General features: G+C 38.0%; 2 protein-coding genes and 1 long non-coding RNA gene across 5 annotated transcripts in view; all 3 read left to right on the forward strand.

Moving 5' to 3' along the window:
• The window catches only part of LOC135770683 (NACHT, LRR and PYD domains-containing protein 3-like), a 25,306-nt gene extending 4,608 nt beyond the window's left edge, over positions 1 to 20,698 (forward strand). The window contains exons 5-12 of the mRNA XM_073815492.1: positions 1 to 1,714; positions 2,336 to 2,509; positions 3,152 to 3,325; positions 6,042 to 6,218; positions 7,289 to 7,462; positions 18,606 to 18,779; positions 19,589 to 19,762; positions 20,288 to 20,698. The exon at positions 1 to 1,714 is cut by the window's left edge and continues 101 nt beyond it. Coding sequence (XP_073671593.1) covers positions 1 to 1,714; positions 2,336 to 2,509; positions 3,152 to 3,325; positions 6,042 to 6,218; positions 7,289 to 7,462; positions 18,606 to 18,779; positions 19,589 to 19,762; positions 20,288 to 20,381 — 2,855 coding nt within the window. The 3' untranslated portion in view covers positions 20,382 to 20,698. The remainder of the gene's footprint in view (positions 1,715 to 2,335; positions 2,510 to 3,151; positions 3,326 to 6,041; positions 6,219 to 7,288; positions 7,463 to 18,605; positions 18,780 to 19,588; positions 19,763 to 20,287) is intronic.
• LOC135770686 (uncharacterized) lies at positions 7,629 to 10,504 on the forward strand. Its single transcript, XR_010542748.2, has 5 exons — positions 7,629 to 8,157; positions 8,699 to 8,792; positions 9,757 to 9,889; positions 9,972 to 10,073; positions 10,184 to 10,504. It is a non-coding gene; the product is annotated as an uncharacterized lncRNA (long non-coding RNA).
• A 4,655-nt stretch (positions 20,699 to 25,353) lies between the features above and the next one.
• il1rap (interleukin 1 receptor accessory protein) lies at positions 25,354 to 56,835 on the forward strand. Of its 3 annotated transcripts, none has more exons than XM_065280389.2 (12): positions 25,354 to 25,480; positions 26,172 to 26,229; positions 34,879 to 34,967; positions 41,996 to 42,278; positions 42,544 to 42,730; positions 45,545 to 45,716; positions 48,341 to 48,412; positions 48,499 to 48,631; positions 48,712 to 48,860; positions 51,427 to 51,570; positions 51,654 to 51,797; positions 55,835 to 56,835. In XM_065280389.2, coding segments are annotated over exons 2-12 (2,121 nt in total). In that variant the 5' UTR covers positions 25,354 to 25,480; positions 26,172 to 26,227; the 3' UTR covers positions 56,581 to 56,835. The 3 variants fall into 3 exon arrangements, with proteins under 3 accessions (XP_065136461.1, XP_065136463.1, XP_073671617.1); XM_065280391.2 differs by lacking the exon at positions 55,835 to 56,835 and adding an exon at positions 51,879 to 52,703; XM_073815516.1 differs by lacking the exons at positions 25,354 to 25,480; positions 26,172 to 26,229 and adding an exon at positions 26,595 to 26,702.
• Positions 56,836 to 60,948: the final 4,113 nt, after the last annotated feature.

Consider the following 60,948-nt stretch of genomic DNA (forward strand, 5'->3'; position numbering starts at 1 on the left):
CACTACTGAATGAGATCTACACAGAGCTCTACATTACAGAGAGTGAAAGTGGAGAGATCAGTAATGAACATGAGGTGAGACAGATTGAGACAAAATCCAGAAGAACAACAACAAAAGAGACACCAATCAAATGTAATGACATCTTTAAACCTTTACCTGAACAACACAAACACATCAGAAGTGTGCTGACAAAGGGAGTCGCTGGCATTGGAAAAACAGTCTCTGTACAGAAGTTCATTCTGGACTGGGCTGAAGAGAAAGAGAATCAGGACGTCCACCTCATATTTCCACTTCCTTTCAGACAAATGAATTTGATGAAGGACAAAACACTCAGTCTTTTAGATCTTCTTCATCTTTTTTTCCCAGAGACAAAAGAAATGGAAATCTTCAGTGATAAATATAAAGTGTTGTTCATCTTTGATGGTTTGGATGAGTGTCGTCTGTCTCTGGATTTTCACAGCAGTGTGAGGTTGTGTGATGTACGTAAATCAACCTCAGTGGACGTGATGCTGAGAAACCTCATCAAGGGGAATCTGTTTCCCTCTGCTCTCATCTGGATCACCTCCAGACCAGGAGCAGCTGATCTCATCCCCTCTGAGTGTGTTGATCGAGTAACAGAAGTACGAGGCTTCAGTAATCCACAGAAGGAGGAATACTTCAGGAAGAGAATCAGTGATGAGAGTCTGTCTGATCAAATCATCTCACACCTGAAGTCATCCAGGAGTCTCTACATCATGTGTCAAATCCCAGTCTTCTGCTGGATTTCAGTCACTGTTCTAGAGAGAATGTTGAGGGAAGCAGAGAGAAGAGAGATCCCCAAGACTCTCACTCAAATGTACACACACTTCCTGATCATTCAGACAAACATCAAACATCAGAAGGACTATGAGAAGAAAGATGATGACATGATCTTCAAACTGGGTAAACTGGCTTTTGAGCAGCTTGTAAAAGGCAATGTGATCTTCTATGATGAAGACCTGAGAGAGTGTGGCATTGATGAAGCAGAAGCATCAGTGTACTCAGGATTGTGTACTCAGATCTTCAGAGAGAAGTATGGTTTGTATCAGGGGAAAGTTTACTGCTTTGTTCATCTCAGCATCCAGGAACATCTAGCAGCTCTTTATGCTCACATCTCCATCACAAACAACAACATAAATGTGTTTGATCAAAGTACTGAACCTGGTAAACTTTTTAGTGTTTTGGACACGACAGAACACAAATCAGCAAAACAGGTTTCATTATCTGAGATACATCAGCGATTGGTAGATGAATCTTTACAGAGTAAGAATGGACATCTGGATCTTTTCCTGCGTTTTCTTCTGGGTCTTTCACTGGAGTCCAATCAGATTCTCTTACAGGATCTACTGACACATATAAGAAGATGCTCCTACAAGAAATGGAAAATTGTTAAGCACATTAAAAAGAAAATCAAGAAGAAGAATCTGTCTATAGAGAAATCCATCAATCTGCTTTACTGTCTGAATGAACTGGGTGATGATTCACTGCTGCAGGAGATTCGACGTTTGGTAAAATGTGCATCAGTAGGAAAGACCAAACTCTCCTCTTCACAGTGGGCAGCTTTAGTTTTTGTGTTGTTGACGTCTGAACAGCATTTGGATGAACTTAATCTAAATACATTTATTGGAGGTCAAAATACAGCGGATGAAGTTCTTGTGAGACTGCAGCCTGTGATTAAAGAAACTAAAAAAGTTCAGTAAGTAAAACTATGACGTTTTTAACTATATACATGCAATAAATGTAATTTATTTTTGATTGTTTACTTTATTTTAGAAGAATCTTCAAAATCAGATATTTTATTCAGTAGAGAGAGTTGATATGTATTAAGCGGTATATCTAATGTGTGAATTATAATCAGATAAGTAAAAAGATGTCAGATCACAGTTTGATGGTGTTGATCTAGTTTTGTTTTATCAAAGGATTTGTTGTGCTTGAAAGACTGTGTGAGTTCCTTTAAGTGATGTCGTTGCAAAAACAATGTTATTTTGTGTATTTAGCATAATACAATGTGTTTGCATGGTTTATGGTTAAAAAACACATTGTTTTCCACATACCGTACATTTTTGCAGCTCCAGATATCCTGCCTTCCTCAAATGTATTGATTTTGTACAAAACTCACAGATTTGAAAAGCGCTGTGTTCCTGATTGGCCAGCTAATCTGTACATTCTTACTGGCCTGAATACCTTTGACGTCAGCCGGAAATGTGACGCTCCTTATCACGTTTGAAAGATTTGCTCACATTGCAATGCTGACAGGAGTTAACTAACAGGCTGTATTGTCAACCGGCCCATGAAGTTAACAGTTTTTTTTCTGCAGGTTAAATTGGTGTTCCATTACAGATGAAGGTTGTGTTGCTCTGACTTCGGCTCTGAGATCAAACCCATCCCACCTGACACATCTGAATCTGTCATTTAATAATCTAAGAGATTCAGGAGTAAAGCTGATCTCTGATGTACTGAAGAATCCTGACTGTAAACTAGAGATACTGAAGTAAGATTGTATAAATCTCTCAACACCCTCTGATCACCCTCCGACTATAAATATGAATTACAGAAAAAAGTAAAGACAAATAAATGTCAGATAAATAGAAGATATTAATAAATCAGATTATTTCATGTTATACAACAGGGGCACATTTAAGTTCAAACCGGTGCACAACATTTTGCTATGGAACGACTTGTTTCCTGGAAACGGTGTGCAACGGTGTGCAAGGGGGGTTTGAGATACATTGAGTGTATTTTACAGCATTAAACACGTATTTATAATGATTTCTTCAGGCTCTGGAAAAATTAAAAAAAGAACACAAAGAATGGCCTTCCCAGCTACTGTAGTTGCAACTCTTGCATTATCAGAACAGGGTGTTCAACATATCCATTTCTGTTTAAAAAACGTTGTGCAATGTTTTTCGGGGCTGAACGCATTGTGCAAACTGTCTCTTTAGTGCCGTGTGGTTATTAAATATTAAATGGGTGACTCAGACAAACGTTTGTCTTCCTTACATATTTTGTCTGCTTTTTCATGTAATTGTTAATTTAGGTTATATTTGAGATGTTGAGTAAGTTTGTGAGTTTATATTGATCAGATTTGTGTTGTAAACTGAGAGAGTGAACTATGTGTCTCTGTTTTCTACAGGTTGTGTAGTTGTAATATCACAGCTGAAGGTTGTGTTGCTCTGACTTCAGCTCTGAGATCAAACCCATCACACCTGACACATCTGAGTATGTCTAATAATAATCTAAGAGATTCAGGAGTGAAGAAGATCTCTGATGTACTGAAGAATCCTGACTGCAAACTACAGAAACTGGAGTAAGATTGTGATCTGATGCTAAAAAACGATTTCACATATAAGTTATAGAGATAATAACATCTGTAATCAATTGATAGTATTTTAATTATATCTCCGTAATGTATAAACTAAAGTTGATTTCACTTAACATTTCATACAAATTTTTAGGAGACACTTTGGGCCAGATTTATGACCAGCTTGTGCCAGGGCAAACGCCTCTTTTGCCATTAAAAACTACTGTCAGAATTTAGTACAAACACACAGTAAAAAATTTGCACTGAAAAGGTGTGCGGACAGTTGTTTTTGTGATTGACCTTATTGCATAGGCAGTTGTAGGATTTTCCCTTTAAGACTTAAAATTTATCGGAGGAGAATATTTATATTCCCCCATGGTGAAAATCAAGTTTTACTTGTTATATCTCTTTGCTGTGTTTTTAATAAAGCAATAAACCCCGAGAAGCAGTGGGTTACCAGTGCATTTTATAACAGCTAAGGGGCGTTGTTAGGCACGACGCGAAGCGGAGTGCCTAAACCCCCTTAGCTGTTATAAAATGCACTGGTAACCCAACGCTTCGAGGGGTTTATTGCGTTTATAAAACGGTTACTTCATATGCATAACGTTAGCGGGATTTTATAAAATAAAACCCAAAAAAGTTGTAATTATATTAGTACAAATATTACTCTTCCGCCAAACAAAGTAGTTCCTCAGAATCAAAGTGTGACTGAAACAGAGCGCAGTTCCCAACCAACACAGACACAGCAAAGACACAATGAAAATATGATTTAAGACTGTGGTGTTTATTTTATAAATCACCATTCATCTAATTTATACATTAACATTTATATCGTGCAACTGTTGAAGTGATGATCAAATATGCTTGGAAGCATGCTGAACTCTTTCCTCGTCAGCGTTTTTTTTAATGCCTTCCAAAAATTATCTTCTTTATATAAACATAAAATATCAAATGAACAGACCATCCGCTTTGAAACAAAAACAAACAAAAAAACATTTCATCCTACCTTCATTTGATCTCTTATCACCTCTCAAATTTTTTTATTAAAAGCGGAGATAATTCCATTTTTGTGAAGAACTTTAGTAAGAGATCAGATTCAGACGGAGCCATGAACAGTATTACACGGTGTTTTCAGTGAATGCGTCAGTGTTTAAGTTGGGTAAGATCGCCACCCAGTGGATAATAGCGGACGTATGAACTTGAGTTTTAAACTCCTCAGACAACGTTTTCTCTTTATCGACGAGATGACTCAACAATATTTATTGACATTCATCTGGATATCGCCATTAATTGTGCAATTTTAGACAAATTAAAAATATGATTTAAGACTGTGGTGTTTATTTTCATAAATCAATACGCAGTAACAGTGGCGCAGTGATACTTATGTAATGTGGTCTGAACCGTGAGGTTACCGGTGTATTTTATCACGGCTTAGAACGCGTTTCAACCAATCAGAATGAAGAACCAGAACTGCCCGTTTTATAATATGCTTTTTATTAGGACAAACCATGTGCAAATTTATCATTAAACACCATCACAACCATGCAACCAATTACATCACAATTGAACGAGAGGATCAGGCAGGGGATTACGCAGTCTGAGCCATAGTAATGTGTGCTCCATTGACTCGGCAATAGAACGATTGCAGCACTGCTGCTTCAACTTTACTTCTGCGACGCAAGCACACGCTACTAGTTCACCCCAAAATGATAATTTTATCATAAATCACTTACCCATGAGTCGTTCTAAGCCACCAAGTGCTCCGATTGTCTTCAGATACATATTTTTAGATCTTTTTGATTACAACCGGGAGGCTTGTGACTGTCCTATTGCCTTCAGTTAGTTTCACAAATCTTTTCCCCAGAAAAGAATGAAAGACATCGCCAAAAAGATCCAAGTTGACGTAGTTGACAATGTTTTATTGTTTTTTTTCACTTTTTTATTGAAGCCATGATGCAAACATTGCAAACAATACTTAAACAACCCATATAAATGTGCAAATTACTTGCCAGGCTGTTCTGTGTCTGTACACTGGCAACTACGTCAGCAGCATGTGCTGTAGTCTGGTCGTGAACGCGCACTGAGCAACCAAAGATGAACAAATTGTTGAAAATCTTTTTTTTGCGTACAAAAGTGTTCTCATCGCTTTAAAGTACAGTGAGTGCATGCAAGTGGGGCAGTGCGGGGGTACGATGGCATTTGGGCACTGTTCATCTGGTTAGATATAATGTGAGTGTGTCCTAAATGTTGACCAAGTGGGAGTGGGTAAGGTAGCAAGTGAAGCTGGTGTGACTGAGTGGAGGTGGGGGCTAATTTGCATATCAATATATAATAAATGAAGCAAGTTTTAGAGTTAAATTCATTGCATTTTATGGCAAGATTTTCACAGGAAAACATTTAAATATATCATTTTATGATCAAAGATGAGTTTTAAAGGAATAAAGTTTCCGCCACAGGTGGACTTTAAAAATTATTTAGATAAAACATAATTGAACATGTTGATGAATGTGTCTGATAAGATTAATCAAATTTTAACAGTGTATAAGAAAAGTAAAGCACACTATTAGTATGAACATAAATCGATTAAGTTTATTTACTATTAAAACTTACTGATGTGTTTCAGTAAAATACAAACACACAAAATAAAATAGACACAACATTCACATAAACCCTGTAGATTTGATCTATGTGTGAACAAACTGTGTGTCTCTGTTCTCTACAGTTTGAGTTGGTGTAATATCACAGCTGAAGGTTGTGTTGCTTTGACTTCAGCTCTGAGATCAAACCCATCACACCTGACAGATCTGAATCTGTCTTATAATACTAATCTAAGTGATTCAGGAGTGAAGAGTATCTCTGATGGACTGAAGAATCCTGACTGTAAACTGAAAATACTACAGTAAGAATGAATAAAACATTCATATGCTAATGACTAATTACAATAACAAAAAATATAAACAACCCCCAAAATACTGAATCTTAACTTTAAGCTTCTAGTTATTAACATTAGTTGATGTATTATTATAGTGGTTAAACATGAACTCACAATGAACTACCCATTTTATAATGCATTACCTGAAGTTATCAGATACTACCTAAGAATGTATTAGTAAATGACAAAATTATTAATAAATGCTATATAGTGTCAGTTCATGTTAAATAATTGCTTTAATTAATGTTTTAATTGTGACTGGAGATCAGACAGACACAGTTGATGTTATATCAGATGTTATTATACTTAAGTAGGGCTGTCACGATTACTCATGAAAACACAAAATTTTGAGGAAAAAGCTATAAATAATTGCAATTTTGTAAATTAAATTTGTTAGAGATCAAATTCAAAATGATTATCAAAACATACACAGAGTTTAAAATTACTTAAATTAGTTTTTGCTTCAGTTTTTTATAAATTGGGTATAAATTGGCCATCTAGTGGATAATAGAGTAATAACAGATTACCGTAAAAACTCTTCAGGAAAGCGTCATTGGCAGGGGAAAGCGTTAATATGTCATGAACATACACAGATAGATCAACAATCAGTTTAACCTCCTAAGACCCAAGCTTCGGTTTGGCTTGCATTTTTGATTTCTTCCAGCTATTTGGGGATAGAAAGAATCAATAAATATAATAACCAAATTAATTTTTTAACACAAAGCATTGTCCTTGTTTGTGGACACACCAGGTCTTAGGAGTTTAAAATTATGTAAAAAAATCGCATTAGTGCCTTCTCATGGTATACGCACAGTGCATACAGCCGCACAGCTGCAGATGCCACTGGTTGCAGCAGTCACGCAAATGACACCACGTCCTGTTAAAGACTTTAAAGAACATGAATATAAAACAACAACAAAAGCCCATATAATTAATTTATTTTAAAAGTCTAGTTTAAGTTGACCCAAAGTAAGTTCATGACCAAATAATCAATACTGACAGCCATAGACTTAAGTGTTTGTTATTTTTCTTTACAGGTTGAGTGGTTGTAATATCACAGATAAAGGGTGTGTTGCTCTGTCTTCAGCTCTGAGATCAAACCCATCACACCTGAGAGATCTGAATCTGTCTGATAATAAACTAAGAGATTCAGGAATAAAGCTGATCTCTGATGTACTGAAGAATACTGACTGTAAACTGGAGATACTGAAGTAAGAATTAATAAAACATTCTCTTTGATTCTGTTTCCACTAATGACTAATGAAAAATACAAAAAATAACGAAATTACCCCAAAAATAATCAGAAATAGATAACACTTAATGTTAAAGAGCACCTATTATGGGATACACGTTTTTAAACATCCTTTTGTTTGTAAGTGTGCATTAGTACATGCTAACGATATTCAAAAAGTACATACCTCAAAGAAAACGATGACGCGAGTTATCGTCTCTAACGTTCGAGGACTACAAAAAACACTCGGATTGTAGGCAACAGTTTACTTCCTGGGATTAGTGACGTAGATAAGACCAACATTATCATAGTTCAGCCCTCTCTGCTTTGCTTGGGTACGCCCTCAAAGACGAGGGTGGGGTGGGGAGCGCCGAGTCAGAAGAGAGCTAAAATGGCGGAGGTTGGGAGTCCCTGCTTTGACTCTGTTTGCAAACTCTTGTTTCATTGTTTAAGCGATTAAATCTCTCGAGTAGACGCTGTCTCTTTAGATGCGAGGGCAAAATAGCACTTTATGGACTTACACAGAGGACATCATGTTTAATACGGTTCCGGAAAAATCCAGTCAGAAGTTGTTCACGGAGTTTTCACAATAACTGCTTCTCATGAACCGAAGCTGGATTTGCGCAACGTCTCCTCTTGAAAGTTGGATTACTGTGCACTTCTGGATCACAGACTGTAAGTATTCATGTTTATTATTTGCCTTTTACTGTACATTACGTAACCGGTAACCGGAGATTAACATAATGTGCGTGTAGAGCTAAGCTTGCAAGCTAATTGTTTTGTGTTGTAATACTGTATTTCATAAACAACGTACCATATTTACACACGTGTATGTTGAATTATGCAGGCTTTCGTTTTTTTTATCGATGTTGGTTTAGACATGTTTACAAACTTGCTAAGTTGCTAAGATAAATACAAATACAAATGCCAGCTAAACTGTTACCGGTAAAATTTGTTCTCATGATCAAACTCAAGAAACTCTAAGTACAGATGATTTGTTTAAAGTTATATGTATTTTACTGTTGTATTTACTTGAAGCTTTCTTAGATTTTGAAACGAAGTAAACATGTAATGTGTGTTGCTAATGTTGGGCCATGTAATATGTAATACATTTACGTTTTAATGAATAGTCTAACGATTTATAGTCGTTGTACTCTATTGTTATAATATTTCTTTTTGACTGAATACATGTTTGTTTTATTTGTCTATATCCTAGATTCGCAGCTGTACACATCCTTCTACACTGTATGCAAACATGCAACATCATTACACACAGTACAAGGAGTCAGACTGGCATATGAGGAGCAAAGGTGTTTAACACATATTATGTACCGTAAAACTTCAAATAATAGCCTAGTCCCAAATAGACGCCTGTCTCTTTTAGACGCCTGGTGTGACGACAGGTTTGGGTAAATAAACGCCTGTCTCAAATAAAGGCCTGGTCTGTTTTTTAGTTTCGGGTTGTATTTAATCTTCTAAAACCCATCAGATCGTCTGTTTAAGCCAGTTCTATGGTGCAGATTGCACACGCTAAAGTTTTGATTACCGGTAGATGTCACGTGACAGACGCAGTCGTTCCGTTACTCATCACTATGACAACACAACAAGGTTCGTCATCAGGATTGAAGTGATGATGACTGTAGCGAAGTGGCAATCGGGAGAGTCAGGACTTTTCCCGGTGGGCCGGTAGTGTTTTGAGGCTGCTGATAATAGCCAGGCTTTCAGTCTTTTGTCATGCATGCACTCCTGCCACACATTGTATTTCTCACGCGGAAACACTATTTATCATATTTAAAATGCTACAGCGCCCAAAATGTATCTGGCCGCACTGCTCTCTTTATCAAGCCCGTCTCCCCTGGAGTTCTAGTCGAGCGAGGCAATCCAAAAAAAAAAGAAAGAGGCTACACAATAGCCAATCAGAAAATAGCACTTTTGTATCTGGGTAAGATTTCACGCAACAATCAATAAAAAGCATATCCTCGTTTGCTTCATTTATGCTGCAAATAATTTAAGAACTAATTTGTTAAACACATTCAAATTATATATAAAACGTAATATGTGGTAACCTCCTGCTGTCATGCTGGAACAATTAAATTAAAACCTTTTCTCTTATAAACGCCTGTCTCTTTTAGACGCCTGGTGTGAAGATAGGTTTGGGAAAATAAAAGCCCGGGCTATTATTTGAAGTTTTACGGTATTTACCTAGTGAAACCACTACCAGTCTTAAATGTATAACTGATGATGACAAAGTTTTTTTTCTCTGCATAATAATAGGAACCCAGGCAGTAGCATCGTTTCACAATGTTTCCATCACCATCATCAGTGGATGCCTTTGCCGTCCGTAGCCTGAGATTTCAGATTTGCAGCAAAAAAAAATGATTTTCTCATTTATTGGAATGCTGTGCAGGTATTTAAGTATTTTAGTAACTGTGTTAAATAAAGTAGTATTTACTTTTACAATAAATTAATTGCTTGTTTATATTTTACAGGTATTTGTACCTTGCAGCCATCCATTACAATGTCACCAAGCCGTAACAAAAGCAGGAGAGGGAAAGTACAAGGCTATGTTCCCAAAACACAAATGACATACCGTAAGCAGTAATGTTTTATTTCAAATACATTCATAATTAAAAACTTAATGTATGAAGCAGGGAAATAAATTATCAAAACAAAAGATTTATTGACTGCAATATTTCTACAGTTATGTGGAGGATGTGATCAGGCTTGTGTTTGATGAGGTATTTGAAGACAAGCTGAAGGAAGCCCTGATTCCAATGGACCTGGCATCACAGTTTGAGAGACCTTCAAAGGAGGACGTGATTGCATTCCATCTTCAGTGCAGGGGTCGTCGAAAGCCAAAATTGTGACCGATCTGATCAGGAAGCTCCAAGCGTATCTGGAGAACAACACACGACAGGATGATAACCTTATAGTGTCGTCTTAGATAGCACCAGCTGACAAAGCTTTGATATGCCATTTATCTGAATAGATAGCTGTAAGAAATGAATTGAACACTTTTTGAAACAAGAGCACAATATGGTTACTAAAGTATGTTTATTTGTATATTGTTTAACATTTAAATATATATTTGTAATAAATAAATAAAACTTTTGACTGACTATTATATTTTTTTTAAAGTTGCATCTTTTGTTCTTCTGGGTACTTTGTTACTATAATGATACTTTAGTGTTATTGGTTTAAAAATGTAATAAAACTTACTCTAGGTCTTTTATAATAAAGTTTACTATAGTAAAATAATGTTAATAAGTGAAATAGTTTTATAATCATTTCAAATAAAACCTTCTATGTGCTACATTTGGTGTTTCCATATAGTTTGCAAAGTAATGTAGTACGTTATAATTACCTTTTGGATGTCTTTGCAACACATTTTCGTCTTCGTTTAGCATTCTGGCAGAGCTAAGGACACCTAAAAAAGTTAAATCCAATCGCGTTCATTGACGGAGATCGTTTACATCGTAACGGCCGTCTGAACTCTCTGGATCGAGCTTGAAGTGGTAAGGCAGTACAGACACCATCGTTTATAGAGAAATATAGCGCTTGTTTACATGCCTGTGACTCTCAGTCAGAACCGGAAAATCCACGCGTAGTCAGGGGCGTAACCTTTCAAACACACGCCGAACCCAGTTGACCAATAACTGTTGAGTAGTCATCTGACCAATCCGAATACACTAGACATTTTGGGAGGCGGAGACAGGAACTAAACCGAGCGTTTTCCAGACATGCAGAAATCGGTGAGGTATGTAAGCAATTTATAAGACTCACAGTGCATTAGTTCAAGTTTTAATAACATGTATGTACTATGGGATATTACAATAACGTGCTAACGTGCTAATTTATTAGCATAATTGGTGCTCTTTAAGATTCTATCTGTTAACATTAGTTATTGTATTATTACAGTTAAACATAATATTCAACATATTTTTAATGTTAATACAAATATACAATTGTTCATTGCCCGTTCATTGCGCATAACGCTTAGGTTACTCACGTAACCCCGGTTCCCTGAAATAACGGGAACGAAGCATTGCGTCAGTTTGCTGACGCTATGGGGGAAACTCCTGTTTACTCCGTGATTGAAGCCTATTGGTTAACGTCTGTAGAAAATACAGACCAATGACGTTTGAGCCCGCGCGGGGGCGTGGCACACGTCCCTATATAAGCCGGTGAAATACGTCAAGAGCTCATTATTATTCGACTGAAGCGCGCAGCCGAATAACACTCGCTGCGTAGACGTTTGTAGCACGGCCAGCGACGCAATGCTTCGTTCCCGTTATTTCAGGGAACCGGGGTTACGTGAGTAACCTAAGCGTTCCCTTTCAATACGGTTCACTTCGCATTGCGTCAGTTTGCTGACGCTATGGGGGAACGTAATCCCATCCCGCCGTGCATACACAACGGACTGAGGTGCCCTTACCGGAGAGACACTGCATGTGGCCCTAACCCAGCATATACATAGCTCTAGCGAGCGCAAGTGTAAGCACCATATATGAGACAGTAATACGCATACAGTGAAGTTTCTAAACGCACCATGATGCATATACAATAGAGCACGAGACGGCGGGTTCCCTGAGCGCGCCGCGAGCTGTGCATGAATTATTAATAGGTAGCCATGACGGTGAGCTAGCAACGCACCGTGAAGGCATACAGAAACGCAGTCGCGTGAATCATTAAGCCGATAAGACCTGTGCTTGTAAGGCAGGGACATCCAGGCTATAAAATCTGACAAACGTAGACGGCGAGGACCAGCCGGCCGCGTTACAAATGTCAACGATAGAAATCCCCGTAGACCAAGCCCAAGATGAAGCCATACCCCTCGTGGAGTGAGCTTTTAAACCAACTGGACAATGTTCATTCAGGGAGGCGTAAGCCAAAGCAATGGCTTCGACGATCCATTTAGATAGCCTCTGTTTAGTGAGCGGCATACCTAAGGAATGTTGTGCGAAGCTTACGAACAGCTGATCTGACTTGCGGTATGAGGCAGAACGGTCCGTGTATATTCTTAACGCTCTGACGGGGCAGAGCGTGTTCGGGGTTTGTTCGCCGTCCGCCGTCGGAAGGGCGAGAAGTGAAACCACCTGAACTCTAAATGGCGTGGTCAAAACTTTAGGAATGTATCCCGCTCTCGGTCTAAGGATCACTTTGCTATCGTTAGGACCGAATTCCAGACACGACGGGTCAATTGAAAACGCGTGTAAATCGCCCACTCGTTTAACCGATGCCAACGCCAGGAGGAGAGCGGTTTTAAACGAGAGAGCGCGCAGGTCAGCCTGTTCGAGGGGCTCAAAAGGGGGACCGCGCAGCGCTTTCAGGACCGTGGACAGATCCCAAGACGGGACCGTGTTAGGTCGCGGTGGGTTTAGTCTGCGAGCGCCTCTGAGGAATTTAATGATGAGATCATGTTTTCCCACGGTGCGACCGGCGATAAGGGCGTGATTCGCCGTTATCGCCGCCACATACACTTTAAGCGTCGAGGGCGCGCGACCGCTGTCCAGCATTTCCTGCAGAAAGGAGAGAATATGCTCCACTTCACAGGTGTTTGGGTTTAAGTCTTTCGTCGTGCACCAGTCAGAAAAAATAGACCACTTTTGAGCGTAAAGGCGCCTGGTAGATGGGGCCCTAGCTTCAGTTAGAGTATTTAACACTCGTCCTGAAAGGCGTGATGGTTGCCGTTCAGAGACCAAACGTGTAGATTCCATAGCTCCGGCTGTGGATGCCATATCGTCCCTCTCGCCTGAGATAGGAGGTCTTTCCTCAGCGGTACTGGCCATGGTGCTGATGTTTTCAGCTGCCATAGGTCGGGGAGCCATGGTTGATTGTGCCAAAACGGAGCGACCAGAATTATCGCGCATTTCGTCTCTCTTATCCTCTGAAGGACCTGTGGTAACAGAGCCACCGGAGGAAAAGCATACAGAAGACACGCCGGCCATGCTTGCGACAGGGCATCGTGATGTCTCGAGAAGAAGATCGGGCAATGCGCGTTCTCGTCTGATGCAAACAGATCGATCTCCGCCCGGCCGAAGACGGTCCATATTCTCTCGACCGTCTGAGGATGCAGTCTCCATTCTCCCGGCGGCGGACCGTTGCGCGAGAGAATGTCTGCACCCGTATTGGCTACACCCGGTACGTGAGTCGCTTTTAACGAATGTACGTTCGCGTGAGCCCATAATAAAAGCCGTTTCGCCAGCCTGGATAGGGAGCGAGATCTCAGCCCTCCTTGGTGGTTTATGAACGAAACCACCGTCATACTGTCCGACCGCACTAGAACGTGTTGATGTTGGAGTTTCGGTCGAAAGTGTCGTAGCGCCAAGATAACCGCCCACATCTCGAGGTGGTTGATATGTAGCTGAGACAACTGGTTGTTCCACGCACCGAAGGCGAGCTCGCCGTCGCAGTGAGCGCCCCAACCCGTCGCAGACGCATCCGTAGTCACCACTTTCCTCCTGCTCACGGAGCCGAGCTCCGTGCCCGAGAGGAAAAGGTGAGGGGATGTCCATATCGAAAGCGCTTTCACGCAGCTGTACGTGATTTTGATTAATAAGCGGCCCGACAACCAAGCACGGGGCGGAACTTTCGCTTTCAACCAAAACTGAAGCGGCCTCATGAAAAGCATTCCCAACGGTATTAGTGGGGATGCTGCTGCCATCAGACCCAGCATTTTTTGGAATCGTTTGAGAGGGAGATGTGAACCCGCTTTGAACGATGCCGCCTCGCGTCTGACCGTGAGCGCGCGTTCCTGTGTAAGCCATGCCCGCATCTTTAATGAGTCGAGCGTCGTGCCTAAGAACGCGATTCGCTGCGTGGGGGTGAGCAAACTCTTCTGGAGGTTGATTTTGAACCCCAAATTCTCCAAATGCTGGAGTACAACGGTCTTGTGCGCAGTAATTTCCCTCTCTGACTGTGCTAGAATAAGCCAATCGTCGAGGTAATTCAATATGCGGATGCCGCTCTGTCTGAGAGGGGCGAGAGCCGCATCCGCACATTTGGTAAATGTGCGTGGTGCCAGAGATAATCCGAAGGGCAGAACTTTGTACTGGTATGCTGTCCCGTCGAGCGCGAATCTTAGGAACGGCCTGTGACGTGGCGCTATCAGAATGTGAAAGTAAGCGTCTTTCAGATCCACTGATATGAACCAATCGCCCGGTCGAATTAACGCCATGATTCGTCTGGCTGTAAGCATTTTGAACGGCCGTTTGGCAAGAGCGCGATTCAAAACGCGTAGATCCAATATCGGTCTGAGGCCGCCGTCTTTCTTTGGAATGAGAAAATAACGACTGTAAAAGCCTGATTCGCTTTGATCCGCCGGGACCGTCTCTATCGCGTCTTTTAGTAATAAAGAACGCACCTCTTCCCTGAGGATCTGCATACGATCGTCTGGGACAGTGGTGTAGAGAACGCCGCGAAACCGGGGTGGTCTCCGGGCGAATTGAAGTGAATAACCGTGTTGGATTACGTTTAGAATCCAGCCCGGCATACCGGGGGTGGATTGCCAAACGTGAAATTTGACGGCGAGCATCGATATGCTTATGGACGTTAAGCCGTGTGTGTGTGTTTGTGTGTACAGAGGAGGAAATTTGCTCTTTTTGTGAAAAGGTAAAAATTTGTGTTTCGCTGTTACAGCGAGGGTGTGTCCAGCGCCCGAGGGGACTGAAACACGCAGAACTTTGGAGGGCGGGCCGGCCGAAGCGGGACCAGAGCCTCTTTTCCTCCTCAGACTCTCTTCAGGGAGGCGGCGCCGGCGTCGGGTCCAGCGTAATCCGAGGACGGGGACCGCGGCGTCGAGGCGGGCCAGCCGGTCGTGCAGGACGCTGGCGCTTGACCTCCGGTTCAGCTCTCTGCTGGGGCTGAGCTGGTGCTGGCTTAGGGCGTTGAGCTGGCGGCGGTTTTGGGCGGCCGGTCTCAGACGCTGAGGCAGATCGTTTTGGCAGAAAATGCCGCATAGCCTGCGACGATTTCTGTGCCTCAGTGAAGCGCTGGGTGAACCCCTACACAGCGGAGCCGAAGAGCCCCGACGGTGACACGGGCGAGTCAAGAAGGGCAACCCGATCCGTGTCCTTTATCTCCGTCAAGTTCAGCCACAGATGTCTCTCCAGAACAACCAGGCTGGCCATGGCTCTTCCTACAGCCTGAGTGGCGACTTTAGTGGCGCGAAGGGCCAGATCAGTCGCGCTGCGCAGGTTCTGAAAGGTCGACGGGTCCGGACCTGTCTCGTCCATGTCACGGAGGAGTTTTGCCTGGTATACCTGCAGCACCGCCATCGTATGGAGAGCGGATGCAGCGTGGCCGTCGGCGGCGTAAGATTTCGACGCCAGGGTCGATGTCAGGCGACAGGGCTTTGACGGATGGTTCAACTTTGCCCTCCATCCGCCGGCTGAAGACGGGCAGAGATGGGCGGCGACAGTTTCCTCGAGCGGCGGCATCTTGGAGTAGCTGTGTTCGTCGGCGCCGTCCACTACGGAGAGGACGTGGGAGACGGCGCTCTGAGCTCGGGTGGAGTGGGGAGCACGCCAAGATTTGGTGAGCTCCTGGTGAACCTCAGGGAAAAACGGCGCCTGCCGTTGGCGGGACGATTGACGGCGCCCGGGCTGCAGAAACCACTCGTCCAACCGGCTGAGTTGAGGCTCTGACGGCGGCGACCACTTGATGTTGAGCTCCGCCGTAGCTTGCGTCAAGATGCGGATGAGCTCAGAGTCGTGAGGACGCGACTCGGTAGGTTCATCAGCGGCGGCTGCGTGGGCGTCGTCATCCGAAGCCGCCCAATCCTCTAACTCCTCAGAGGATGACATCACTTCCAAGTTGTCACCGGACCCAAAGGAAACCATGCCGCTAGCACTCGGCAGGGGGCGTAGGTCCTCATGGGCGAAGGTGACAGGGTGACGGCGGGGAGACAGAGCACGCGGGGGATGAGCCGGCGTGGACTCGGTCTCAGGGCGTCTTCCAGCTTCACGGCTCCGCTGCTGTTTAGGTGGGAGAGCACGGGAAGCCTTCCGTTTAAAGATCTCGAGGCGGGAGCGCAGCACCGCGATAGGAAGGAGCTCGCAGTGGGCGCAGCCCGCCTCGGCGAGTACGGCCTCGGCGTGGGCAGGACCCAGACAGATGACGCACTCCTTGTGGAAATCCTCCACAGGCAAAGGGGCTCGGCAGGAGCCGCAATGCCGAAGCGACATTATCTCAACGCGCTTCTGCTCTTTTAGATAACTCTCTTTTAGGCTCACCGGAAAGCGGCAGGGGAACACGCTGGTGTGTTGTAGTCCGCTGCAGTGCTTGGATCGACGGCGAGTAAGGGCTTCTTCTTCGGAGCAGCGAGAAGGTTCGCGCTGAAGGAGAAAAGTAATGAGCTCTTGACGTATTTCACCGGCTTATATAGGGACGTGTGCCACGCCCCCGCGCGGGCTCAAACGTCATTGGTCTGTATTTTCTACAGACGTTAACCAATAGGTTTCAATCACGGAGTAAACAGGAGTTTCCCCCATAGCGTCAGCAAACTGACGCAATGCGAAGTGAACCGTATTGAAAGGGAACTGAAGTTATCAGCTGAAGGAAGTCGTTTGAGTTTTGTTACAATGTAACTATGGCTAAAATGTAGCTATGTTTGCGGGATTGTGAAAGCACCTCGGGTGTGCACCTGTCCAGAAAGCAAAGTAATCTGTGCATGTGTTTTGGCCAACAGCATTGATCATTAGTTTCCACTAGCAGGATTACCATTACAACTAATAAATTTTGCATTCCAAAGCACATATGCGAATGAAGCAGAACACACAGTGTAAGCGCAGAGCATAGTTCAGATGGCGAGAGGTCAGTAATGCGACAGTCATTCATCTGCTTTTGTAAAAACCTTTTGATGTGCATAGCACAGTAACATGAATGTCTGAACGGAACAAGCAATAGATCCACTAAGCAATATGATAAGGGCTGTGTCCCAAACAACTTAAAATAGAAGCTACTAACTTAATATCATGATGCACTCTAGTGTAAAGATAGTGCTTTACTTCCTGTTTACTGTAAAATAATCACATCCTAATGATAAAAGTGTGCTTGGGCACAGTGTGCAGTGTGAGTGCAAGCCTGCGAGGGGACAATTGCATTTCACGGCACTCATGCCTAATGTGAGTGCACCATTAAAGAGACTGAATCTATGAACTGCTTTGAGTGAACCATTTCAGGATTTTTGAAAATGAAGTGATGTATAAATGTATATTTTGAGAAAATGACAGTGTTTCTTGATCATGTATTTAACCCTGTTGTAGAGGATTCAAACTATATTAGAAAACTTTAAAATACCATATGATGTGCACTTTATGTATTTTATCAAAGACTAACAGTGATCATGACTGTAAAGATCTTCATGTCTGCTTCGGTTCAGAGTCTTGACTGCAGGGTGAAGAAGATTTCATTCATCATATCTGTGTCAGGATCCCGAATTTTATTAAGTGTATTTAGTCTTGTTTCTGGTGCCGGGATCCTGACACCCCCGTATACGTGTTCTGTGTTTGTGTGGAGAGTCATGTGGTCTGTTTATGTTTTGTGTACCGCATGCTCTCCTGTCTTTAGTCTTGACCCTGCCCCCTCGTTTCCTTGTAAATTATTCATGATTGGTTTATTCCCTTCACCTGTTTGTCATTGTTCCCTCGTTTAGTTTTCCCTATTTAATGCCATTGTGTCTTATGTCTTGTGCCGGTTCATTGTATATCGTGTGATACTGTCGCGTGTGTCTTGTTTGCCCTAGTAATGATTATTTTCTAGTTATGTCATTGTTTGCACCCTCGAGGGTATTTATGTTTTAATAAACATCTTTCAGTTACGAGCTGTCTGCGATTGGGTTTTATCCACCACCACACCTGACAATCTGTGTGTCTGAACCCTAATATTCAAGTGTGTGTGTGTGTGTGTGTGTGTGTGTGTGTGTGTGTGTGTGTGTGTGTGTATGTGTGTGTAAATGTCTATCATCTCTATCCATAGCTTATTGATTTATGAGGTTGTGACTATTCACACTGTTTGTATTGTCAGGTGAAACATAATGGGCTCTTTGTGAATATTTGGATGCTGTGTTGTTTTAATCATTATTGGTCATTCCAAATAAATGATGTGTTATTCTTCTTTTACAGGTTAAGTGGTTGCAATATCACAGATGAAGGTTGTGTTGCTCTGACTTCAGCTCTGAGATCAAACCCATCACATCTGACACATCTGAATCTGTCTCATAATAATCTAAGAGATTCAGGAGTGAAGCTGATCTCTGATGTACAGAAGAATCCTGACTGTAAACTGGAGATCCTGAAGTAAGATTGTCTCTGTCAATGTTTCAGTAAAGTATTGTCTGTACAGTATTTAACTAATTCCCCGCCAGTCTTTTTTTTAAAGTTCCCCGGCAGCATTTTTTTTTTTTTTTTTGATTTTCACAAAAGTTTTACAAAATGCCTTCCAGGAAAAGTTTCTTCTATAAATATATAATATTAATATAAATGTGTAGTAACTGCGCTTTGGCTTTGTAGGGCAGAATACATACAATTTATAAAATGAAAGAACAGACCCTCTGCTTTCAAACAAACAAACAAAATGGAAAAAAGTTTCATCCTATAGTATCTTCATTTGTTCTCTTCTTATAACCTCTTAAATATGGGTAGGTTCCTTCAAAAATACAAAATTTTGAGCAAAAATCTTTTGTTAGAGATCAGATTTAGAATGAAGATCAAAACATACACAGAGTTTAAAATGTTGTAGAAATAGCTGCTTCAGTTTTTCATAATTTGCAGTTAGAGCGCCACCTCTTAATTTAAGCGGATTTACAGATTACCCTAAAAACTCATCAGGGGAGCGTCATTAGCAGGGAAATGTTTTCTCTTAATTGACGAGATAACTTGTCAATGGCAGGGAAAGAGCTTTTAAACCATTTTTATATTGTGCTAGTTTAATGTCTTTTAATTACTCCATAACATAATCCCCTTTGTTTATACATAATACAACAACAAAAGCCCATATAAGTAATTTATTTTACAAGTCTAGTTTAAAATGATCCAAATTAAGTTGATGAACAAAATAATCAATACTGACAGCCATAGACTTAAGTGTTTGTTATATTTCTTTACAGGTTGAGGTATTGTAATGTCACATCTGAAGGTTGTGCTGCTTTGACTTCAGCTCTGATATCAAACCCATCACATCTGAGAGATCTGAATCTGTCTGATAATAATCTAAGAGATTCAGGAGTGATGCTGATCTCTGATGTACTGAAGAATACTGACTGTAAACTGGAGATACTGAAGTAATAATTAATAAAACATTCTCTTTGATTCTGTCTTAGATTCCCAGGAAACATATATAAAAATAGCTGAATAAAAGCATCTTCCAAATGGAAAAATTATGAAAAGAAGGGGATCTTATTATCATAATACTGCCCCTTAATCTGCACTATCCAACCACGACACTGCCACTTAGTGCAGAGATCGCTCATTTGCATTTAACAGAACACACCCAAAAGGGCACATTTTTTATAATAATTTATCTATATGGTATTTTGAGCTAAAACTTTAAATGCATACTCTGGAGACACCAAAGATTTATTTGACATCTTAAAAAGTCTTGTGAAATGTCTCCTTTAACTTACACTGCTACTTGCCAAATAAATAAACAAACATTAAATCATACAATTATTTGATTCCATGAAATATAAAGAATAAAATAAATATGAGAATAGGTGGTATTAGAGATGAATAAAACAAACATTTGAGTTTTTCAGTAAATCTGATCTGTGTGTCTAAACTAAAGTATGTGTGGTTTTTCTCTACAGCTTGAGTCATAATAATATCACAGATAAAGGTCATGCTGTTCTGGATTCAGCTCTGAGATCAAACCCATCGGAACTGTCACTGACTAAAGACTAATCCTCATTAAAATGCATTAAAAATACTATAATATAAAATATAATTATCATTTCTATTAGAAGAATACATTTTATAATTTTGCTACATTTATAGTTAAACTTTTCTATTGATTGGATATACAGTATTATGTATGTATGTTTGTTTGTATGTATGTATGTATGTATGTATTTATTATACACTATAATATTACGTCATGAATAATGTATTGTGACCTCACCTGTGAAAACCCAGCAAAAGTCGCATAATGTAGTTTTAAGTTTTAGAGCATCAAAGTAGTCACAATTAAAAAAATATGTAATTTGTGTTTTTTTGCTTTAAATGATATGTATTTAATTAAGTTTTCAAGATGCAGTACTCAAACTTTTATTTATAACCTGACAAAATACTCAAATTAATTGTTGTATTGACACAACTTTATTATTTGCATCGCCTATTTACACTGTCACCCAATGACTACAGTCCCTATGTCAGTGTATTAATGAAATTAACAGTTGGATGCGTCAAAACTTACTCCAGTCAAACAAACACAAAACTGAAGTCATTGTATTTGGAAAAAAAAGGTTAACACATACCTGGACTCTAGGGGTCAGAAATATTGGTGTAATTTTAGAGTCTGACCTCAATTTCTGTATATGTGAAAGCAATAAGCAAATCAGCTTTCTATCATCTCAGAAATATTGCCAGAATTAGATGTTTTTTCTCAAGACAGGACTTAGAGAAACTTGTTCTTACTTTATGCACACACATAGCTGCATTTTCTCAGAAATATGCTATTTACAGTAGGTGAAAATAGCCAATTTGTTGATGTTTTGCACCTTACTTCTGAACACATTCTTGTTTATGGTTTAAAGAATTCTGAATAAAGCATCAAACCTGCCACAGGAGGAAAACTGCATTAAATAATAATAATAATAAAAAGATTTAAATCTGGTCTGGTTTCAGGTTTTTTGCAACACACACACACGTCTCTTTGGTCTGTGTCCAAAAACTCTGATAAATGTAGTTTTTTTGTTTTGTTCTTGTGAATAAATCTAATAGCTGATGTTTACATCTGCAGTCAACCTTCTATCACTTTGTGATGAGAATCAGTATCAGTATTAATAGAAATGTATTGTGAAGTTTATAGCACAGGAGGATGAGACATTAAAGGGATTAAGAGAAAGAAGAAAATGTGCCTGTAAATGTGCAGCGGCAGCAGATTGTGCTGACAGTGCATTTGTTTATTAAACTGATCAGTAGAGGGCGCCGCACCAGTTTCAACAGCGGTAAACTCCCAACCAGCCAACATCAAGATGACAGAGTGACATAAAATTTAGCAAATAAAATAAAATAATTTTTAATAAAGAGACGGGCTAAATACCATGCTAGACAAATCAACAGGCTTTAAGTGAAAAAAAAATGACACTGGCATATTACTGAATAAATTAACCTACTTAAAGGGCACCTGTTGTCTGATTGATGTTTTTACATTTCCTTTGATGTGTAAGTGTGTATTAGTACATGTTAACGATATGCAAAAGGTACAAACCCCAAAGTAAACAATGATTTGAGTTATCATTCATCTCCAACGTCAATCTCAACACTACAAAAACACACAGACTGTAGGCAACAGTTTACTTCCTGGGCTTGTTGACGTGAACAAGACCGACATTTAACATAATTCCTCCCGATTCGAACTTAGCCTGTACATTAAATCCTGTTAGCATTGCACTGTAAGCGAATCTTTCAAACATGGTAAGGAGCGTTACATTTCCGGGCCGGCTGATGTCAGAGGCATTCAGGCCAATCACAATGTACAGATTAGCTGGCCAATCAGGGACATCGCTTTTTAGATCGATGAGCTTTTATAAAATCAATGCGTTTGAGGAAGGCAGAAATATCTAGAACTACAAAAATGTATATTATGTGGAAAATAATGTGTTTTTTGAATAATAAACCATGCAAACACATTGCATTATACTGAATACACAAAATAACGTTGTTTTTAGCATTGAAATAGGTGCCCTTAAAGGGGTCATACCACGAAAATAACTTTGTCCATGTTTAAGTGCTATAGTTGGGTCCCCAGTTCTTTTATCAACCTAGAAAATGTAATAAAGATCAACCCAGTAACTTTGTTTGGGTAAGCCATTTTCTGCAAGCATGTGAAAAATTAGGTCGTTCAGATTTCGCCTGTTTTGTGAATAGAATAGAATCTTTATTGTCCCATAGGGATATTCTTTTTCACATATCATCACATTCCAAGAAGACATACAGCAGCATCTGATGTTAACATCTCTCGACTAGCATCATACATATAACATGTAATTAATTTAATACTATAATACACACCATACCATACCTCCCCCCCTCTAGTTTCCCCCTCTTTAACACAGTGCAAGCAAAAGGTGAACAGTGCAGACAAACATTACCCAAAAGATGAATGAATAATGATCACAGGGATTTATTTAAAGCAATGATGGCTGATGGAACAAAGCTTTTCTTTAAGTGTGCTTTTTTCCAGTCCAGGGTTCTGTATCTGCGGCCAGATGGGAGTAGAATAAAGAACCGGTTCAGGGGATGGTCAGGGCTACTTACTATGGTGCGGGCAAGACGTGTGATGGCTGTGTCATTTGCCTTAGTGAGGCTGGGGGTATCTTAGATGCTAATTGTGAGATTTTAATGAGTTTGTTCTTGCTGGTAACACTTAGTATGGTGAAGAAACAAGGGGAGCAGTACAGTAATAGAGGTTGAATGATGCTTTTATAGAGTAACAGAAGAGGATGAGGGGCAACGTACAGTGATCTTAGTTTTCGTATGGCATACAGTCTCTGTTGTACACGTTTCTGTGTGATGGTGACATGTTCATTGAAGTTAAGCTTATTGTCGATAGTAAGACCGAAATATTTGAAAGTGCTGACCTGTTCAACTTGTTTGCAATAACTGGTGATGTGGGTGAGTCCAGGGGGTGATTTTGAGGCATAAATGACCAGTTCTTTTGTCTTGTCAGTGTTGAGTTGGAGGTAGTTATCAGAGCACCAGAGTGCAAAATCTGTAATGGACTGGTGGTATGCTGTGATGGAACTATTATCTGTAAGTAATCCTACTATAGTTGTGTCATCTGCATATTTGTAGTAAGTGGTATTGGGAAGTGAGCTCTGGCAGTCATTTGTGTAAAGTGTGTACAGGAAGGGATTAAGTACACAACCTTGGGGAGCTCCGGTGTTGGTGATGATGGTTGATGATGTTATTGTCCCTATTTTCACTGTCTGTGGCCTGTTACTGAGAAAATAGTTTATCCAATAGATGAGGAGAGGGGTGACATTCAGGTGCTGTAGTTTCTTGATGAGTTGATGGCACTGGATTGTGTTAAATGCGGAGCTGAAGTCAACCAACAGAACTGAGGCGAATTACAATAATACGGCCCCCTTTATCTGCACTATCCAATCACAGCACTGCCATTTAGTGGAAAGAGAGAGAGAGAAAAATACTTGAAAGCACAAATGAGTTTCAATTTCAACAAACCACCATCATTGTGATCAGTGTTTGCATTTCATCAGCTCATTTGCATTTTAAAGGACACACCCAAAAACGGCACACTTTTGCTCAGACCTACAAATTTGCAATTTTAACATGCTATAATAAATTATCTGTGGAGTATTTTGAGCTAAAACTTCACATAAGCACTCTGGGGACACCAAAGATTTATTTTACATCTTCATAACAATCTCATAATATGACCCCTTTAAAGCATGGGGCAAACGAGCTGGAGCTCAGTCAAGCCTAAAATAACTGTAGTAACACAAATGTCCTGTAGATGGCACTACAGTCATAGTTGTCTTTAGACCTGGTTACAGACTAAGTTTCTGTTGAAGATATTAAAATATTTTGTCTATCATTAATGGTTTTTTTTTATTAAAAATGAACTACTGTCTTTAGAATAAGGCTACTGTAGTGTTACAATGCTCAGACATTGAGTAGTAGCCTACTTTAATGGCTGAAACAGCATTCTAAGAATTCAAATGTTCACTTGCTGTTTCATTTTTTCAAACATATAGAACTAAAAAATTTCATTGTTCAAACAAACACAAAAACTCAATGCTTGTTACTTTTCGTGGCAAACAAATTAATAAATACAGACAGTTGTAAAATGCAGAGGTGCACTATCCACTTTCACAGACAAGGCTTAAGCCTGGTGCAAGAAATAGAGATTATACGCCAATGCCATTGGTTTGTCTCAAGATACACACAATTTCTTTTTCTTAAGCATATTTGTAAAAGTTGATTAAACATTTTAACTAGAGCCTAGTCGTGCCTTTAGCTAAGCCTTGTCTTTGAAACCATGGGGCATACAGAAATATTGTATCTTTAAGATTTCTTCTTTTATGTTTGGTAACCAAGGTAGGACCTCATTTAAGAGAAGGTGCCATATAATAGAAAACTGTATTTACCTAGGCGTAATAAGAGCTCATTTTATTGTATTTTATAATTTCACTAATCGAAAAGACACTTCATTATTTTACAATTAAGCTTTAATGTATCCTATATATATATATATATATATATATATATATATATATATATATATATATATATATATATATATATATATATATATATATATAATGTTTTTAATTTTTTATGATTTCTATAACGTACTGCTTCCCTTTCTAGAATGTTTTCGTGTCCGTGTTTGTGTTAATATGTATTTCTTTTTATTTCTTTTATTTAAAGTCACAGAAATAAAACTGATATTTTTATTAAGCCTGGTTAATTGAAGTTAACTGAGCATTACATTCTCAAGTCATAAACATATTACAACAATTTACGATTAAGAATAATAGTCGACTTAAAATGGTTAATATTCTGAAATAAAACAGCCTTGATGACGTATGCAGCCTACATATGCAGCCTACATATGCGATCTTCAGAGGCTGCAGCCGTCGAATTGAGAATTGGCCATCGTGTGCAGAGATTGAGCAAACCGCTCTGTGTTTTCCGTAGGAGGAGTCTGACTGTAGATCAGAGCTGTTATTTCCGTTCACATGGAGAACACGGAAACGTTCAGCACGCGCCTGACGCGACCGGGAACACACGACAGACTCGCGATTTATTTAACGGTGAGTTTTGTGTCTACGGTTGAATTTTTACGTCCTGACGGAGGTTCATTTAGAGCTTAACTTCATGCGCGCACACGCTGGCTGTGTCCCAAAACACAGTGAGCTGACTACATAAGACACACAAACAAGTGTACACATCCGGCGCGTGTTTCTTTTAATGTGCCTTTTATTTAGTCGAAAGATGATCGCGTTCTCTTTACAAATATGCGCGAGTGTGTTTCCTAATGGAATTTTTACACCCTATCGCTAGGTTTTATACTTAATATCTTGTCATTCGTTATTAATCGTGGCCTTTACGTGGGATTTTGGAGATGTTGAGTTGAAAGCGCGCAGTGCTCTACACCTGAGCGCGCGCTCGTGAGACGCAGGTGAGAGATGTATGTGAAATATGCGCTCGAGCCGCGTCGCGCTGATTGGATGAGAGTCCCACCGGTTTGCTTTAACGATTTACGGTGACTCGCGGAGGGACCCGTTAAATCATCCACCGGTACCCACTGACAGAGAGAGGGAGGGAGGAAAAGAGATAGTGCTTGACAGAGAGAGAGAGAGAGAGAGAGAGAGAGAGAGAGAGAGAGAGAGAGGTGGTGTAGTGGTTTTTAATAAGATGGGGACAGGCAGTCAGTGAGAGACATAGAGTACAGACGGAGGGATTGTGTATCTGTTCTTGCTTAACTTTGTGGTTCTGTTGCAGGAGTTTCCTCAGTAAACCGGACCTGAGAGAGCAGCAACCTTGCGGTCTGGATCATCATGTAAGTAGAAATACAGCAATTACCAGTTTAACAATACACACCTTGTGCATGAGCTCTGACTTTTAAAATTTGGTGATGCTTTCTGGGTGTGTTGTCATTAACAAAAAATCAGTGATGTAGTGGTGCCCTGATAAGTGGGTATGCTCTTTATTTATGATCCCTTTCTTTTAAGGGGCCCAACTAAGGTTGAAATTATATCTTTTCTTTATGCTTGAACTCATATTTACAATTCAAGAGTTGTGTCTATATTGTAGATTTATGGTTGTGTAATGTTTCATGTTTTGAGTTTGCTATGTGCGCGTATTTCTCAGTTTAGTTAAGTGACTAATTGGCCACTTACTCTATGCCAATAGATTATTTGATCGGATCTGTGGCCCCTCACGGCCTCTCTTCAGTTCGCATTGGTTGACCACAGAATTGATCACTAACCTGTAATCTGATTTATAAACCCCCCAAAAGTGTCCAGGGAGAATGTAAGTAGAAAACAGCGGTCACTTTAATCTTGTTCTTGAAATGAAGAATCTGTACTTATCAACCTTTAACATTTATTATAGCTATACATATGTGTGTGCGTGTGTGTGTTATAGTTAGTGATGGACCAATATATTGCAGAGGCCTATATCTCAGCAGATTTTTTTTTCGGCATCGAAAAAATCATGCAGTAAATTTCTTTATTACCTAAATTTGTAGCTTGTAATAGAGGTTGAAAGATATGTTGTTTTTTTTGTATGGCCAAGAGGCCGATATAACACAAATGTTTTTCACAGTAAATAAGAGACAAACAGAAAATTTGTGAAATTGGAAAAAAACCATTAGTTATGCATAACATTTATAAATGAAGAGTTTGTTTCAAAAATGCAATGAATCCATTTTGACTAATTTTGGTAAAAACATGTTTTCTATACCAAGAAAGTGACAGGATGAAAACCACTATTTTCTGTTACAAACTTTCATATATCATCTTTAGGTTATAAAAACATAAAAAAATAAAAATCCATAATTTGATTTTCAAAAGATTAAATAAAAACGTTTTTCATAAGATCCCCTGGCGTCAATGTGTTAGCATGACAGAAGCTTGATGCTGTCGTGTGAGAACAAGCAACCTCCATTTTTCTGTCGCCCGAGTGCCTCTAGCGTAAATTATTAGATTTTGATGGCTGACGTTTCCTCCGGCATCAGAAAACCACCACAGGTTTATCAATGCCATCAAAAGTATTATTTTGTTTTTGTTTGTTTGTTGATCACAAAGTACAAAGTAGATGAGGAAATTATAGGATTCCGTGTGTATTCAATTATGATTTGTTGAGTGGATTTATTGCATTCTGCAGAGAAGGAGGAGTGGCGTTTATCGTGTTTTGGGAATAAAGGGAGAAAAGATGGCAGAATAACACCGCGGATATTGAATTTTCCGTAAAATTAAGAATTTACTTACTTATTTAAAGGTGCAGTGTGTTAATTTTAATGCCATCTAGTGGTGAGGTTGCGAATTGCAACCAAGGGCTCAGTCCACTGCTTACCCCTCACTTTTGAAATGCATAGAGCAGCTACGGTAGCCGCCACCGGAAAAACATGTCATTATCAGAGACAACTTAGGAAAAAAGTTTGCCCATTAAGGGCTTCTGTAGAAACATGGCGGCACAAAATGGCGACTTCCACGGAAGGGGACCCTCGTGTATGTAGATAAAAACGTCTCATTCTTAAGTTTATAAAAGCATAATGGTTAATTATAAAAAGGTCTTTATACACCCCTGATAATATAGTTTTGTATATTATTTTGCATTTCTGTCAAGAGATCTTTCTAAAAATTACACACTGCACCTTTAATACTGACCTAAAACAATACTGATTTTGGCGGTAACTCATTTTTTTTTAAATGGTGTTTATTACGTTTTGGAACCAAACTCTTCAAATATACCCTTTTAAAGTACTTAAAACATATTTACAAGACATAATTAATGTGGATCTGACATCTCACGGTACTATTTGAATAAGTGTGTTAAACTAGTTTGTTGTTGTGTGTGACACAACATAACGCTATGTTAAAAAGTGAATAATGATTAGTCATTTTACTGTCTGACAGACTTTGGCTTTACATTTACTGACACTGAGTGTCTTTTTTATTTCAAACATTAAATGTAAGTAATAGAGAAATTTACTGGCCCATTGAAAAGATTTACCGGCCGATAGTAAAAAAATCCAAATATCGGCCAATATATATCACTAGTTTGTAATAAAAAGGCACTCAGTGCCAGTAAATGTAAAGTCAAAGTCTGAAATACTGTAAAATGACTAATCATTTGTCACTTTTTAACATGACGTTATGTTGTGTCACAAAAAATACCACACTGGTTCAACAACACACATATTTAAACAGTACCTTGAGATGTCAGATCCACATAATTATTGTAAATTATTATGTAAATATGTTTTAAGTACTTTAAAAGGGTAGATTTGTAAATGTTTTGCGTAACAATTGTTTATGTAGTTTCACTAATTTTCTTACATTTGTGTTACATCAGCCTCATATCAAACCAATATCGGTCGACCACTATTTTTAGGTAAACACTACAGGATAGTACCAACGATATAACCAAAACAAATGTGTATATGTGAGTTATATTCTCAGTACAGTTATGTGACTAACTGGTGATTTACTCTCTGCCGATGGATTATTTGTTTGAGTCTTTTCCCCTCTGCGTCTCGTCCACTTCAGTCTCTCTCGCCCTCTTTTTCTCTCTCTCTCTCTCTCTCTCTCTCTCTCTCTCTATCGATCACCTTCTCATAATCCGATTTCCTCTTACACAAATAATGAAACGTTTCTTCTGCAGCAGGGACTGAAGGCACTACTTACGCTTTTAAGTAATTTAGCGTTTGGTTCAAACTTGTGCGAATCAATGGGCAGGGTTTTGAAAGATGAGTCTAATGAATTCCTAAGATGCTGTAATTTCACCCTAATGCATCTCAGCGAAATTAAAGCACACATTTGTGACGCTCGGATAAGCGAGATGGAGATTTGATCCGGATTGGAGCGCTTTGAGATGATGCCGTTATTTTGGGGCTCATCGCACTAACTGCACTAATTGGGTTTTCTGTCATTTTATTTAATTTCTGCTGAAACTTGAATGTCTGTTTGCTGCTGGAGTCCATAACCTGTGTGTGTGCGCATGTGTTTGTGTATCATGTATACTGTACTTTATCTTTAACTGTAAATATCAAATCATTTAAGATAAGAGTGATGATGTCACAGTGTGATGCAGAAATACTCACATGTGAGAGGCGTCTTTACACCTAAAGCTAGCGTCTTACCAAAATATCTTATCAGATTTTCCAAATGTGAGACACCACAAACCTGATGAAATTTTATTATGACCTACCAGTTTTGTTCCTATAGTGTGTGGATGTGGTTGTCAAAGCACACCACACATCTTCAAATTCTCTTCACAAACAACGCAAATCTTGACGGGAAACACAGGAAATCTCTAGTTGTGGAAATTTCACCATGTCTTTCGTGGTCAAACGCCAGTGTTGGGGAAAGTTACTTTTAAAAGTAATGCATTACAATATTAAGTTACTAACCCTAAAAAGTAACTAATTGCGTTACTTGGTTACTTTTCATGGAAAGTAATGCTTACGTTACTTTTAAGTTACTTTTGCATTACTTTTTCTTACTTGGCTGAGGCTTGATCTCTTTCAGACCTTGCAGGTGTATTTTTATGACTGAGAAGATCTGCATTCAGAAATAGCATATTTCAGAGTGCGTAATTCTACATTAATACATTCAGTTTCATTCAGTACATTATTTCTTGTTAATCTAATAATTTAAACTGAAAAGTAACTCGCATTACTTTTTTAAAAACTAACTTAAATATTAAAGGGATACTTCACCGATTTAGCATTCAGCTTTGTATCTGTAGAAACCCGGCAGTATTACTGAATGACCATGTTTCCCTCCCTCATTTCCCCCTGAGAGGAGAGATATCTGCATTTTGGTTCTGCAAAAAAGTCCTCCGATGATGTAATATGACGATTTTTGCATCATCGGAGGACTTTTTTGCAGAACCAAAATGCAGATATCTCTCCTCTCAGGGGGAAATGATGGAGGGAAACATGGTCATTCAGTAATACTGCCGGGTTTCTACAGATACAAAGCTGAATGCTAAATCGGTGAAGTATCCCTTTAATGTGTACATTTATAAAGTAATGCGTTTACTCGTTACTTCAGAAAAGTAATATTATTACTAGTGCTGGGAAAAGATAAATCGCGATTAATCGCATTCAAAATAAGTGTGTTTTTTGCATAATATGTGTGTGTGTACTAAGTGTAATTATTTTGTATATATAAATACACACACATACATATAGTCATTTCAGATTTTTTTTTATTTATATATACTTTTTTATTTATATATAATATAGAATATATAAAAATATAAATAAATATATATACACATGTAAATGTTTCTTAAATACATACATGAATGTGTGCGTATTTATGTATATATAATAATTACACACAGCACACACACATAAATTATGCAAAAAAATCACTTTTATTTTGAATGCGATTAATCGCGATTAATCTTTTCCCAACACTAATTATTACGTAATGCACGTTACTTGTAATGCATTACTCCCAACACTGGTCAAACGTGACTTCACAGTATACAAACACAAAATGTCATTAATAGTGTGGACTGCTTTGCACATCTCTGATGTCCGCCTCACTTTTTACTGTGTCATCGACTGTGTCATCGTCACGACTGCAATAGTTTTGTCTTTCATCAGCTCGCCTTTTGATTATGAAATGCTTAACATTTACAATTTGCCCTCGGAGCACCTATGACGCAAATTTAGACGCTATTAATACACCACAGGAAAATCTGATAAGATACTAGTTTAAATTTTCAACTACAAAGACAATGGGGACTTTACCTAGAATTGTTGGGATGGAAATGAAAAATCTAAATTATGACTTACAATTAATATTACACAAACCTTAAATATAATTCCTGTAATAGATGAGTAAGAACATAGTTAATATTCAGCCTGTTTCATATGTCTGTGTGTGATTTTATTAATATTAATATCTAATTCTTAGTTTGGCTTTAACTCAGCGGATATGTAAGCGTGTGTGTCATTAAAGGGCTGTGATGTATGCTACTGGAATGACAGTGGAGAGATGGTTACTGTCCAACATCATTTCTCTCTCTCTTTCGCTCTCTCTCTCTCTCTCTCTCTCGCTCTATCTCTCTCTCTTTCCTTTTTAATTCAAGGGCATAGGTTTGGTAGCATCGGTGTGAATGTTATAAATTCAGGCTGGCTGCAGGTCATCTTTTCGGTCTGACTGTGGTTTTGTTTGCGGTTTAAAGTCTTGTGCTGTCACCGAGACAAGTGAATGATGATTTTTGTGATCTGACATCTGCCAGGGTTGTTTTCTGTGTGCTCATCCATAAAGAAATAGCTTACAGCACCTTTAATGTAGAATGCATTATGACAGATGTGCTTTTATAGTCATTTTACAACATAAGCTCATCCAATCAGAATTGCGGGACAGACCTATTCATTTTATTAAAGGAAATAAAACACTGTTGTTTAATGGCACAAACACAATATGAGATATGTACAGTATTACATTCAGTTACAAATACTGTATAGCTCAGTGGTAGAGCATTGCTTTAACAACGCAAAAGGTCATGAGTTCCAACCCAAGAAAAACACACGCTGATAAAAATTGTGTAGCTTATTATTATTAGGGGTGTCACCATTCTCCAAATCCGCGATTCGATTACATTTTCGATTCTCAGGTTTTACTTCTTTTTTTTTTAAAGAACAGGTTGATATGCCATTTTTAGACTAGACTTTTTTTTATCTTGAACCTTGAGATGCCCTGCCATGTTAGTTGTGCTGCCAGTGGAAAAATATAGTACATGCTAGGGCTGTGTATCGCCAACAATTTGATTCAAGGTCACGATGCAATACACAACATGATAAAAGACTATTTTGAATTACATTTTTGTTCAGAATTTAGTAACATTACTAATATTATTATTAGGGGTCAAGCCCAGAATGGACTATCCGTTAGTTTTCTTATTATTCTTCCGATTCTTTTTTTCTTCTTCCGCCATTGCGGTCTATGGTAGCCCATAGCAGCGTACATAGGAAAGATATTAAATTTGGCACGCTTATAAAGGACTGTCCAAAAAGTCTCCACAGCAAATTTGGAGTCTCTATCTCTAACCCACTAGCGCCACCAACAGTCCATAGTTGCCCTTTTGTTTTTGCTTATAACTTCTGACCCGTAAGTCCTAAACACAAAATTTCGATTCGACTGGACCCTATGACGTCATTTTCGCATGGGCGGAAATCCCGGGGGGGTCGGGGGGGACAGGACCCCCCCCTATCTGAGGGTTGTCCCCCCTAAATTATCATTAGAATATGTGTATTGAAAATAATTTAATGATTTATAATACTTAAACTAGTTGTGTAAGAAGTGAAACAATACAAATGCAAACGGAGCAACAACAAAAAAACGTTTTAAATATTTGGATTCCCCCTCCCTTGCCTCACAGTGGTTTGGTCCACTTCCCACGCCCCTTTTACCTCACCACCACACATTCCGGTGGTAGAGAAGTGTACGGAGCCGACGCGTTAATAAGCTATATACAATACAACGTTTCCCATCACTTATCAGTTTATCCTCATATGTTTTAAAACTGGACTATTTTGACATATAAACATGAACATATTTCGTTTTCTGAGAACAGAAGCAGATAAACGATCAAGAAAACATTTTTATGCATTCATGCAGAGGTGAGGCAGAGCTGAAAGTAACAAATTACATTTACTCACCTTGCTGTAACTGAGTTTTTTGTGTACTTTTACTTTGAGTAGTTTTTAAAATCTGTACTTTACTTTTACTTAAGTATGTTTAAAGTATTGTTGGTTACTTCGCTACATGTTAAATCATATCCGTTACTGAGTAAAAATAAATAAAAAAGTAAGGTGATAAAGACGCGCCACGGTCGGATGATTGATTGATGGGCGGGGGAACGCGCAAAAAGAACCATGGAGAGGGACGAGACAGGCGCAGGCTAATGCAGACCCTCAATTCAATTCTTACGAAAGAAACCCCTGGCCATTGACGCAAAGCGATTGTTTCATTCAGGTAGGGTTCATGCTCTTGAGTACGGAGTTTGAGAATTGCCGACCGTGTTTAACCGCTAATTTGCACGATGCATTTTTAATACATGCGCATTATCTTCCGAGGTCTAGCAGCTTCGCGTCAAGTCAAACAACTTGAGAACGTCCTCGAGAATGCGCAGATCATTAGACATTGCAGAGAGAGAGAGAGAGCGCGAGAGAGATAGATTGAAAGACATCAGGTACACAGGTCTGGGAGCTAATAAACGTGTAAAGGATGTATAGTGTATAGCCATGGCACTCATCTCATTATATGTTCATTTATGTATATAGTTTAATAACAATGTATGTTACCAGCAATACATCAATTACAACCTTCATATAATGATTGTATTTACTAGCTGCTGACCTCATATTATTTTTGCTTCAAAAGTGCATAACTCACCTGTAAAAATCATTAAATAATTCCATAAATGTTTCTTAGTTATAAAAAGCTTTTTATTTTATTAACATTTGTTATTGCACTTTAATTGTAGAGATGTTTACAATTAAAAACATAGTTTGAGATGTATATATCCTTCCTTTGTGAACTATACTAGAAACCTCTCCCCGCTGTAAAAAAGTAACTCTTAAAATTAAAATGACTTTTTACTTGAGTAGATTTTTAGACCAGTAACTTTACTTTTACTTAAGTAAAATATTATTAAAGTAACTTTACTTTTACTTAAGTAACATATTATTAAAGTAACTTTACTTTTACTTAAGTAACATATTATTAAAGTAACTTTACTATTACTTAAGTAGAAAATTTTATTACTCTTTTCACCTCTGCATTCATATGTATTAAAATTAAATTTGCGTCCGTTCATAGAGAAAGAGAAACGTTTTCTATCTGTACCCATTTCCTTGCAAGTACAATTTTGCCTGTATTATTGGTGTCCCCTTCAAAAATTGTTCTTGAAAAATTTTATGTTTATTGTCCCCCCCAACATTTAGATGAGATTTTCGCCCCTGCATTTTCGGTCATGTAAATGTTTCCACCATTTTTAATTATTCATAAAACATACTTTCTAGAGCTTTAGGCCGATTGCCACAAAAAAGTTGTGTCTTAATTTCGATCAATTTCTATTTAAAATCGAAATCGTGACATTTTACTCATGACATATAGCTCATAATGCATTGTAAGTTGCTTGGCTAAAAGCGCGTTCCAAATGCATACTTGTACATAAATGTAAAGACATTGCACATGTTCGTACAATTTATATATATTCAGATGCATTCATCTCTCCTCGCAATCTCTAGAGATCTTTCTCTCTTACGTCACTTCCTTTTCTTTATTGGTGCATTTTAAATCATACTCCTCACACTCTTAAAACTGTCACGTTGTAAAAACTCTTTCAGGGATGTTTTATGGAGTCGGATAATAAACCGAGTAAATGTCTGATGAAATGAAGGCAGGTGGTTTATTCAGTAAAGTGTAATAAACTCTCTCTCTCTTTCTCGCTGCAGGATTCAGCCGGTCTTCTGGTTTCTATGTCTTTGTGTTTTGAGGACGGGCGTCTCTTCTGTATCCGTCCCTCAGTCCACGGCGCAGTCAGGTAAGAGTCGTGTCTGGTTAACCTGCTGTGATTGGTCAATCTGTGAAAGGTCATTTGTGAGGGTGAAGAATGTGTCCTCGATCAGAGACTATATCCATCCTCTAAATCTATTGCCAACCAATCAAACTTCACATTTAAATAATTGATCCAATCAGCAGTCTCATGTTATAGTATCCCACCAATCAGCAGAGGTGTCTCCAGAGGTCGGTGTGGATCTCCTGCTGGATCTTAAATTATACAGCTGCAGAAATAATGCTGAATCTTCAAGATAAAGAAGAAATGAATCAAAGGGGAATATTTATTAGGAAGATTTGTTTTTTATTGGTGTGTCACGATTCTTCAAATCCTTGATTCGATTACTTTTTTTTATTCTAAGGCCACGGTTCGATTTGATTCTTAATTTTTATTTCTCTTTTTTTTAGAAAAGGTTGCTATGCCATTTTTAGACTAGACTTTAATGAAATATAATATTTGACATTGAACCCGGAGATACCCTGCCATGCTAGTTGTGCTGCCAGTGGAAAAATATTTATATGAGACTTTTACAAAATCTATTTAACATAAACCAAATCTTTACAGAGTTGTTGAATATGTGGATCAAATTATCCAATAAAAAATTATTTCAATATTACTTTTCACTATTTTGCATTGTTCCAAAGCAGCACAAAGGTCCAGTGTGTAGATTTTTAGCGGCATCTAGTCGTGAGACGGTTCAGTCCACAGCTCACCCCTCCATTTCGAAACGCACAGAGAAGCTACAGTAGCCGCCACAGGACAAACACGTCATCGTCTGAGACAATGTAGTGATGAAACGCGATCTATAGAGCGCTTTGTCTATTTAGGGCTACTGTAGAAATATGGCGATTTCCATGTATGAGGACAAGTGATGCGCAGGTCAATGTATATATCTAACCCGCACGCGACCAACGTTTTCAACTAACCCAACTGCAAAAAAATATATATATATTTTACCCGATCCGCTTCCTCTCCTGCATTTTTTTTAAAGCAGTCATTGTTTAAAATACTTAATTGGCATCTTTATTTCAAACGACCAGACCGACCACAACCCGAATATCATTAAAAATATTTTTGGATGACTCTTAACCGAGGGTGACTGCAGGCACCCGCTTATTGTGGATCAACCCGCGCATCACTTAGGGTGCGTTCACACCAGCTGCGATAGAGGCGACAAAAAGGCGTATTTGTGCGTAGGTGGACGCTTGAACTTTTGAGTTTCATTTGCGCGTGAAATTCTAGTCATTTGAGACATTCACGTTGAAATTTGCGTCATGGGAGGGGCTTCTGAGACTTTGCTTGCTTCCTGTAATCACGTCACTACTACAGCAAGGTCCTCATTGGTTAACGCTCCGCGGAAATCCGCCGAAGTTCAGTTTTTCAACTTGCGCGTTTTCTCAATTCGTGCAGAATGTGCGTTTCGCGCCGCAGGACGCCTAATAACGTCTTTGCATTGACTTAACATGTAAATCACTCGCGCTTGCCGCCTCTACCGCGTCTGGTGTGAACCCTGCTTTATGAGGACCTGCAGTGTATGTAGATAAAAATGCCTCATTTAAATGTAATAAAAACAATACAGTTAATTTTGTAAGGTCTTTATACACCACCGATAATATAGTTACTTTAAGTCGCAATTAAATTAAAATGAAAAACTGTCATTTGTTTTGTAATATTGTGATTGTAAAATTGTCTTCTCTGTGAGCTTCATAATTTTTTTTAAATGTAAGCAAATAGCAATATGACCCAATTTCAAATGATTCAATCAGTTCTCAATGGACGAATTCAAGTCCAACACTACCTTTTTCCATTTCAGAAGCCGTTTCAATCGGATATTTCACCACAGAGAAAATAAGACCATCGCTATTTACATTTCATGGTGACTTTAAGATTTACAGTAGATATATATTAGCATAGATATGTATAATAAAGGCTAGATGTCTCGTCCACGCTGCTGGCCAATGGAGGTCGACGTCCGCACCCGGCGGCCATCTTGTCTCCGTAAGCTAGCTCATTCGTAGCATTGTGTTTTAATGGTGCATGCACTTTAAATAACCATAACTAGCTTAATTTTCTACCGATTTTCAAACGGTTTGGTTTGTTATAAACGTCAGAGATGATGTATCTATGACACTGCATACTTTTAAATAATGTTGATGAAACATGTTCCAGCATTCAGAATTATAGCCACATTAATAACGTTTGTAAGAAACCAAAAATTAAAAAATCGGTAGAAAATTGAGCAAGTTATGGTTATTTGAAAGTAAGCTACATGCACCACTTAAACACAATGCTACGAGTGAGTGAGCTGATTGTGACAAGATGGCCGCCACAAGATCTAGCATTTATTATACATATCTATGACTTATAAAAGAGGCTTAAGAATGTATTGAAAACATGAATAGTATTGCAAAATATGTCACAGTACTTACTGTGAGACAATAATATTCATAATGATATCAAACAAGCATCTTTAATGATAACAAGGGTTTTACAAAATCCACCAAAACAGTCTGCAGACTGACTAAGAGTCCTCAGAAATGAGATTTTACGTTTAGACGTAAACAATTATTTTACGCAATCCTCTAAAGCCAAGTTATAAAAAACCCTGTTTTGTTCTTGGTTGTGCAATGTTTCCTTCCGTGTAAAGTTAGATGCTTAAAAAGAAAGTGTGTGTGTTGTGCTTTTAGTGTTTTATAAGATTTGTTCAAGGCCCAAGACGGTTGTCCTGATGTCTAGGTGGTCGATGAATTCACAGACAGTGATGTTTTGTGACAGTATCGAGTTTCCGGGACCGTCACATCCAATGAATCAGAACAAATTCAAGTCCGGCTTTAGAGAGAAACAAGTAACGCTTCATACTCAGTGGAAGTTTATTAATGAATGGACTTCTTTCAGTGAAGGAGACATCGATCTTGTCTTCAGAGAGCGATTGCGTGACGGCATCCGGGCAGACAGGACCTTACGCTGAGTTCCTGCAGGGTTTTTTAGGTTCTGTATTTAGTGTTGTAACCTACAGTATGTGCTTTTAAATGTCATAATAGTGTGTGTGTGCGTGCATGTGTGCACGTGTGTGTGTAGGTCACAGGATTATGGGCTGGTTGGACCTTTGGAAATAGAGGTTAATTAAAAAGTCTGCCCACCGCAAGACGGGTAACAGATTGTTCTAGAAAGGGTCATTTATAATGTGTGTGCACGTGTACTAAGACACTCTTAATAGGAAGACTAACAACCTTAAAGTCGAGAAGTGACAGACCAATTACACACAGACGCGCACACACTCCACCCGACCCAACCTTCACACTGTCTATCTTACAGACACTTCTAGACATCACCTGTCTGTCTGTCTGTGTGTGTGTTTGTGTGTGTGTGTGTTTGCATGCATGTGAATGAGATGTTGCACACGTGTGTGTGTGTGCTTTGTATGCACTCGGTTGGGTTTGCATGCATGGTGTGACTGAGATGCTGTTTGTGTGTGCGATGCATTTAAACCTGAGAAGGTAATTTATTTAAATTGAATTTGACATTAGCAGAGTCAGCGGTTTACCGCAAAACTGAAATGAATCATCGTATCTTAAATAATTTTACTGGAATTGTGTTTGCGTATGTGTTTTGGTTATGTGAAGTGTGTGTGGGTGGGAGAGATAGAGAGAGGGCTCTTAGTTATTAATTTTTCCATTGCTGTATTAGTTGCTGATGTGTGAATTTTTAGATGTAATTGATTCGGCCTTTTTTTATGTTTAACTTTAACACGGTGTTCATGTCGTAAATTTGATGGCTCAATTACAGAATATTGATTCGTACGCAAGAATGTGTGTATTTGAGAGAGTTTAAGTGTGTTATTTAAAGTGTGTGTGTATGTGTGATTTTATTACTCAGAGATTGCTCTTTCATAGTTAAAGACATTTAATAGAGTTCTTCAGTTGTAAAGTATCAGTGTCAGGTCAGACCTTAGCAATCTGATCATTTAAATATGAGTTATACCAAATGATTTACAACACTGGGGTGTGTGTCTGTGTGTGTGTCAGATGTGCAGTGATTGTGCGCGTTGTGTGTGTTGAAGGCACCTTTTTTGAAAGATTTTTTATGGGCAGTGAGCATTATGCATGCTATTTATGCACTTTTCTATTTTTATTAGTTTTTTTTTATTCAAAATGTTATATAAGGCTTTTTATATTTTGTTACAGTTAATGTGTGAAAAAACCTTGAGCATGTGAAGTGAATCTGAGATTGCAGATTTAGCGTCGTCTGCCTCTAAAGTAATTTTAAACATTAAAACTTTTGAATGCATTTTATCTAACTGATCAACTCAAACACAAATCGGCATAATACAACTGATTGCTTAGCAACATTAAAACCGCTTTAAATAAAAACCTTTAAAGGTTTTATCTTTGTGTAAAGTACTACTATAGTATTTTTACTTTCTACATAAAAGTAAATTTTCAATTATTCGTATTTTAATAGTGTTTTTCTTTGGAAAACATACATTCCAAAACATATTATCATAATTTTTACTCCAATACATTTCATAATTTCAAGTTTTTGGTTTATATTTAGGGCCTTATTTTAACGATCTAAGCGCATTGTCTAAAGACCAGGCATTTAATAGAGTACCAGGCTGCAGGTGAAGCAGCTCTTTGTGCCTTCTAACATCTAATAATTAGTCCTCATTTATGTCCAAGAGACTCAATAATAATCTTTTACATTCAATCCGTTTTTATTTAAAAGCGTTTTTGTGCTACTGCGCATTCATGTATGTGATAAGCAAACCTGTGTTGTTGTCCCTTTTATAGGCGCATATTTCTAACACGCTCTTTAAATAACCAAAAACATTATTGCGCAAGATAGCAACGCGCCAACAATGCGCCTGAACACACCTCGTTTTTTTATCAGAACGCCCATGGGCGCAAAAGGGGGTGCAAATGCATTTGCTATTTAAACAACGTGGCGCTAAACGTGAAAATGATAATTGCGCAAGGTGGAAACTAGCAAAACACACTTGCGTCGCGCATTGCACTGCATTGCGCCGGGCGTAAGATAGAGCCCTTAATATTTAATTACATTAAACATCTAGTAATTTTTGTACTTTTGCTTAAGTAAAAATTATTTTTGTACTTTTACTCAAGAAAGTAAAAGTACACAATTTGTATGTAATTAGGCAATAAATTATTTTTAATATTCAATATATAATGAATACACAGTATGATTCTATGCTTTAAAATGTAATGAACATTTTTTAGTAAAGAAAAGTAAAAACACTCTGATAAAGCACAGATGCTTGGAAAATGTAACTAAAATACTTAAGTATTATAAACCTCTGATGTTAACTGACTGAACACTTACCTTTTACCTGGGAATTTACACTGAAAAAAACAACTTGTAAATTTTACTTGAAAAATTCTCGTAACATTTGCACAAACTTTTTTTAAGTAAAATGTACTGCTTTTTTAAGAACATTTTACTTACCAAAATCTATTTAATAATACATTAAAATGTGTTAAATAATTAAGTAATTGTCACTTAATTATTTTTATTTTAGAAGTAAAATTTGTTTTAATCGTTTGGGTAAAGTCTATTAATTATTTAAATATTAAAGCACTGCTGTCCTAAAAATATTAAATACATTTTATTTGGACAACTGTTTGTTATTTTCTTTAAAATAGTTGTATAGACTTAATTACTCTTAGTGTTATAAATGGTATTGTAACACCAAATTCATGACTGACTATAAGTCAGTCATTGAATAAACTTGATTCTCCACAAAAACTAGTACTTTGGAGAAAAATGCAATGAAATATTCCGAACAGGCTTTTTGTAAGTAAACATTGATCACCTGAATATTGACTTCACTAATATATAATTTACAACAAAACAACATCAATATTATAAGAGCTTAAACCTTTATGACATTTTATTAACAAATATTTAAGTAGTTTAAGTTCTTATCAGTTCTTATTCTGTGAAAAAGCTTAAATAATCAAAATATTCAGGCGCAAAGGATTGTGGGTATTCCTTACAACATGTCTTGTTAAATTCATTTCACTTAAAAAAAATTATTTTAATGGATTTTATAAATGAACTTAGATTTTTTTTAACAGACTTGAACACGCAGTTATTTTTTTAATTAAAATTCATTAGTTATTTTAGTACTATGTGCAGTGACAATAAAACAGTTAAATAATACAAGAAAATATATAATACAACTTACTCGTATTAATTCATTTTCTACATTAATTAATTGGATATTTATTTGTAATTTAGAAATTACATAGAAATTATGAGGGTTAATCTGATATATTTTACTACACAAAAAAGTTCGTTTTTACAGTTTAGATGCAAGTTTTTTTATCGACAGTATCTGCGTGAAACATAAACATGATAATTATCTGCCGACTCGGCACATCCTTTGATTTATAAACAGCTTTTCGTTTGCTCAGTGTGAGCTAAACTTTTTCGTTCGTAACCTTTTTAGCTTTATTTTTACATATTTTTGACTTAGGAACACACAGGATATAATTTACGTTTTTATGGATTGCATTTAAGCTTGCAACTAAATGAGTGAAAAGATCTCTCTAACTTAATTTAGCTTAAATAATGATTTATTCATGTTCATACTTTATAGATTAACATTAATTTATATACTAATATAATGCCCTATATTAATATGCATTTCTGTATTGCATTCATTTTGTGCATTTACAGGTGCACAAACACTGCCTCATTTTAATTTCATTAAGTCACTGCTGTGTTCTGTATTGACCGATGTAAATTTCTCTGTAAATCTTTTCTCATAAAGACAATGCACCCTGATTTCTACTTCAGTGCACCTCGTTTTGGATTTAATTAATTTTATTTTAATAAATAAAGGAGGTAAAACTGCATACCGTGCTAGTGAGTCACGCAAAATCACCGCAAGGGAAATTTCTTCACCGCGACAGGCCTCGCGTTTGTGTGTTTTCAGATGTGCAGTTATTGTGTGTATTTTCAGCAGTGTTATGATTGTGTGTTTGTTTCAGATGTTCAGTGTCACGACTGGGGTGTAAGGAGTGATGGATCAGTGCGTGTATATGACGGAGAGGCGGCTTCTCTTTATTGTCCTCTCTTCTCTCATCCGACGCTGTACAGTTACGGTCAGACACAGAACAGCAGTCTCTCTTTACTGTGGTACAGACACACACAACCAGATGAAGTGGAACAACCCATCAACCTGAAGTTACCCACGCTATACAAAGCCCGGGAATATCTCTGGATCCAACCGGCCACGACACAGGACTCTGGACTCTATATCTGTATGCTTCGGTAAATAAACACAATGCACATCAGATATATTCACACACAGATCTGCTGCATCTTTGTGGTATTTGAATATTTTGCCTCATGAGTCAACAGCGACCAATCAAACGTGTTTCTCAAGCAACATGTAACGTTATTTAGCGATGCATGTTATATGTGTTCATCGATATATGTTAATTACATTACAGTACAATCACCATTTGTGTCTAAATATTGATTGAACATGGACAGGAGGCAATATCTTTGTTTTGTGTTGTGTTGTGTATTGCAGTAACATTTCCTCATGCGTGAAGATCGGTGTGGAGCTGGAGGTCATTCAGCGTAACGGCACCTGTGACATCAAAGCTCAGCCGAATTTAAACCTGACCGTACCTCTCCAGAGTGATCGAACCCTCAGCTGTCCTGACCTCAATACGCTCACACCGCCAAATAGTACACACACCGTCACCTGGTACCACGTAAGTCCCTGCGTGTGTGTGTGTGTAGCAAGTGTTTGTTTATTAGTTTCTACATTTACAACCTTACATGTCATGGCTAATGTGAGAAAATTATTCAACAGATGTTTCACACAACCATTTGTGACCCTGAACCACAAAACCAGTCATAAGTAGCACGGGTAGATTTGTAGCAATAGCAAACAATACTTTGTATGTATTTAAATGCCAAACATAATTAGAATATTAAAGGGACACTCCACTCCACTTTCAATGGCAGGGGACTATTTTTGGGCACTGTGTAATATCATTGCACCTCCTGCAGCCATGGTACGACAGCAAAGTCCTTGATTATTACTGCAGAATAAAGCTGCATTTACACGGTGACAAAAAAAATCAGATTTAGTGCTCACACAGATCGGATTTTCCTGCACATGTGTAAACCTATCCGATGACACACATATTCGATTCAGCTTGACGTGATAAACCTAGCTGCCGACCCCCGAAGTTCTCGACAGTTTTTTAGAGGAAAACGTGATGACATTGTTGATGATGATGATGCCGAAGGTTATCATGAACAATGGCCTATACTTTAAATAAGTGATGAAGATATTAATGTTAGATAGCTAACACTATACCCAGTTAAGCTACAGAAGAGTCAAGTTTTAAATAAGAAAAATATCACAACTCTTTGGTTTTTTTGAGTGTGATGCTAAATGGTCTAATCAGATTCAATGGATTATGCTAAGCTATGCTAAAAGTGCTAGCGCCAGACCCAGAGGTCAGCTGAATGGATTCCAAAACTGTAAAAATTTAAATATTATTTATTTATATAGCACTTTTCACAATAAGTAATTGTTTCAAAGCAGCTTTACATTAATAGAAGCAGGGGAAACACAGAAAAATCGATAGACAACATAAGTAGCAAAATACAGCGGCTAAGATTAAAGGTGCAGTGTGTAACTTTTAGAAGGAAATCTTGACAGAAATGCAAAATAATATACAAAGCTATATTATCAGTGGTGTATAAAGACCTTTTATAATAAACCGTTATGTGTTTATTACCTTAGAATGAGATGTTTTTATTTACATATACCGAGGGACCCCTTACATGGAAGTCGCCATTTTGTGCCGCCATGTTTCTACAGAAGCCCTTAACGGACAAACTTTTTTTACTAAGTTGTCTCCGATGACATGTTTGTCCGGTGGCGGCTACCGTAGCTTCACTATGTGATTAAAATACGAGGGGTAAGCAGTGGACTGAGCTGTTGGTTGCCTTTCAAAAAATTTACACACTGCACCTTTAAACGAAACAAGCGAGAGTAGTAATAATGTAACGTATAGAAGGGGGTGCTAAGTTAAGCCAACGTCGGCTGACTCCCAAGGGTGTAAAAAACGTCCTAGGAAAACAACCCAATGGGAGTTAATCAAATCAAATGTTTAACTCTAGGGGAGCAGTAAAATTAGCTGGAGCTGGAGTGTCCCTTTAAGTAAAGATCACGTTCCAAAAAAGTATTTTAGGGATGTGCATGAATAGTTTAATATTGAATCTGTGCCTTATTACTTGTCTTTAAAAGACTTTAATGTAAAATATACATGAACATAATTTTTATGTATTTCTGATTCAGATCGCAGACTCATTTTATTATTCAGAGTTTTAACCATAGACCATAGACAGAGTTTCACTCATAGGTTTCTGAAGATCGTTTTTGAAGCCAATAGTAGTGCGTCCCTGCCGTCGCCATCTTGGCCACACATCACTCGCGTATATCCGAAAATGGCTAAATAGGTGGGATGTGGTTGAAGATGAGGTGGCCGGTTGATGAAACCACACCCGCCTAGCTCGACTCTAGTGACAGCAGTGGCTGTTCAACCGTCACTCAAGTGGCCACGCCCTTAATTATGCAGAACTTCAAAGCTTTTAATAAAATTTAAATGGATGAGTTACAAAAAAACGCCGGGTTGTCTGTGTGTTATTTAGACGTGCACTGCCGCATTACTGCATGATGAGAGATTTGTTAGCTTTCTATTTTATAGCCTACTTTATTTTGTTAATGCAAAGCTAAACAAGAATTTTTTTTATATATGCGGTGCTCTGTGAAAAATGAAGCGTATAACAGCAGATGGTTGATTAACAGCGTTAGATCAGGTCTCTACACCAGACAAAATATTTAGGATCCAGCCCCCGATGCCAGATCCTGCCAGAAAATTTAAATTACTCGGTGGAGCTGTTAATAATAAAATTGGCGTTTAATAGTCTAGTGTCAATCAAGAGGTTGATCGATTAAAGCTAGAGAAGAGCACATATATTATTATTATATTATATTCCTTACAAAATTATTTATCATATTTTGATTTTTGTAGCCTCAGATTCCAGATTTTCAAATAGTTGTATTGCAGCCAAATATTGTATTGTTTTTTAAGACAGGACATCAATAGGCTTATTTATTTCAAATAATTGCCCCTTATGACACATTTATACACACTTAGGGTCACATTTATCGGTTAAGAGGTCATGTGAACAGAACCTGATGCCAGCACATCTGCTCATGCAATTTGCCACTTTACTGTTTGCAAGACAATAACATTAGTTGCTATATGAACAAAGCTGCAATAAAGACCTCATCAAATCAAATCAAATCTTATTTATGTTTGTTAGCTGTGATAAACTGTAGCAGATAAATGTATTTAGATTTTATAGTCTTTCTCATATCACTGAATATGAAATTGATTGCCCGAGTTATACAGCGTATTGGTCATTATCGAGAAATGTTATACAGCAGATAATAATTATCATAATCTCTCTCTCTCTTTCTTTTTCTCTCTCTCTCTTTGTAGAAGTGCAGCACTGTTGTATTTTTGTCTGGGTATGATATAGAGTTGAAGGGAGATGAAGTTGTAATTCACAGGATGATGGAGTTTTTTGCCGGCCTCTACACATGTGTGGTTTCTTATCAGATGAACGGACGCAAGCTTAATTTTACACGCACAATAAACATCACAGCCGTTGGTAAGAGACTCATTTTTTTTACTACTACTCTTTCATCTTCTATTTATTTGATAAATATACTTTTGTTTCGTTCAGTCTCTTTCGTTTTTCTGTCTTATGTTTACATTAAAATGAAAAACTAAACCTTTTAGTAGTTTATAATTTTTTTTTTTAGTTTACAAAAGTTTCACATACAAACACTGCAACTGGGTACCGAAACCCAGTATTAAACGAGCATTGGAGCTTTTATTGTTAAATTATAATTAAAGGGACATTGCACTTTTTTTTTAAAATATGCTCATTTTCCAGCTCCCCTAGAGTTAAAGGCGCTCTAAGCGAATTGACGCGTTTAAGAACATAAAACATTTTTTGTTACACACCGGAAACATCTCCTCACTATCTGCTTGCTGCCTGTCCGCTGATCAAGCTGTAAAAAAACGCGATCTCTGTAGACATCCCAGGCTTCACAAACGGCAATAACAACACAGTGGCCAAACCTAGCACCACAAAACAAAACAATGTGTTCCAGCCAATAAACGACAAAAAGGATTTGGGGGTGGGGGTTCATGAAAGCACGGAAGGGAGGGGGAGGGGGAGGAGTTAGCTACGCTCCGTCTGTTTGAAAACAATTCAAACGTCAACAAAAACTAACGTCTCGCAGATTCGCTTAGAACTTTTAAACATTTAATTTTTACCGTTTTGGAATCCATTCAGCTGATCCCCGGGTCTGGCGCTAGCTTTTTTAGTAATATTACACACTGCCGGAAAATAGTCCCTTTGGTTACTTTCAATAGCAGGGGACTATTTTCAGGTGCTGCGTAATATCACTACGCCTGCTGCAGCCATGTTACATCAGCAAAGGCCTGGATTATTACGCCAGTTTGAGAGTATAGTTCCTAGCCATATCGGCCTAGAAAATCACAACTTTTAATTTTCTGTCAGTCTTAGTACACGATGTAACTACAGAAGAGTCAAGTTTTAAATAGGAAAAATATCCAAACTCTTTAGTTATTTTTAGCGCAATGCTAATGGTCTAATCAGAATCAATAGATTATGCTAAGCTATGCTAAAAGTGCTAGCGCCAGACCTAGAGATCAGCTGAATGGATTCCAAAACTGTAAAATTCAAATGTTTAACTCTAGTGCAGCTGGAAAATGAACATATTTTCAAAAAAAGTGGAGCGTCCCTTTAAGCTTTGCCTTTATTGGTACTCTGGAGAAAACAATCTTTTATGTTATTGCTACATTAATGTTTTCTTGCTGATTTTATCTCACCAGCTGTTTCTAATTTGCAATTCAAAATTTGTCTGACGCTTGTTGGTTATTCCCAAACCAGCATTGCTCTCTCGCACAGCTTCTGTCTACAGTGTTACGGGGCGAATGAAGCGAGTTAACTTAAAATGTTCAAGCGTCCAACTACGTGCGAATAGCGAATTTGATCACTTTCATTCACGTCTGGTGTGAACGCACAGTTATAGTTGTAGTGCGCAGGTACATGTGAATAGAATAAATGTCATTACGTTAAACACAGAATTATCTTCTCTTCCATGTTACGATTAAACTGAAACTTTATTTAGACTGCCCCTAGGGGGCGAACTTTGACAATCCTGTCCGAGTGTCGTGTACAGTGAAAAGGCGGCTTAACACTACTACCCAGTCTCACAAGGTTTCGTGATTAGTCACGTAAATTTTTTATTCTTTTTTTTTTATCACGAATTTCCGCATTTTCCATGATCATATAATGAATTCCTGTTTTCGCGTGATTATCACGTATTGGTTACTCAACTGGTTTTTCGCTTCGGTTTAGGTTAGATTTGGTGCTTGCATTAGAATGTCACTTTATGTATTGGTTTATACTATTTTTTCGGATTAATTTTTTTATATGTCGCCTGGCGTTAGGGTTAGAGTTGGGTTTGGGTAGGGATGTTATTTAAACTAAAGCGACAATGGTAAGAAAACTGGACAAAACAGTTGAGTAACCAATACGTGATAATCACACGAAAACAGGAATTTGTTTTACGATCACGAAAAAATGCTGAAATTCGTGATAATCAAAGAATCAAAAATTTACGTTACTATATAACGAAATTTCGTGAGACTGGGCTGAGCGGTAACAGTACATTCTCTCACATTTCTGAAATGGCACAGAATTGTCTGCGCTATATGTGATATACAATAAAACTTCTGGCATTTAAAATAAAAAATGGCTCATAACACAACAACACTGATGAGAAGAGCAACAGCAGTAAGGCTTGAATTGTGATTTTTGTCGCGTTTATAAATCAGTATTTAAGTAGCAGTTAAATGAACAGCTGGTTGGATTAAACACGAGGTGTTACGGGGTCGTGTTTAGTCACTGTTTTATAGTCTACTCATTTTATGTCTGACAACAGAACAGATAAATTGTAAACGAACAGCCAAATAGCATAAAGCTTTACAGTTTATGGTTGAAAACGTGTAAAATTTTTCTTAATTTCAGTTTTATTGTCATGCCAATAACTTTACATTTTTATCACCAAAGCATTTGGAGCTAAGCGGTCTATATTTATGTAGATTTAATATGGTATACACACATTTAAGCAGCAGATTTTCATTGATTGTTTGATGGTGTTTACAGTTTCAAATTTTTCCAAAAATCTTTTATAGTTCCTACTGTTGGCAATAAAGTTCCTGTTATTCTGAACCCTGCCAAAGATCAGAATTACACGGTGATTGTGGGTAAGTGTGTAATGTGTCCTTTAGTCCCTTCACCGGTTTAACGCTAACTCTCCCATTAACATCTTATCAATGTGTTGATGTTTCAGGAGAAACTGCGAAACTGTCCTGTAGGGTGCATCTGCCATACCTGGAGACGGGCACACAGGAGATATGGTGGACCATCGATAAAAAAACCGTGGAACAACTCGGCGACCCACGATTCACCTCACCCGAGTCTACGTATGGATGCTTGTCACACATGTGTACATCTTTCTGTGTGTCTGTGTGTTGTACTGATGTGTGTTTGTGTGTCTGTGTAGACGGGTGTCGGAATATCATGGAGATGAAACCAGAGAGCGACTCTTGTATGTGTCAGATTTCTCCTCTGATGATCTGCAGAAGGAGTTTAACTGCTCCGCTAGAAACAGTAGAGGATTCAACACCAGCAGAGCTCAACTCCAGTTAGAGGGTAAAAAAATCACACAGACAGGTTCACTATTTGGAAAATGTATATACAGTTTACAAAAAGACTCACAGGTTTACATTTAAGGATTAGTCAATTTTCGTAAAAAAAATCCAGATAATTAACTCACCACCATGTCATCCAAAATGTTGATGTCTTTGTTTTTTTATCTTTTTTGAGGAAAACATTCCAGGATTTTTCTCATTTTAATGGACTTTAATGGACCCCAACACTTAACAGTTTTAATGCAGTTTAAAATTGCAGTTTCAAAGAACTCTAAATGATGTCAAACGAGGCATACGGGTCTTATCTAGTGAAACGATTGTTATTTTTGTCAAGAAAAATATAAATATGAACTTTTAAACCACAACTTCTTGTCTTCCTCTGGTCGTTTGACGAGGCAGCGCGACCTCACGTAATACGTCATCACGTCAAGAGATCACGGATGACATATCGAAACTACGCCTCAGTGTTTACAAGTGTGGAGAAAGAGGAGCGTTCCGATGTTGTTGTATGTTGAATGATAATTAATGTCTTTGTGTCTGTTTATTGTTTAAAATGGTCCGCAAATGTGCGTTTCATATATTTAAACACGTGACCTTTCCACGGCATTACGCAATTACGTGAGGTTGCGCTGGCTCATCACAGGACCAGAGATAGACGAGAAGTTGTGGTTTAAAAGTGCATTTTTTTTTCTTGCCAAAAATGACAATCGTTTCGCTAGATAAGACCCTTATGCCTCGTTTGGGATCGATTAGAGTCCTTTGAAACTCCAACTTTAAACTGCATTAAAATGATTAAGTGTTGGGGTCCATTAAAGTCCATTTTGGATGACATGGTGGTAAGTAAATTATCTAAAAGATATATTTTATTTGTTTAATCTGTCATGTGAATACAACACTACAATATATCAGAAGAGTCAGAATCTATGCTAAATGGACAGATAAGATTTATGTACCAATAAAAGTAAATTACTAGATGAAGATCCAATATCAGATAATAACAATAACTGGGCCTATGTAAAATACTACTGATAAAAACTTTAAATATTTTTAAAGTTAAATTGGACTAATACTGTAACCTCTATGACTAACAATTTGGTTTTGAACATTACATGAAACCTTACATAATAAAATAAAATGATGTCATCAAGCTCAACATTTTTAAAAGGACAACAAATCCCATAATTCTACGCTTATTCAGAGTGTCATTAATTTATGTCATTGTTATTGTTTTAATCGTGCGCCCCCTAGTGGCAGATTCTACAAATTGTATCTTTCAATTATTGAAATATTTACTTAAAATCTCACAGGGTACTTTTAAGTAAATGATTTAGTTGAAAGTGGTTCGGCTGATGAAAAGTTTGAAAACCTTTATATGAAAACATCGTAATATAAGGTGTATGGTAGAAAATGGGCAAAACACTAAACTTTTAAAGGGGACATCAGACTTTTTTTCATGTTTAAGAGCTATAATCGGGTCCCCAGTGCTTGTATCATCCTAGAACATGAAGAAGATCAACCCAGTAACTTGGTTTTGGTAAACCATTCTCTTCAAGCATGTGAAAAAATAGCTCATTTAAATTTAGCTCCCTCTGTGATGTCAGAAGGGGATAATACCGCCCTTTAATCTACACTATTCAACCACGGCACTGACACACCCTAAAAACTGCAAATTTTTGCTCACACCTAAAAAAAAGAGGCAATTTTAATAAAATTATGTTATAATAAATAATCTATGTGGTATTTTGAGCTAAAACTTCACATATGTACTCTGGGGACACCAAAGATTTATTTTACATCTTAAAGTTTTGTGAAATGTCCCCTTTAAGGTATTTGTTGGACACAAATATTGGGTTATAAACAGCCAACAGCGAATCATGGAATATAGGTTTTGTTCGAATATACCAAAAAAGCTTATAGGTTATAAAAAATAGATTGACATCTATTCAAATGTGTTCATATTATATTTAATTTATATAATATATTTATATGTGTTAAGGTCTTGCCTCAGTAAGCTTTGTACATGTGTTGTGTGTCAGTACCAATCCACCTTAAATTCTTACCAATGCACAGCTTCCGTTTACACTTAAAACACAACTATGAAACATGAATACAAAGTTTGTAATACATCTTTAATAAAATAGAAACAAAGATATCAGTTTGCCAAAGTCAAGGCCCAAGTATACTTCATACCTATATACTTAGGGGATACTATCGAGGTTCATATTGACCGGTTAACCAAAGGTAAGAATTTATGACCGATTAATACCATCAGTTAAAGGAAAAATAGCGATAGCCTTCATGACGATAGTTTGCTTTTTTGCCCATGAATGTTTTCAATTGAATTTTTTTACATTAATATTCCCTCATAACCTGCACTTGTGACACAATGCACATTGCATGCGGTTTTTTTTTTTTTTGCATATACTTTTAGGCCATAGACATCACTTTTATTAGCTTATGTTTAATTTATAGAATTTATAGATATTATATCCAACTGAGGTTGTACCTAAACAAAGGTTTTGTCAGATCAATCTAACTTTTTTCCATGTTTTTGTGTGTCTGTGTAGTGTATGTCCCCACACTTGAGCTGGGTTTTGGGTTAGGTGTGACTCTTGCTCTCATGTTGATGATGTTTGTCATCTATCACGTCTTCTGGCTGGAGCTTCTGTTGCTCTATCGCTCCTGGTTCGGCTCTGATGAGAGATACACAGGTGATAACACACAGACATCATCATCATTTACTTGCCTTCATCCCATCACTTGTTTTTTTAACGATCTCTCCATCTCTCTTCAGATGATAAACAGTATGACGTGTACATCTCATACGCACGAAACAGCGAAGAGGAGGAGTTTGTGCTGTCGACGCTGCGTCGAGTTCTGGAGACGGAGTTCGGTTACTCCGTTTGTATTTTCGACAGAGACAGCCTCCCCGGAGGAAGTGAGTTGAGCGCTTTCGAATCTAAGTTTGCATGTCTGCGCATGTGCACGACTGTATTAACGTCTATCTGTGTGTATGTAGCTATAACAGACGATACGCTGAGGTTTGTGGGTCTGAGCCGCAGGCTGGTGGTTGTTGTGAGTCCGTGCAGTGCCGTGCGCGGGACTCAAGCCCTGCTAGAGCTGCAGGCCGGACTGACCAGCATGATGCAGGGCGGCAGTCTAAGAGTGGTTCTGATCCAGTTCAAACCGGTCCAGAGAAAGAGCTGGGTCAAAGAGCTTCGTCGGGCACGGCTGGCGCTCACTTTAATACGGTGGAAGGGAGAGAAATCGGCTCCTCTCTGCTCGCGGTTCTGGAAAGAGCTACAGCTGAAGCTGCCCATGAGAAGACAAACACAACACACACCGCTGACAGAATATACACACGACACAAACACACAACACACAGACAAGAACTCAAACATACACACAGAAAACACACATCTTGGAAAACACAAACTTATAAGTGCATAATAATACTCTGTGTATTATTTAGATTTTATTTGTTATAATGTATCTAAAATTGTTAAATAAAGTCCTTCTGTTAGTTACAGTAACAGTATGTTGCTATGCAACAAGAATAATGATCAGCTATTGGTGTTGTAGTTGAATAAACTACAGCTGTTTACCAATCAGCATCCAGTATCAGAACTATCCAGTTATAATAGTACAGTATTGGGGAATGTAATCTTAAATTGTATATATATATATATATTGATAAATGTTTTATAAATCTTCATTCATTTCATTTTATTTTTTGTATGCTCATTTGAACTCATGTTATTGTTTTGAATGACTGTGTCATTTCCAGTATGGTCTGTGATCATATTTTTAAATGATAAATAAATGTTTTACTTTTTTAGATTCATCTGTTTCTTTCATTTCATCGTCGGAAACAATCATGCATCTTTCATTGCTGCACTGCCCATAACATCTGTCACAACATCACATTAAATTATACATGTTATACTCAACTGCAACATAAACATTTATGCAAATGCACCTATGCAAAAACTAAATAACGGATCTTTGATATTACGTTTATTCAAACAGGACCCAATGCAAATATATCTACACAAAGACTAATGCACAGTTTTGCATATCATATAGTCATATAGTCCATATTCACAGCTCTGAATATATTAAAACATTGATGGTAATAGGACAGTGCTGACTATTGAAACACATGAAGAATGCATTACACACACACACCAAGCACTTGTTTACCGTAGTATATTTACCATCTTAAGAGGTTTCCGTGTGTTTTGTTATGGAGATTTAGAATGGCATGTTAATCTTCATTGTGTCATTTGTGAACTTGATGTTATGTAAACTTGAAATGACAGGAGGTATTTGACAAGTCACACTGTCTGCTGAATGAAGCTGAGAGCTTGACTCTCTCTCTGTGTGTGTGAGTGAGCGTTGACTTTATTTCATATTTTGGGGATAAATTCAAATCCAAAAGTGAGAAAAAAAACCTGACAAAACATTATTTTGGGGACAGATCATAGTTTGTAAAATCACTAAACATTTTGGTCAAGTATTTAAGTAAAAATTAAAAAAGTTTTCTGTCTGTGCTCAGGTATGTGTTTGTGTCTATGTGTTTTTGTCTCAGGTATAATGGAGTCGGTGCTCAGGTATTTGTATGTCTGTATTTCAGATCTAATCGAGTCGATATTCTGGTGTGTTTTGGTTTTGTCTCAGGTCTAATGGACTCTGTGCTCAGATGTGTGTGTGTGTATGTGTGTGTGTGTTTTCTTTTAGATCTGATGAAGTTGATGCTCAGGTCTGTCTGTTTTTGTTTTCTCTCAGATCAGAGTCGGTGCTCAGGTATTTGTGTGTGTCTGTGTTTTCCCTCAGATCATGGGTCTATACTATGAAGCTGGTTTAGTTGGTTAGCCAGAGAATTTTAGGATTAGTTTGTGCAAATCCTGGGTTTTTGGTACCATGAAAATAGCTTGTACCAACAAGGCCTGCACATTGGTTTTGTCAACTTGAAATTAATCCTGTTTCTCTGAGTTTGTTTTATTGGGAAAGTTCCCTGATAGAGTCGGTGCTCAGGTTTGTGTATGTTTTTGTGTTTTCTTTCAGATCTAATGGAGTCGGTGCTCAGGTTTGTGTATGTTTTTGTGTTTTCTTTCAGATCTAATGGAGTCGGTGCTCAGGTTTGTGTATGTTTTTGTGTTTCCCCTCAGATCTAATGGAGTCGGTGCTCAGGTGTATGTGTATGTTTGTGTGTTTTCTCACAGATCTGATGGGGTTGGTGCTCAGGTGTGTGTGTGCGTGCGTGTGTATGTGTGTGTGTGTGTGTGTGTGTCATTTGTGTTTTCTTTCAAATCTAGTCGATTTTCAGGTCTGTGTGTTTTTGCTTTGTCTCAGGTGTGAGCTTGTGTTTTCCTTCAGATCTAAAGGAGTTGGTGCTGTGTGCTTGTGTATGTTTTTGTTTTCTCTGATCTGATGGGGTCAATGCTCAGGTCCATTTGTGTTTTTTCTCTAATAAGAGAGAGTCTGTGCACAGGTGGATGTGTATTTGTATTTTCCCTATGATCTGATGGAGTCAGTGCTCAGGTGTGTGTTTATGTTTGTGTTTTTCGCAGATCTGATGGAGTTGATGCTCAGGTGTGTGTGTATGTTTGTTTTTTTTCTTTCAGAACTAATGGAGACGGTGCTCAGGTGTATGTTTGTGTGTTTTCCCTCTGATCTGATGGAGTCGGTGCTCAGGTGTGTGTATGTTTGTGTGTTTTCTCTCAGATCTGATGATCTGTGCTCAGGTGTAGGTGTATGTCTGTGTGTTTTCTCAGATCTGATTATCTGTGCTCAGGTGAAGGTGTATGTGTATGTTTGTGTGTTGTCTCTCAGATCTGATGGAGTTGCTCAGGTCCATTTGTGTTTTTTTTATTTTCTCTCTGATAAGACAGAGTCGGTGCTCAGCTGTATGTGTGTGTCTGTATTTGTGTTTCCCCTCAGATCTGATGGAGTCAGTGCTCAGGTGTGTGTTTATGTTTGTGTTTTTTCACAGATCTGATGGAGTTGGTGCTCAGCTGTGTGTGTATGTTTGTGTGTTTTCTTTCAGATCTAATGGAGACGGTGCTCAGGTGTGTGTATGTTTGTGTGTTTTCTCTCAGATCTGATAGAGTCAATGCTCAGGTGTATGTTTGTGTGTTTTCCCTCTGATCTGATGGAGTCAGTGCTCAGGTGTGTGTATGTTTGTGTGTTTTCTCTCAGATCTAATGATCTGTGCTCAGGTGTATGTGTATGTTTGTGTGTTTTCTCTCAGATCTAATGGAGTTGGTGCTCAGGTTTTTGTATGTCTGTATTTGTGTTTTCTTTCAGATCTTATGGGGTTGATAATCGGGTCTGTGTGGTTTTTTTTCTCAGGTGTGTGCCTGTGTTTTCTTTCAGATCTAAAGGAATTGGTGCTCAGGTGCTTGTGTATGTTTTTGTTTTCTCTTAGATCTGATGGAGTTGATTCTCAGGTCCATTTGTGGTTTTTTATTTTCTCTCTGATAAGACAGAGTCGTTGCTCAGTTGTATGTGTGTGTCTGTATTTGTGTTTCCCCTCAGATCTGATGGAGTCAGTGCTCAGGTGTTTGTTTGTGTTTTGTATTTGTGTTTCCCCTCAGATCTGATGAAGTCGGTGCTCAGGTATGTGTTTATGTTTGTGTGTTTTCTCTCAGATCTAATGAAGTCGTTGTTCAGGTATGTGTGTGTCTGTATTTCTGTTTTCTTTTAGATCTAATGAAGTCAAAAATCGGGTCTATGTGTGTTTTTGTTTTGTCTCAGGTCTGATGGACTCTGCGCTCAGGTGTATGTGTATGTTTGTGTGTTTTCTCTCTGATCTGATGGATTCTGTGTTCAGTTGTATATGTATCTTTATGTGTTTTCTTTCAGATCTGATGAAGTTGGCGCTTAGGTATGTGTGTGCCTGTATTTGTGTGCTTTTAGCAGATCTGATGGAATTATGCTCAGTTGTATATGTGTGTTTTTGTATTCTCTCAGATCTGATGGAGTCGGTGCTCAGGTGTATGCAGGCATGCCGCAGGCTGCTGGTGGTGTTGAGCTCAGACTGTCTGTGTGAGAAGAGCGTGAGTCTGCTGGAGTGTCGTCTGTGTTTGTATCTGCACCACACATCTCACATTCCCATCATCACCGTGAGGCGGCACGCCCTCCGGACCTCCTGCAGCGAGATCACAGAACTGCGGAGCATTTCCACATGCGTCCGCTGGCACGGAGCCCGGTCCGAGCGGCCCAACTCACGCTTCTGGAAACTTTTGCGATTGACTTTGCCCCTACGACCCATCTCACTCGGTAAGAGACTCATTGATAGCACCTCCTCGCACTCGGACCTGGCATCCATGGCTACACGGCACATGCAGCCAGTTTCTCTCAGACACTGCCAGAGCAGTAAAGCTCCGAAGGGTGGTAGAGGCCATGAAGGTCGTGTAGGCCTCAGGCATCTTGGAGTACGACAGACCCGGGAGGACCGAGGTGGACCGGTTTGTGAGCAGAATGGGCGGGGCTGTGTGATCTGTGTGAACTTTCAAGAGAGTCGTATGATTTGGGGTGGGGTTCTTGCACCCCAGTGGAACACACAGCTGCACCAGCCTGTGACCAATGGAACGATACCACACAACACACACAACAACAGTACTGAAACCCAAAATAACCCCTGCAATGACCTCTGCTCCTGTGAGCCTATCAACAACAACAACCAGAGCAATGAACTACAAACAACCCACTGTTGACGAACACACATAAGCTTTATTCTGGACTCTGGACCGCACACCTGTGGATGTTATGAACACTTCAAGGTGACATTTTTTTAAACAAGAAATTTGCGTATAAACTTTATTTGTCACATACACAGTTATATATGCACTATAGTTGTGCACTGTATATAACTGTATATGTTGTGATCTTTTTGTGTTGACAACTGACGAATGAGTTTGTATCAGGTGGTATGTAAGTATTTAATTAAATAAACTAAATTCAAAACATCAGACTGATCTCAGACCCCTGACTAAAAATGTTTAGTGTTAATAACTGGATTTAAATTGAATTGTAGTGAACTGCATACTGCAGTGTACATCACATATATTTCATTAACACTATGTGATGGATAGTAGTAGGCTATTTGGAAATGCAGTGCATGATTGTTTGAATCAGTTGCTGTCACATGACCTCACTAACCTACATGTACACAATGCATATGTACACTAGTGATAGGAGAAACAAAGCTTTTCGAAGCTTCGAATCAATTGAACCAATTGCTTCGCAAATTGATTCAGTTTTTCGAAGTGTTCGAAACACACGCTGGCGACACCTGCTGTTCAAAATAGTGTAAAAGCAGCAAGATTTGTCCAAACATTTTACACTTTTTACAAAATAATAGCAAGATTGTTCTAAATATATGTTTTTAAGAAAAATAAATCATTTAATCTTATTAAGACTAGAGCTGGGCATAGATTAATCTAGAATAATACAAAATAAAAGTAATTTTTTACATAACATATAAGTTTGTGCTGTGTGTAATTATTATGTATAAATAAACACACATTCATGTATGTATTTAAGAAACATTTACATGTGTATATATATTTATTTATATTTTTATATATTCTAAATTATATATAAATAAAAAAGATATTTAAATAAAACATTTCTTAAATGTATATATATGTATGTGTGTGTGTTTAAATATACATAATATTTACACACATCACAAACTCATTTATTATGCAAAAAATTACTAATCTAGATTAATCTACATATGAGTTTGTGCTGTATCAATCTAGATTAATCTATGCCCAGCCCTAATTAAGACATAATTAAAAGTGTATTCGGTGTCTTTAGTTTTATTAATGGCAAACAAATCATTTAAACGAACTTCCTTTTTAATTATGCACATTTTTGTCATTAAATCTGTCTATAAATAAAAAGTAAACAAAATGGAGGTATTATTATTCAGAATGATGGATGTTTTATGAACTTTTATAATAAAACTGACCCGAGTTCTCCTACACTGGTCATTTGTGATCAACTCCCCCTAGTGGTGAATCGTCTGATTTTCGAAATATTTTGAAACAGTTATGACGTAATAAAGCCTCGTTTGATTCGAAACAAAACCAATGAATCGAAACAAAAGATTCGTAAATGTTTCGAAGCCTCAAGCGTGCTTCGAAATAACCCATCACTACTGTACACGGCACAGTGTACATACTATATACTAAGGCTACCACAATAGATAAAACAATCTGAAGGGCTAAATTTTTTTATATAATCTACTCTACACTTTTTTGTTTTACTTGTTGATTTAATTTTATTTTACTTGTTGAACTAATCATTGCAGAATAAAAGTTTTTGTTTACATCGTAAATTTATTTATATATGCATGAAGAAAGAAATTGCTCCCAAATAACGCACTTCTACATTTGAATTAGTATGTGTTATTTCATGTCTTGTATATTTAATTAATAATAATAATAATGTATTATTTAAATTGTATTTATTACATACATTAAAAAAATTAAAAAGTCTCAATCGAAAGGCTGCAGCTTCCGGAGGACGCATTTCCCGGCTGCACACGTCATCAATACTGTCTTCTTTCAGAATATTGGCAATTATAAAATTGACTATTATTCTTAGTTAATCGTAAATTGTTGTAATATGCTTATGATTTGCGAATATAATGCTCAGTTAACTAATATAAACCAAGCTTGATGACGTATGCAGCCTGCGGAGGCTGCAGCCTTCAGATTGAGAAACGGCCACAGACCCTCCGTGCGGGCAACCATGTTGGAGACCACTGCAATATACTTTCAAAATAAAGGTACAAACTGGGTATACTTATCTACCTAAAGATTCCATACCTCAAATGTACATAATAGTACTTTTTTTAAAGTGTACCGTACCAGTGACAACTTTTGTAGCTTAATTTCTGAGGGGTAATAACCTTGCAAGTCCATCCCTGTCCAGTAGAGGGCAGAATCCTCATGTCCATCTGTAGTATTGTTTGTTGTGGTTTAACTTTTACAGGCTTTATCCACGGAAATTAAATTCCTGCACTTTACTGACCCGCAGACTTGGGTGTGTCTGTCTTTCTGTGTGTGGTGTGGCATTTTAAACACTTCTCAGTAAAATTGACCTCACTTGCTGTACGTCACATTTATCGTTAGCAGGAAGTAAAACAAGAACAACAACATGAGTCTACAGAGTCTGACGCAGGTGATGAATGATCTGGGTTCAGATTTACGGGTACGTCTGATCTCCTCACACATCTTAAACATGGGGTCCGGGCGCCCTGTGGGTGGTTCTCCAAATATTGTTTGAATGCAAAGTAATGTTCTTGGAAAAAATTAAATGAGGCATCAAATTTGCATTTATAGATTAAAAAATATGAAAACAAAAAATAATGTTTCCACAATAAATTCTGTTCATTTGAATTAAGATGTTATGTTGTATGCCAAACATTATTATTTTAATATTTTTGTAATGTAAACATCATAACATTAAATAATAATTTAATACATTTAAAGGAATTAGACTATTCCTAGACTAAAACAAATGTAAGAGCTGTCCAAACTGAAAACAACTTGCACTGACATATCTTAAAATACATCACCTTTGTTTTGCCTCAAAATGCGCACAAGTAATGTTTTTAGTAAGGCATGTTTTTTAAAAGATATATTTTCTAATTAAACTAAGACCTAGTCCTGGCTTAAGCTACAGTAGTCCATGTCTGGGAAACCACCCCGTACTGTTGGTCCTTGCTCCTCTCTTGGGTAGCTCTTTCCAATAAAAGGGTTGGACTAAAGTTAAATCATATCCTAAAAATACCTCTGACACAAACTTTCTTCCATTTTCTAAAGGAAGGCATAAGGAAGAATTTCCCTAAAATATTCAAGACAGGAAAATGGAAAGCACACAGACTCGCCCGTGGGTCTGACCGTACAAACACACTCTTTCAAAGTCAATGTGTCAGAATGTCACAATATTACAGAAAAAGAAAATAATAACACACATCGAGGTAAAGAAGGTAAAGAGATGAAGTGAGAGAGAAAAGGAAAAGATGTTTAGAAGAAATGTTTTGGAAATGCCCTAAAATTCCTCTCTTCCAGTAATGTCTGTGTGTGTTTTGTTTGTGTGGTGTGTCTGTGTTTATGTGTGTGTGTTGTCCTTTACCGTTTACTTATGAGTAATCATTTAACCATTGTAATGTGGATCTGTGTCTTTCTATTTTGTTATGTTGATAGTAAACATACCTTTGACTTCCTGTATGTTAGGCGGAGTTGAAACCTCTTTCTTACAAATGAACCATCAGCTGTTGACCATTAAAACCATTACAACATGACTTTATGTATGCTGTGTTTTGGGCCTCAATCCAGGAAGATTCATGTTACATCTCACATTACCAGTATGGACACTGAGACCATAGTTTCCATTAAAACCAATACAATTCCTATTATAACCATTAAATCCTTTAGAATTTGTACGATGGTTTCTATTGTGTTTTTTGTAGGATGTTAGTGAAACAAAGCTGAAATGAAACTTAAGCCAGTGATATGAATGAGGACCCTGATCATTTGACCTTTATGTCTGACTGATAATGAAATACTCTGGAAACGCTTTGCATTAGCTTACATGAATGAACGACACATCTACAGCATTTATTCATCTTAGTTCATGTTATTTTTGGCATTTAGGAATATATGATACAAATGAAGAGTTGTACCTGTTAAAGGTACAGTTTGTAAGATATTTGCAGTAAAATATCCAGAAACCACTAGGCCAATGTTATATAATTTGTCCAGCTGATTACTAACAATATCTGTAATGTTTTCAGCTACTTATAAATGATGAGAAAATTGGCTTTCTAAACAGTGACATGGGGCAGTGCAGTCGCCTGTCAATCACGTTAATATCCACATTACGCCTTTTCTTACGTAAAAACCACATGACAACAGTGTCGTGGACAAATGAGGAATTATGCATACTGTAAGTGTATAGCGTCTGTCGGGCTACTCACTAGTTTATGGTTAGTTTGTTGATCTGAACACTTAATTCTGTGCTGTGATAACACACCATTGAATTGTACTAATACTGTAACATCTATG

The sequence above is a fragment of the Paramisgurnus dabryanus genome, chromosome 8, assembly GCF_030506205.2.
Source record: "Paramisgurnus dabryanus chromosome 8, PD_genome_1.1, whole genome shotgun sequence".
In the NCBI taxonomy this organism is placed as follows: domain Eukaryota; kingdom Metazoa; phylum Chordata; class Actinopteri; order Cypriniformes; family Cobitidae; genus Paramisgurnus; species Paramisgurnus dabryanus.

Bases quoted from the DNA above. Each gene is read 5' to 3' on its own strand.
- il1rap (XM_065280389.2), top strand. The intron at 42,279-42,543 runs GTAAATAAACAC...TGTGTATTGCAG, and splicing joins CTCTATATCTGTATGCTTCG to TAACATTTCCTCATGCGTGA. The intron at 51,571-51,653 runs GTGATAACACAC...ATCTCTCTTCAG, and splicing joins CTCTGATGAGAGATACACAG to ATGATAAACAGTATGACGTG.